This window comes from Bos indicus x Bos taurus, chromosome 13 (assembly GCF_003369695.1).
Source record: "Bos indicus x Bos taurus breed Angus x Brahman F1 hybrid chromosome 13, Bos_hybrid_MaternalHap_v2.0, whole genome shotgun sequence".
In the NCBI taxonomy this organism is placed as follows: Eukaryota; Metazoa; Chordata; class Mammalia; order Artiodactyla; family Bovidae; genus Bos; species Bos indicus x Bos taurus.
Window position 1 is genome coordinate 45,426,098 of NC_040088.1, and position 71,166 is coordinate 45,497,263.

Consider the following 71,166-nt stretch of genomic DNA (forward strand, 5'->3'; position numbering starts at 1 on the left):
GGCCCTCACATGTAGTAGTAGTGGTAGCAGCAGCTTAGTCGCTAAGTCGTGTCCGACTCTTGCGACCCCATGGACTGTAGCCTGCCAGGCTCTGTCCATGGGATTCTCCAGGCAAGAATACTGGAGTGGGTTGCCATTTCCTTCTCCAGGGGATGTGCCCAACCCAGGAATGGAACCCGGGTCTCCTGCATTGCAGGCAGATTCTTAACCAACTGAGCTATGAGGGAAGCCCTGGCCCTCACATGATTGCAAGGAAATCCTAGAAGTTTATGCCAGCAGACCTGACTTAAGAGACCAGCCAACCCCAGACCCACATTGGGTCGTGTACAGCAATGGCACCAGCCTGGTGAAACAAGGACAATGACTGTCGAGATATGCAGTAGTCATGGAAGAAACCATCGGTGAGGTTAGCTCTCTGCCATCACACTGGTCTGCTCAATGGGGCAAACTATATGCTCTAATCTGGGCCCTCCAGCTGTCAAAAGGCAAGAAGACAAACATTTACACAGACTCCAGGTATGCTTTTGCTACTTTACATGTACATGGGGCTTTACAGAAAGAGAGAGGTCTTCTGACAGCCAACAGAAAGGTCATTAAAAGTAAAGAAGAAATTCTGACCCTATTAGATGCTGTCTGGGAACCAGCAAGGGTTGCAGTCATACACCGCCGAGGACATCAAAAAGAGGATGTTCCCCCAGGCTCGGGGAAACAAACTGGCAGATAAGACCACTAAACAAGCAGCTGAGGGCTTGGAGGTGACAAGTGAAGCCCCTATTAAAGCTCTCGTATTGGCAGAGCTGCCTGAGCTAACTCTGGCGTCTCCAAAATACACTGAAGCCCAAAACCAACTAGCCAAAGTGGAAGGGGCCATCAAGACTGAAAAGGGATGGTAGGAATTTCCAAGTGGCAAATTATTGGTACCGGAGGAGCTGGCACCCACTCTGGTAAGCCAAACACACCAAGCATCCCACCTAGGCCATGATAAACTGGAAGAGCTAATTCGAAAATATTTCTTGGTTCCCCGCCTCTCTTCCCTAGGCAGGACAGAATCTCAGAACTGCACTGCCTGCTCACAGGGTAATGCTGCCTCTCGGCATAGACAGAAGCCTCCAGGGATTCAGCTGAAAGGCACGCTTCCCTTTGAACACCTGGAAGCAGACTTCACTGAAATGAAACCTCACCGACACTACCATTACCTGCTTGTCATGGTATGTACGTTCTCGGAATGGTAGACATTTTTCCTACCCGGACTGTAAAAGCATCAGAAGTAGCCTGGTGCCTGCTTAGGGAAATAGTTCCCAGATTTGGATTTCCTACCAGCTTTGGATCAGACAATGGCCCAGCTTTTGTAGCTGATTTAGTACAAGTAAGCAAAACTTTAAGCATCAAATGGAAACTGCACACTGCCTATAGGCCCCAGAGTTTTGGGATGGTAGAACGAACCAACTAGACACTTAAAGAGACACTCTCCAAATGGATCATAGAGACTGACTGCTCCTGGGTGGACTTGCTTCCAACGGCTCTGCTCAGACTCAGGATAACCCCGTGGTTCCATGGCTATTCTGTGGATGAAGTTGTATATGGGAGGCCCCAAAGGGGGCCTGTTGTGGGGCTGTGCCTCTGTCTGTGATGGATGGACATTCCTGGCAGGTGTCACCGCTCTGCCAAGGAGATTTTAAACCACTCTACTCTTTTCTGGGACAACAAAAAGAGACTTTCCTTTCTCTTGTCAATCATAGTCTCTCCCTGTTCTCTCGGTGTAAGCCAGATCTACAGTCAATAGGCTTGGGTCATGGGGTTACATATTATGTAAACACCAGTTTCATAGAAGTAACAAAAGCGGTAATTCAAAACAGAATGGTTTTGGACATGCTTACAGCTGCTCAAGGAGGTACCTGTGCTATAATTAAGGCTGAATGTTGTGTATATATTCTTGATTTATCTGGCAATGTATCAGCTGCTTTGCTGCTAATGCTAAGTCACTTCAGTAGTGTCTGACTCTGTGCGACCCCATACACGGCAGCCCAGCAGGCTCCCCTGTCCCTGGGATTCTCCAGGCAAGAACACTGGAGTGGGTTGCCATTTCCTTCTCCAATGCATGAAAGTGAAAAGTGAAAGTGAAGTCGCTCAGTCATGTCTGACTCTTAGCGACCCCATGGACTGCAGCCTATTAGGCTCCTCCGCCCATGGAATTTTCCAGGCAAGAGTACTGGAGTGGGGTGCCATTGCCTTCTCCAGCAATGTATCAGCTGGTTTGCTGCTACTGCTAAGTCACTTCATAGATGACATGAAAAACCAGGTAAAAGCAATGTCAAATAAAAACATTCCTTTCTGGACCTCGGTACTATCTTGTGTGAGGGGTGATTGGTGGAACATTGTTATAGTTGCCTTGATAGTTCTGCTTTGTGGACCCAACATCTTACAATGTATTATGAACTTTGTAACCCAAAGGTTGGTGGTGTTCTCCCAAATTGGCAGTCGGAGAGCCAGGGTGCAATATATCCCTATGAATGATGCTCATACTATGAGTTAAGAGCATCAAGAAGGGGGAATGAAGGAGGAAAGAGAACAGGCTCTATCTTGAAAGCAGGACTCCATCTTGGGCCAGACTGTGGACTTTGAGCTATATGCCCAGTATCTTTGGAAACAACATACCAACTGGAAAACTGGGCCCTCAGAAGGAAGAGAACCAGGGCTCTCCATCGCTGAAGATCAGGTCAGATAGATTAGTCGCTCAGTCGTGTCTGACTCTTTTCGACTCCACGAATCGCAGCACGCCAGGCCTCCCTGTCCATCACCAACCCCCGGAGTCCACTCAGACTCACGTCCATGGAGTCGGCGATGCCATCCAGCCATCTCATCCTCTGTTGTCCCCTTCTCCTCCTGCCCCCAATCCCTCCCAACATCAGAGTCTTTTCCAATGAGTCAACTCTTCGCATGAGGTGGCCAAAGTACTGGAGTTTCAGCTTTAACATCATTCCTTCCAAAGAAATCCCAGGGCTGATCTTCAGAATGGACTGATTGGATGTCCTTGCAGTCCAAGGGACTCTCAAGAGTCTTCTCCAACACCACAGTTCAAAAGCATCAATTCTTTGGTGCTCAGCCTTCTTCACAGTCCAAATCTCACATCCATACATGACCACAGGAAAAATCATAGCCTTGACTAGACAAACCTTTGTTGGCAAAAAAAGTCTCTGCTTTTGAATATGCTATCTAGGTTGGTCATAACTTTCCTTCCAAGAAGTAAGCGTCTTTTACTTTCATGGCTGCAGTCACCATCTGCAGTGATTTTGGAGCCCCCAAAAATAAAGTCTGACACTGTTTCCACTGTTTCCCCATCTATTTCCCATGAAGTGGTGGGACCAGATGCCATGATCTTCGTTTTCTGAATGTTGAGCTTTAAGCCAACTTTTCCACTCTCCTCTTTCACTTTCATCAAGAGGCTTTTTAGTTCCTCTTCACTTCTGCCATAAGGGTGGTGTCATCTGCATATCTGAGGTTATTGATATTTCTCCTGGCACTCTTGATTCTAGCTTGTGTTTCTTCCAGCCCAGCGTTTCTCATGATGTACTCTGCATATAAGTTAAATAAGCAGGGTGACGATATACAGCCTTGACATACTCCTTTTCCTATTTGGAACCAGTCTGTTGTTCCTTGTCCAGTTCTAACCGTTGCTTCCTGACCTGCATATAGGTTTCTCAAGAGGCAGGTCAGGTGGTCTGGGATTCCCATCTCTTTCAGAATTTTCCACAGTTTATTGTGATCCACACGGTCAAAGGCTTTGGCATAGTCAATAAAGCAGAAATAGATGTTTTTCTGGAACTCTCTTGCTTTTTCGATGATCCAGCGGATGTTGGCAATTTGATCTCTGGTTCCTCTGCCTTTTCTAAAACCAGCTTGAACATCAGGAAGTTCACGGTTCACGTATTGCTGAAGCCTGGCTTGGAGAATTTTGAGCATTACTTGAGTAGCATGTGAGATGAGTGCAATTGTGCGGTAGTTTGAGCATTCTTTGGCATTGCCTTTCTTTGGGATTGGAATGAAAACTGACCTTTTCCAGTCCTGTGGCCACTGCTGAGTTTTCCAAATTTGCTGGCATATTGAGTGCAGCACTTTCACAGCATCATCTTTCAGAATTTGGAATAGCTCAACTGGAATTCTATCACCTCCACTAGCTTTGTTCATAGTGATGCTTTCTTTCTAAGGCCCACTTGACTTCACATTCTAGGATGTCTGGCTCTAGGTCAGTGATCACACCATCGTGATTATCTGGGTCATGAAGCTCTTTTTTGTACAGTTCTTCTGTGTATTCTTGCCATCTCTTCTTAATATCTTCTGCTTCTGTTAGGTCCATACCATTTCTGTCCTTTATCGAGCCCATCTTTGCATGAAATGTTCCTTTGGTATCTCTGGTTTTCTTGAAGAGATCTCTAGTCTTTCCCATTCTGTTGTTTTCCTCTATTTCTTTGCATTGATCGCTGAGGAAGGCTTTCTTATCTCTTCTTGCTATTCTTTGGAACTCTGCATTCAGATGTTTATATCTTTCCTTTTCTCCTTTGCTTTTCGCTTCTCTTCTTTTCACAGCTATTTGTAAGGCCTCCCCAGACAGCCATTTTGCTTTTTTGCATTTCTTTTCCATGGGGATGGTCTTGATCCCGGTCTCCTGTACAATGTCACGAACCTCCGTCCATAGTTCATCAGGCACTCTATCTATCAGATCTAGGCCCTTAAATCTATTTCTCACTTCCACAGTATAATCATAAGGGATTTGATTTAGGTCATACCTGAATGGTCTAGTGGTTTTCCCTACTTTCTTCAATTTAAGTCTGAATTTGGCAATAAGGAGTTCATGGTCTGACCACAGTCAGCTCTTGGTCTTGTTTTTGCTGACTGTATAGAGCTTCTCCATCTTTGGCTGCAAAGAATATAATCAATCTGATTTCAGTATTGACCATCTGGTAATGTCCATGTATAGAGTCTTCTCTTGTGTTGTTGGAAGAGGGTGTTCGTTATGACCAGTGCATTTTCTTGGCAAAACTCTATTAGTCTTTGCCCTGCTTCATTCCGTATTCCAAGGCCAAATTTGCCTGTTACTCCAGGTGTTTCTTAACTTACTACTTTTGCATTCCAGTCCCTTATAATGAAAAGGACATCTTTTTTGGGTGTTAGTTCTAAAAGGTCTTGTAGGTTTTCATAGAACCGTTCAACTTCAGCTTCTTCAGCGTTACTGGTTGGGGCATAGACTTGGATTACCTTGATATTGAATGGTTTGCCTTGGAAACAAACAGAGATCATTCTGTCATTTTTGAGATTGCATTCAAGTACTGCATTTAAGACTCTTCTGTTGACCATGATGGCTACTCCATTTCTTCTGAGGGATTCCTGCCCACAGTAGTAGATATAATGGTCATCTGAGTTAAATTCACCCATTCCCATCCATTTCGGTTCGCTGATTCCTAGAACGTCGACATCGCTAAAAGAATACCCTAATTATCTGTGTAACCAAATAGAATCATACATTCTATTATGCTTATTGGGGTATGACCACAGGCCTATTGATAATTGTCCACTGTTAACTACCTAGGCATATGAATTATGGGTTAACTTTGATTGTCAGGAAATCTGGGGAGGTGGGTTTGTGCACGTGGTAGGGTATATAAAGTTTTCACAAAAAACTGGTCAGGGTCCTTGCTAAGAAGAGACTCTGCCTTGGGCACGCTGGTGTAATAAACTGCAGTCCACTATATACATTGTCCTTCTGAGTGAGTTTGTTTCCCAGAACACATCACTACGACAGTGGCACGTGGGATCTAGTTCCCTGTTCAGTTCAGTTCAGTTCAGCTGCTCAGTCGTATCTGACTCTTTGCAACCCCATGGACTACAGCACACCAGGGTTCCCTGTCCAGCACCAACTCCTGGAGCTTGCTCAAACTCATGTCCCTCGAGTTGGTGATGCCATCCAACCATTTTGTCCTCTGTCGTCCCTTTCTTCTCCTGTCTTCAATCTGACCAGGGATCAAACATGGGCCCCCTGCATTGGGAGTGCAGAGTCTTAGCCACTAGGCCATCAGGAAAGTCCCCCTGTGCTTTGGTTTCACTAAAGGATGTTAGTGGACATAAAGCCAACAAAGGCTTGGAGTGGTCTGTGTATCTGCGCTGGCTCCCATCCTTCTGTCACTGTGAGTTCCGGGAAGAGCAGTTCCACTGGGAGCAGAGCTGCCCTGGTGGATCAGAAGACCTGAAGCCTGCACAAAAGCTCTGCAGCTGACCTGCAAACTAAGCATCGGACAAAAAATGACTTTTCATCTGCTACTTAGTTTGGGGTGGGGGGGTGTCAGCGTGTTTTGTTGAAATACCTGACACATGATGTCAAAAGGAAGGAATGATTTTTTTTTATATAAATCAACTCTTGTTCTATGTTGGTTTTGCTCTCTAGGAAGCCTGAAACCAATTTGCTATGGCATCAGCATGGTATATGTGTGCCATACTATATAAAATATTAATAAGCATTGGTTCTCCTTGATTTGATCATAAAATCTATTTTTAAATGACTTAACACAAGAAAATAGAATAACTACACTACCAGCACAACTTTGGCCCTTACATAGATTCATCCTAGACTGAATCCATGTCCTAGTCTTTCTGGAGAAAAAATAAACTCCGAGAAACCCAACAAAGATCTGTGTAATTTTCTTCATCTTTGTTAACTATGACTTTAATTTGTAGTATACTATATACAATCAACAGAGTTGTTAATTATATGGTACTGCTAATCTTTTTATGAAAACAGGCTTTTGATAATGATTTGTTAAATTGGAGATAGGACAAATATTTCTATCTAGGAACAGTCTCATCAAATGCTATTCATTTCTTTCAACACCCATAATTCACTTTTAAATTCGTCAAAGCCTAGCTTTATTATTTCCATAATATAAATTAAAATGAAACATAGTGACACAAATTCCTTTATATGTCTAATTTAGAGTTGGCCAATTTATCAAATCTTTAGGCTGTAAGAATTTTTTCTTTGGTTGGAAGAATCTATTATGCCAATGTCCGGATGGAGCTCGGCTTGCATCTCCTACTTCAAAAGGCTGTCAGAATCCATGAGCCTCAGGATAGTATTAATAGTAACAACTGTGCAAGGTTTTCTGAGTTACTGTGCAAAGAAGAGATTCCTTACAAACACGTACAAGTATCAGTAAGATCTTGCGACACACCGCACAATTTATTGAGAAGTGCCATTTGATATTGCATCCAAGGTTAAGAACCACTTAAAGAGGGGTCTTTAATGCCATGGTGTAATTACGAAAAGTAGCTGCTTAAGTAATCAGAAAAGAAAAAGGTATTGTTAAAAAGCTCTAGAATTGAGAGCTTGACAGAAAGAGAGAGAAGAGACAAAGCCAGGGGTCCTTGAGCTCTCCAGCTAGACCAAGGTTAACAAGCCCCCCTTGGGCTTTCTTCGCAATTCCACAGTGGAAACAAGTCAGAAGAAAGGTATGCTTCTTTTGTCCTCCTGACCCTCCATTTACTCAAAAGCAACGGGCTCGACAATCCCGGAACAAAACCCTCATGGCGCTGGGTAACCTTCCAACCCTCAGAGCTCTATGGGCCGCTAAGCCAGCGCACAAAAGCGGGCCCCGCCGCTCTTTTGTTCTTCCCGAGGCTGGGCGCCGCGTGGAGAGACAGCTGACACGCTCTGGAACGTCCCAGCTGCGCACCCTGGGCCTCCGATGTTTATTTAGCGGACTGCTGGCTCGGCTAGGTGCCTCCGGGACCCAGCCGTGCGCCCGCCCGCGGAGGAGCCATGTACCGGCGCAGCTACGTGTTCCAAACCCGCAAGGAGCAGTACGAGCGCGCCGAGGAGGCGCCGCGCGCCGCAGAGCCGGACCGCCTGGCGGAGGCCCGGGCGGCCGCGCCGAACCTGGCGGCGCTGCAGGGGCTCGGCGAGCGCGTGGCCGCTCACGTCCAGCGGGCCCGGGCGCTCGAGCAGCGCCATGCCGTCCTCCGGAGGCAGCTGGACGCCTTCCAGCGCCTGGACGAGCTGGCCGGCCCCGAGGATGCCCTGGCCCGCCACGTCGAGGGCAACCGCCAGCGCGCCCGGGACCTGGCGGCCGAGCGCACCCGGCTGGAGCGCCAGGGCGCAGAGGCGCAGCGCGCGCTCGACGAGTTCCGGAGCAAGTAAGCGGCGCCTCTAGGGTGACAGGCCGCGCGGGCCGGGAGCGCGCGGCCACTGGGCTGGGAGGGCAGTCTCTGATCTCCCGGCGACCGGTGACTTTATCTCCGCGGAGGCACGCACGTGGTGCGTTTTCCTGAGCTAGGGCTAGCTTCCGTTGTGATGCCGTGTCACATGAAATGGTGTAATTTACTTTTTAAACCTATCTTAATATCTAGATATAATTACATGCAATAGAATGCACACATTCAAGAGCATCGTGTAATGAGTTGAGAAACGTAGGTACCCATTTAACTACTAAAACAAGATATTTCCTCTACCCAAAAAGTTCCTTTTTGCCCTTTCCCAGTCTTTGGTTCCCCCTCCCCAGTCCCCTCAACGGAGGCGCCCAGGGTTCTGATTTCTGTCACTATAGATTACTATTGCCTGTTCTAGAATTTCACAAAAAATGGAATCTTCTAGACATATTCTATGTGTCTGGCTCCTTCTGCTCTGCATAGTGTTTTTGAGATTGTTGTTGTTCGTTGCTAAGTCGAGGCTAACTCTTTGCCACCCCATGATGGATGTTTATTAATGCTCCAGGCTCATCCTGTTATAGAGGGTATTGCACCCATTTCACAGACTGGGATTCAGACAATGTATTGATTTAGGGGAAAGGTCACTCAGCTGGTGACTGCTGCATCAGGATTGGAATTCAGGTCTTGAACTTGCAAAGTCTAACTGTCTTCACTGTATCACAGCTGACACCTGGACATTGTTTCAACCTGTGTCCTCTAGGGTCTGGCTACTCAAAGTGCGATCCATGGACCAGCAGTTTCCCATCACCCAGGAGCTTGTTAAAAAAGGAGACTCTTGGCCCCCCCCCCCCCCCGCCCCAACCCAGAGCTCCTGGATCTGACTGCACTTTTACAAGACCCCCCCCCAGGTGATTCAGCATTTAAGTTAAACATTGAAGTTTCAAAAGTCCTGGTCCTGGGCAATGTGCCCCCTTTTGATAGAATGAATAATGCTTTAAAATCACCCTAAAAGCTGTTAAAAAAAAAAAAAAGATGCTCAGCAATTTGTCAACATTTTTCCAGGTTATAAATGAGTGTGCACTTTGACTCAGCTGGGTGCTTCAGGGAATTTATCCTCGGATATTCTGTGTGTGCGTGTGCTAAGTCACTTCAGTGTAGTCTGACTCTCTATGACCCTATGGACTGTAGCCCGCCAGGCTCCTCTGTCCATGGAATCCTCCAGGCAAGAATACTGGAGTGGGTTGCCATTTCCTTCTCTGGGGAATCTTCCTGACCTAGGGATCGAGCCCGCAGCATTTCTTAATGTTTTCTGCATTTGGTAGGTGGGTTCTTTACCACTAGCGCCACTGGGCAGTTCCCTCTGATACTCAAGCAGGTGTCAAAGGACATGTCCACAAGGATATTCCCTGCAGCATGATCTCAGTAACTAAGACTTGGAACCTGAATGCCTGTTAATAGGAGTCAGGTTATGAAATTGTGCTTCATTCATGCAATGGAATTCTATGCAATTGTAAAAAAAAAAAATAGTGTGTTATTATTATCTATTTTAAAAAGACAGGGGGAGGCATAGAGATTTTTTGCTTGCAAAAGGACACAAGCACACACAGAAACCTAACAACACTGCTTACCTATGAGGATAAGGGAGGACGAACAGAGTAGAGGGAGAATTTTAACTTAATGTTTTCTGACGTCATTTAAAAAATTCTCTGACCATGTAAGAGATTTATATGTTTAAAAATTATATAAATTAATGAAAAAAATTCAGAAGTAGACCTGATCTGAGGCCTCAAGTGGAGCCCAGGATTTCCATATTTAATGAGCTCCACTGGTAATTTCAGTGAACAGCCAGGTTTGAGGATCTCTGGTCTAGGGTAGCTGGAGAGTTTTCTTCAAATGTGCTCTGTGTTTGTATTACATATTCTCAGCCCCAGATGTGAACAGGTTATTCAGCATTGTATATCGAGCCTGTTTATCTGATCATAAGCATTCATTCCATCAGTCCTGCTGTTTCTGGTTTTCTTTCTTTTTAGCTGTGCTGTGTGGCATGCAGGATCTTAATTCCCTAACCAGGGACTGAACCTTTGGCCCCTGCAGTGGAAGTGTAGAGTCTTAACCATTGGACTGCCAGGAAAGTCCCTGTTTCTGGTTTTGATCCTGGAAGAAGGCACCTGAAAATCCCTATAGCTCTTCAAGGGAAAACTGAGGTTTGCAGAGGGCCTGTGGGTGGCAGGACTTGAACTTGGGTTTTTCGCCTGGAGGCTCACACCCTTTTCAGAATGCTGTGTCTTGGAGAGAAACCTTCCTTGGACGCCTGTGGAGTGAGGCCTTCACTCATATAAAGTTCATGTTACCTAAAGCAATGGAGGTGAATGTTGGTGAATGACACAAGGCAGCTCCATGGGTCATCTGGATACCCCAGATCCCCAGATGGCCTTTACCTAGGCCACAGTCCTTGGGTCACAGTCGGCTGTGATTTGACTGGGCAAGCATGACTCCTGGGAGCCCTCAATGGAGGGTGGCTGTGTTGAGTTTTCCTGATTTTACTTGATTCTGGGTTGTGTGTCCATCATGGAGCAGGCCCCTCAGGCTCTCTGATTTATTTGATAATTCTCATTAGTTTATTCCCTCCCAGTGCCCCCTTAGAGAAGTTTTGATAATTAAAATTGGGTAGTGAGATTAGAAAATCATTGTAAAAATTATACACATCTGTAGTACACTGGGGACATACACTGAGTTTGGTTTAATTCCAGAGGTGTGGTGATGACTAGCCAGAAATAGGTGAAATTAATGCAGAAACAGGAAGGTATATGCAGCCTTGTTAGGCATATTCTTTACCTGGATAGTTGTATAATTTCAAAATCAGGTCTTTAGCACATCAAAGAAAGGCTAAATAAAATAAAAACTATAAAACAAAACTACCAAAATACTATAAATACAATGATGCATACAAAATACAATGATGAGTCAATTATCCAAATTGCTGAAAGCTAAAATTAATTCTGTCAGTCAGACGATTGAAGCCAAAGTGGTTTTTTCCACCTTATGAATTCACTTCTATATTCACTTCTATGAATATATGAATATATTATGAATTCTTACCATGAATTCTTTATAATGAGATCACCCGTCTTTAATATAATACCTAGACTTGTCTACAGCATGAAACTAGGTTAATATCTTGTTTATTAAGTATGTTTTAAACTTTTAAAAATTATTTTTTAAAAAGTATTTGGCTGTGTGCAGCATGTGGGATCTTAGTTCCCCCACAAAGGATCAAACCTGGGTCCCCTGCACTGAAGGTGTGGAGTCTTAATCACTGGACCACCAGGGAAATCCCTAAATATGTTTTTAAGGTATAGAAATTCTTGGATGTTTCTAGCAGGAAAAAGCAGTAAGAAAATTAAATTTTGTTAACAGTTTTATTTTTAAAGGGAATTAACTATTTAAAAAAAAATCATTTCTGGCTTCATTAGAGCCACACAGAAAACAAACTGCTAAATGTGACATCCTGGTGTGAAAAGAAAAACTTATGCACATATATTTTGCTTACTGGTTACAGCTGAGCTTCTTGGATGGCTCTGGAAATGGGGACACTGAGAACAGTGTTCTTCCCTGAGGTCAGGACTTTTGATTTTGAGCTGCAGTTTCCCAGCACCTGTCAGTGTAAAGTCCTAACTTGAACCTGTGGCATGGGTGTGCAGGGATACAGAAAGCCAGGCTTTGTAGGTTGGGCTAAGTGCTGAGTAGGATTAGTTTCAACTACAAATAAATTCCAAGTTAACATTGGCTTATTCCAAGTGGAAGATTGTTTCTTTCTTGTGTAAGGTCTGGGCTAGCAGTTTAGTATGGCACCCTAGGGTAATCAAGGCCCACAAGGCTGTGTGTGGCCTTCAAGAAGGCAGCATTGGTGTTTCAAGGGACAAGATGGAGGAAGGGATGTAGAAGGACATACCTGCACCATCTCTTACCAAAGATATCTTCAAGTGGCCACAGGCATGCTTGCTTCCCATTGGTCAGGATTGAGTCACATGGCCACACTGAGCTGCAAAGAAGGCTGGGAAATGTAGTCTTTATTCTAGGCAGCCCTGTGGCTTCCAAACATGGCTTCCTATCTCCTATTAGGATGGATACTGGGGACAGCTTACAGGAAGTGAGGTGGGGGTCATTGCGGAACGGGCTTTCTCTTTTTCTTCAGGGGATGAAATTCCCCCTAGAGGGAACCTTGTTCTGATCAGAATGATTTCTGGTGTTTCTCTGCTTCCTTGATCTTTAGCTTTTTTTTTTTTTTTTAGGACTCCAGGGAAGAAGCAGACTAGGAGAAAAAAAATACACGTGCTCCTAGCACTGGCTGCTTTCTTAATCTTGTGCATGCTTATAACTTTGGTGGTGTCCCCCCTCTACCCAGGCAGTGTGGTAGATGTGGCAGGCTCACATCTGAATCCTGACTCACCCCTCTATGTGTGAAGTCCTCCAGGAGCTGAGCCTGAGAAAGTTGTTTATTTGGGGGATGGTGTCAGGGAGCAGCAGTTGGGGAGTGGGGAAGTGAGGGAGGCAGGGAAAGACCAAGTGGTGCCTCATCCGGCAAGTTACCCTTTGTGACCACTGGCGCCCACCTGTGGGGTGGAGAGCCCTCGTCTGTGGTCCCATCTGGGAGGGAGGGAGCCGGGGCGTGTGTATCCCCACTCCGGAGCTTGCAGGCTGCTTCCAGGCTGACTGGCTCTTTGACCTGTCCAGTCTGCCCTGCCCCCCAGCCCAGGGGAGGCTCTGGGTGTGCAGAACGATTCTGACAGATGCTGAGGCTGTGAGTGAAGCGCCCAGAGCATCTACAGGGGCCTCGGGCCAGTTTCTCAACCTCAGTTTCCCCATCTTTCACATAGGGGTAACAGCAGCTGCTCTCTTCCAGGGTTTTGTAAGGATCAAAGGACACAGTCTAGAAAAGCTGTCTCAGGTGGATGAATACAATAGTATAGGATAGCCAGGTGAGGTCAGGGCAGTGGTGTTTGAGGCAGAACCTTAGGGCAGCCCCCAGGATTGTAACTGCGATCCTAGGGTGACAGCTGTGCTAAGGTCTGATTCCTGCATCCTTGGGTGGCTAGGAGGGGGTGCTGGGGGCTTGGGGCTGGGTCTCCATGTATGGCGCCCCCTATGTATACCATGGAGAAGGTTGGGAAAGGGTGAGTGGGCTCCGAAAGACAGCATCAGCTCCTGCTTCCCATAAAGAGAGGGCGCAGGACTCAGGCTGACTGAATGTCCCACTCTGCCTTCTGTGTCCCGTCTGCAGGTATGAAAATGAGTGTGAGTGTCAACTGCTGCTGAAGGAGATGCTGGAACGACTCAACAAGGTAAGCAGAACCCGACCTGGGGTTTGAGTAGATTCATGGTGGGATTGGCACCCCACTCCAGTACTCTTGCCTGGAAAATCCCATGGATGGAGGAGCCTGGAAGGCTGCAGTCCATGGGGTCGCTGAGGGTTGGACACGACTGAGCGACTTCACTTTCACTTTTCACTTTCATGCACTGGAGAAGGAAATGGCAACCCACTCCAGTGTTCTTGCCTGGAGAATCCCAGGGACGGGGGAGCCTGGTGGGCTGCCGTCTATGGGCTCGCACAGAGTCGGACACGACTGAAGTGATTTAGCATAGCATAGCATAGCATAGCATAGCATGGTGGGATTGAGCTAAGCGGCTGAATGATTGTTGTTCCACATGCCTCCTTTTTGTGTTCTTTCGAGACTCCTCCATGTCTTTTGGGGTCACTCTCCTTTTTAAAAAAGTTTTATTGAAGTACCGTTGATTTACAATGTTAATTTCTGCTGTACAGCAAAGTGACTCAGTTATACATATATGTACATTCTTTTTCATCTTCTTTCCCATTACGGTTTTAAGGATGAGGATGAGATGGTTGGATGGCATCACCGATTCAATGGACATGAGTTTGGGTAATCTCCGGGAGTTGGTGATGGACAGGGAGGCCTGGCATGCTGCAGTCCATGGGGTTGCAAAGAGTCAGACATGACTGCGCGACTGAACTGAACTGAACTGATGGTTTTATGAGCTGTACAGTAGGACCTTGTTGTTTATCCTTCCTACGTATAATAATTTGCATTTGCGAATCCCAGCCTCCCAATCCATCCCTCCCCTCCCCCCACAACTTGGCAACAAGTCTGTTCTCTGTGTCTGTCTGCTGCCGTCCTTCATGGCTTTGTAACTTCAATGAAATCTTTGTGAGTGAGTGCACACACCCCCATGCACTCCTATCCCACAAGCTACATGAGCTTGTGAGAGATCTCTAGACAATGAAGCTCATTGCTTTGTTCGGCCATCAGGATGTCAGTGTCACAGAGGCTGGCTGTGGTTTGCACCAAACTTGGGAGAGGACTTGCTCCAGGCAGTAGTTACTTGGATCAGTGCTACCGTATCCTGTTGGCTAAGAGTCTTGAGAAGATTCCTCCCCGGGGAAAGTCCCACGAGAACAGAGGACGAAATTTCCTTTTCCCCTCAAACTCCTCACTCTCGAAGTATGAACTGTCTCCGTGAGGGAGGTACCGGAGCTTAGGGGAACTGTTCTCTGCCGGGGCAGTTTCCTTTTCTGGATCCTCCAGCATTTCCTAACTGACTGGATCTTTCTGCTGTAGCCAGGAGAGCTCGACTACCAGATAGCAGAGTGATCTTGGACTGCAGAGGTTATCCGTGGCCAATAGGTCTGAGCATGGTCCTTTTCTGATCATTTTGGAGCTCAAATGTCAGAAGGAAGGACCTACGGGGACTGATGAGTTGAAGGGCTGCTTATTCAGGGTACCTGGCTGCTTTCACCTTCTCCTCTTCCCCACCCATAACCTCATTGCTGATAAAATCTGTCACCCTTCCCTGTTGCACCCAGATGTGGCCTTAAGAGTCTTCTCCAAATGGTTGCCATATGATCCAGCAATCTCACTCCTGGGCAAAACCATAATCCGGACAAAACCATAATTTGAAAAGATACATGCACCCCTATGTACATAGCAGCACTGTTCACAGTAGCCAAGACTTGGAAACAACATGAATAGCCATCAACAGATGAATGAATAAAGCAGATGAATAAAGAAGATGCTTCCCTGGTGGCTCAGCTGGAAAAGAATCTGCCTACAGTGCGAGAGACCTGGGTTTGATCCCTGGGTTGGGAAAATCCCCTGGAGAAGGGAAAGGCTACCCACTCCAGTATTCTGGCCTGGAGAATTCCATGGACTGTATAGTCCATGGGATCCCTAAGAGTTGGACACAACTGAGCAACTTTCACGTTCACACATATATACCATGGAATATTACTCAGTTGTAAAAAATAATTAAATAATGCCATTTGCAGCAACATGGATGGACCTACAGATTACTGTACTAATCACGTAAGTCAGAAAGAGAAAGACGAATATCATATGATATCACTATATGTGGAACCTGAACTATGATACAAATGAACATATCTATATAATAGAAACACACTCACAAATATAGAGACTTGTGCTTGTCAGGGAGAAGGAGCGTGGTGGTGGGATGGAGTGGGAGGTTGGGATTAGCAGATACAAACTATTGTATAGAGACTGGATAAGCAATAAGGTCCTGCTGTAGAGCACAGGGAACTATATTCAATATCCTGGGATAAACCATCATGGAAAAGAATATGAAAAAGAACATATTTATGTGTGTATAACTGAGTCACTTTGCTATGTAGCAGAAATTAACAGGTCCTGCTGTAGAGCTCAGGGAACTATATTCAATATCCTGGGATAAACCATAATGGAAAAAAATATGAAAAAGAACATATTTATGTGTATATAACTGAGTCACTTTGCTATGCAGCAGAAATTAACAAAACATTGTAAATCAACTGCATTTTAATAAAATAAATTAAAAAAAGGTTCTTCTCCACATGGAACTCCAGGCAGGGACTTCAGACTGTCAGGGTTTGCTCAGGGTGTTGGTTACTAAACTGCCAGTTGGTGGGAGGGTCAGAACTACACTCGGGACACTGCATGTTGCTTCGTGGATATCACCCACTGTGTGATTCTTCTGTGTCTGTCCATGTGTGAATGTCTGACATGTTGTCCAAGTCAGGACACTGAGTGAAGGAAATGTTAGTAATCACACATGTCGATTGATAGAAACTGGATGGTCTCAGGCCAATTGGGCAGGTGGGCACCCAGACGTGAGCTCAGAGTTGGCAGGGAGGGTGTCCTGCAGAGGGGTCCTGTGCACACAGCTCAGTGACTGGCCGTGTGCTGAGCTGGGTTGGAAGTCTGAGTTGATTTGGGCCTTATTAGCCTTCAACTTCACTCAGCAGTTCGACTGACACCCATGGCTCATCCCCATTGTTTTTGGCAGAAATTCCAGGCTCCCAGGTGGGGCTACTGTTGTGTCCACAGACCGAGGCCTCTGGGAACAGAGAAAGCTGACCGCCATCAGCTTTACGCACTTTTCAGCCCTTTCCCCGCGCCCCGAACGGCTCGCTCTGCTTTGTAATTGTCCTCACCGTAGGTAGGGCCCCCTCTGGACATGGCACTGAGGTTGTCGCCTGCCCTGCAGAGTGTCATCCTGGGCCTTCCTCAAAGAAGCAAGAGACAGAACTTAGTCCGTTTAACCTTTGGTGGCAAGTGATGCGACTTAAAAACAAGCTCAAACCTTCGATTTTTCTGCTATTACAAAAGCAGTGCGTATTCCCAGTAGACAAATAAGAAATAGAAAATGGAAAATAAGGGAAAGGCATTCCACCCTTTTCCCCGCTTCATTCTGTGATGTAGCGTGTGGACGGTTGGGATCTGAGTCCAGTGGGGATGTTATGAAGGTTCCGTGGGAGGATGGGACCAGGCAGTAGGGTGGGCGGGGGCCACACAGGCTTCGGCATGGCTGTTCCCGGGTGCAGGGGAGACCCTGCTCCCCGCAAGAGCTGTGCCGTCCAGAGCAGGAGGGTGGCCTGCTACTAGGACCCCTCACTCCACTGCGAGTGGCTTCCTCTCTCGGCACCTCAGTTTCTCTGTCTGGAAAATGGGAACAATGCCGGTTCCCACCTCAAGAGCAGGTGTTTGTCTGCATGGCTGGTGAAGGTTCAGTGACACAATCGTAGATGTGACCTGCCTGCTACAGTTGTTACTGTAGGTCACCTGATACGATGGACACCAGCTTAGTTCTCTCTAGATGTGGCTGTGTAACCCCAGGGGAGTGGGAGTGTGTAGAGGGATAGCTTTGGAATTGCTGTGAATTTATTTTTGTGAATACCTTTTGTCTATAGCGGATGACATAAAAAAATTCTTTAAAAATGGCATTGAAATATGTATAATATCATATATGAAACGAGTCCCCAGTCCAGGTTCAATGCACGATACTGGATGCTTGGGGCTAGTGCACTGGGACGACCCAGAGGGATGGTATGCGGAGGGAGGAGGGAGGAGGGTTCAGGATGGGGAACACATGTATACCTGTGGCAGATTCATTTTGATATATGGCAAAACCAATACAATATTGTAAAGTTAAATAAATAAAAAAAGAAATGTTAGAAATAATTAAGGTAATGAAAAGATGTATTTATAACATCAACAACCTTGATGCCAAAATGAGAAAATTATCTGTAAAGTGATTTGACAGGGCTGGATCAAAAATAGTTTTAAAACTATAAAAAAAAATTCTTTAAAAATTTTAAAAATTTAAGAAATTAAAAAAATTCCTTTTTAAATACATGTCAATAAACATGAATCAATTGGAAAAGAATACAGGGTGAATAGTAGATTTGGATGTGTCAGAAATCACGAACACAGGATGCAAATGCAGTGAATGGAGAGGTCCCTGCATCAGCTCTCGGAACCTCAGAACAGCCTTGAGGATTTTGGGTTTTTTCCCCAAAAAAAGAGGTGGGATATCACATCTCTGTCAGGGCAGGAGCTCACCCTCACTGAATCTAAATGACTCAGAGCCCCCCATTCACTCTTAGTAGGTATGGACAGGGTCTTCCTTTATTTTTTCCATTAGCATTTAATTGTTTTGTTTTTTATTTTTAACTTTTTAATGAAGTAATAGTTGATTTTCAATATTATGTTAGTTTTAGGTGTACAGCATAGGGTTTCAGTATTTGTATAGGCTATGCTCCATTAGAAGTTACTAGAACTGACCTGATGATTTTTAAATAGTTGGGTTTGGCTAATCTCTAGGACTCATTGTTTTACATATATAAATGGTAAGGTGTAGACTTCAAGATTTCTCTTTTTAAAAAAAAAATTCCCAGAATCTTAAAATGCTGTAAGTTCTAGCTGAAGGCTTTCACTTGAAAACAGGGTAAAGAAATACCTAAAGCTGCCATGTGTGTTTTTCTGTGTGAGTCGTGAATCTTAAACATGTTTGGAGAAGAGCAAGAGGTGAGGGAGTTTAAGAGGTAAAAGCACTTTTGCTTTCAGGCCTACAAGCCTTCGTCCGTACAAGAATTCCTCTGAGGCTGGGGATGAACTTTTGGAGAAGAGGAGAAGGATCTGGGAAGCAGAGTTTTGGAGGAGGCTGGTGGTGGAAGGCAGGAAGTTGGTTTTGTTTTTTTTTGTTTAGGCCCAATCTGGGAGCACGTGGGATCTTAGTTCCCCTTAGTTCTCACAGGGGTTGAACCTGTGCCCCCTGCATTGGAAGTGTGGAGGCGTGGAGTCCTAACCTCTGGACCTCCAGGGAAGTCCCAGCAGCTGGTTTTTTTGTTTTTTTAAATTTTTTTAGTTGGACTGGTTTGGGTGTAGATACAGACAGTTGAAGCTCAACATTCAGAAAACTAAGATCATGGCATCTGGTCCCATCACTTCATGGGAAATAGATGGGAAAACAGTGGAAACAGTGTCAGACTTTATTTTTGGGGGCTCCAAATTCACTGTAGATGGTGATTGTAGTCATGAAATTAAAAGATGCTTACTCCTTGGAAGGAAAGTTATGACCAACCTAGATAGCATATTAAAAAGCAGAGATATTACTTTGCCAATAAAGGTCCGTCTAGTCAAGGCTACGGTTTTTCCAGTGGTCATGTATGGATGTGAGAGTTGGACTGTGAAGAAGGCTGAGCACTGAAGAATTGATGCTTTTGAACTGTGGTGTTGGAGAAGACTCTTGAGAGTCCCTTGGACTGCAAGGAGATTCAACTAGTCCATCCTAAAGGAGATTAGTGCTGAGTGTTCATTGGAAGGACTGATGCTGAGGCTGAAACTTCAATACTTTGGCCACCTCATGTGAAGAGTTGACTCATTGGAAAAGACCCTGATGCTGGGAGGGATTGAGGGCAGGAGGAGAAGGGGACGACAGAGGATAAGATGGCTGGATGGCATCACCGACTCGATGCATATGAGTTTGGGTAAACTCTGGGAGTTGGTGGACAGGGAGGCCTGGCGTGCTGCGATTCATGGGGTCGCAAAGAGTCGACACGACTGAGCGACTGAACTGACAGACAGTTGAAGTTTTTAATGGATTTCCAGCATCTCTGTGGCTGAGTTAGCAAGGTTGATTTTTCAAGGGTATGTTGGACTCCAGTTAGTTTCTCCAGTCCCTTTCTAAAACATGGTCTCAAAAGTGAAAGTGTTAGTCGCTCAGTTGTGTCCAACTCTTTGCAACTCAGTGGACTGTAGCCTGCCAGGTCCTCTGTCCAAGGGATTCTCCAGGGAAGAATCCTGGAGTGGGTTGCCATGCCCTCCTCCAGGGGATCTTCCCGACCCAGGGATCGAATCCAGGTCTCTCGAATTGTGGGCAGAGTCTTTACCATTTGAGCTACTCGAGAAGCCCCCCTGAAGAAAGATGGTCTAGACCAGTGGATCTAGCATCAGCAACACGTGGAAGGTGTGTTAAAACAGTTTCCTCGTCCTTTCACCCCAGAAATTCTGATCCAATAGGTCTGGGATCCACCAGATCTTTCATTTTTCAAATCATTTCCAGATAGTGTGGTCCAGGAACCACACTTTGCGAACCACTCAACTAGATGTAAAACACACAGTATCAGGGTTGGAGCATTTTCTAAAATTAGACTTTTGGCTCAGAGTCTTGATTTGGAAAAATCTAGACGCTTTTCTGCTGGTGGAGCTTTTGAAACTGCAGCTGACAGCATCCAAAAGCATAATAAAAACACAAGCGTCCACACATTGCTGAATTCTGGTGCAAACAAAAGAAAACACTTCCAAAAGAATTCTACCCCCCTCTACCAGCAGCTGCACATTCCAGCAGCAGCGACTCACCTTCGGGAGTTTTTCCAGGCAGTTTATCAGATGATTGTCTTCAAAGCGAGAGAATGTGCTTGCAGGGCATCTGATTAATCTCTCTTTTAAGGGCAAATGTGGGCTGGCCTTTTGTTATCATTCTCAGCAGTTTAAAAAGTTGGCTGATGGGACCTAAGGGGTTATTGGGCTTGACCCTGAGGAAGGTCAGGGAAGAGCAGAAGGCACCTTGCAGGGTGGGGTCAGGACTCAGCGTTCAACTCCTGACTAGTAGGGAGAAGTCCAGGACAGACCCCAGGCCTGTTAGCTCCTGTTAACTTCTGTTAATCAGCTGAATGACCCACTGGCTCCAAGTCTCCCTGTCTGTAAGTTGAGACTCTATCGTTTCTGAGCTGTCTTAGGCAGAGCCCTTAAGGTCCTCGGATTTGCTTGAGGGGCATCTGATGGAGGAGGGTTGCTGGACAGTCAGGGTTCCTATCCGCGCCCGCCTCCGACCAACCATCATGTCCCTTATGAAACACATCTCTGCTTTGCTTCTATATGTTGGCTTCCCTGAGATGTTTTGTTTGCAGGATGTGGCTACAAAATGTCTGAGGACCCATGGCCTCTAGGGTCCCTTCTATTTCTAAAACTTTTACAAAAGGATAGCCCTTTGTAAGTCATTACACAAAAGGTCTTCAGTCCAGTAATTGTGTATCAGTTGTGGATGAATTTTTGGTGAAAGTTTCAGATGTTTGAGAATTCCCTATCCCACCCCATCCTCAGCAGTCTTGAGGGGTCGAGGGATGGGGCAGGTGGGAAAACATCCCAAAGGGCTGCCTCACACGTCTGCACCCAGCACTGCCCCGCCTCTGGCCCCAGGGCTAGCTGTTCTTACTAAGCAGGGCTCACTCCTTGGAGCTGAGAGGCGCTTCCACCAGGAACCACTGTGCCTGAAGTGGGCAGGGCTGCACTCCTGAGCCCTTGGACCTTCCTTCCTGTCAGTGTGGTCCTGGTAGGACTGTCAGCAAGATAACAGTCACGTGATCATGTGGGCCAATCATAGCTCTCTCTCAGAGATGTCGCTCCTGAGGGGCAGAGATAAGTGCCTTTGGAGCTGGTCATCCTGGTGTCCAGGCCACAGCCCGCTGCTACTTGCTTTGCTGGGACTGCACTGGTTTCTATCCTTCCTGAGGCCTGACTCTTTTTCCCTTGGGGTCTGTAGATTACCTGGGGTATTTCTGGCTCCTCAGCCCTTTTCCACTGCTGGGAAGACACCAGGCTTCCTTTCCTTCAGCATTTCTCTGTTGAAGAGGCTTCCTCAGGCTATGTGACAATTCTGAGTAATTCAGAAGCCCATTCACCAGGACCTCCAAGGGGCCTTCCACCTTCCCTGGAGCATCTGCGTGAGACCATCAGTAATGCTGTGCTCTCCCAGGGACAATGCATCATGATGACCCTAACCCCTATTAGTACCAGGAGGGCAAGTGTCTCAGAATATCTTGTCCTGTCCACATACCTTGACTGTCTTAACTGTGTTCATGCAGGGGTGGAGAACATCTTAAGTATTTTAGCAGACCACATTCTACCTGTATGGATGAGAGCCTGTTGCTAACATTCATAGTGCTTTTTAATAAGTCATTAGGAAGTCAGTAAAAACGCACTTAGCAAGGCCTCAGGTATTGGTAGAAATGCAAGGCAGAGGTGTCTTGGGAGAGGAACAAGGTCCTTGGCCCTGTAACATCTCACTGAATTGTTGAAGCATTTAAGTCAATTCCACACATCATATTACTTTCTTATTAAGAGCACAAATACTTCTTCACACCTGTTTGGTTGGTCAAAGGAAGATTGATGAGATAAAAGTTGGTGAATTATCAAAAAGTTTGGTAAGAACATTCAACCTTCTGTTGTGTCATTTCCAACTTTAAAGGAGCAAACACTCTTCACCTCAGCATTCATGCTAAAAAAATGCATTTTGTATTGAAGATGGGTGGTCCCAAGGTAAGTGTCAACAGTCCTCGGGAGAAAGCTATTAAAATTAAGGTTTCCTACTTGAGAGTTTGTCTTTTGACTTCATCAATGGTTTCTTTTGCTATGCATAGCTTTTGAGTTTGATATAGTCTTGCTTGGGCTTCCCCAGTGGCTCAGTGGTAAAGAAACCGTCTGCAGTGCAGGAGATGCTGAAGATGTGGATTTGGTCCCTGGGTTGGGAAGATCCCCTGGAAAAGAAGATTGCAATCCACTCAAGTATTCTTGCCTGGGAAATCCCATGGATAGAGAAGCCTGGTGGGCTACAATCTGTGGGGTGGCAAAAGATGCCACATGACTGAACGACTAAACAGCAGCAAGAAATAGTCTTACTTGCCAATTTTTTATTTTGTTGCTTGTGCTTTAAGTGTCACGTCCAAAAATTCATTGCCAACACCCATGCCAGGGAGGTTTTTTCCTGTTTCTTCTTGGAGTTTTGTTTCAGTATAAAATTATTTAAGTCTCTAACCCATTTCCCCACTCCAGTACTCTTGCCTGGAAAATCCCATGGACGGAGGAGCCTCGTAGGCTGCAGTCCATGGGGTCGCTAGTCAGACACGACTGAGCGACTTCACTTTCACTTTTCAGTTTCATGCATTGGAGAAGGAAATGGCAACCCATTCCAGTATTCTTGCCTGGAGAATCCCAGGGACAGGGGAGCCTGGTGGGCCCCCGTCTATGGGGTTGCACAGAGTCAGACATGACTGAAGCGACTTAGCAGCAGCAGCAGCTAACCCATTTAGAGTTCGTTTTTGAATGGTATAAAATAGGGCTCTAGCTTCATTCTAAAGTAAAGGTTTCAGTGTTAAGGGAAACCTGTTTCTTAGTCTTAGAAACTCAACTCACTGATGAGAGGCTCTAGAACAAATACAGATGTGTCAGATTTTAAGGTTGCGAATGTGTTATCATTGTTCAGTTGCTAAGTCCTGTCTGACTCTTTGCGACCCCATGGACTTCAGCACACCAGGCCTCTCTGTCCTTTACTATCTCCTGGAGTTTACTGAAATTCATGTCCATTGATTCAGTGACGCTATCCCACCATCCCATCCTTTGTCGCCCCCTTCTCCTCCTGTCCTCAATCTTTCCCAGCATAAGGGTCTTTTCCAATGATTTGGCTCCTCACATTAGGTGGCCAAAGCTTTGGAGCTTCAGCATCAGTCCTTCCAATGAATATTCAGGGTTGATTTCCTTTAAGATTGATTGGTTTGATTGTTGTCCAAGGGACTCTCAAGAGGCTTCTCCAGCACCATAATTCGAAACTGTGTTAGTCTCTTAGTCATGTCCAGCTCTTTGTGAGAGCCGGACATGGACTGTAGCCCACCAGGCTCCTCTCTCCATGAAATTTTCCAGGCAAGAATACTGAAGTGGGTTGCCATTTCCTCCTGCACAAGATCTTCCCCACCCAGGGACGGAACCTGCATCTTGTGCACTGCAGGTAGATTTTTACCACGGGAGCCATCAGGGAAGCAATTTTAAGGTTATTGGCATGCAAGCATACTGTTTCTCCCTGAATTTTCTAGATCAAGGCTTCTCAGCCCTGGCACTATTGGCATTAGGGACTGGAGGTTTATTTGTTGTGTGAGGTTGTCCTATGTATTGTGAGATGTTTAGCAGCATCTGTGACCCCTACCCACTCGATGCCGGTAGTAGCACTCCACCTCCCAAATGGTGACAATTAAAAGTATGTCCAGATTGTGCCAAATGTCCCCGGGGGGGGGGGTGCAGAATCACCCCTGCCTGAGAGCTATTGTGGTAGACCAGGTCCAGTGGGCTAACCCAATGCTCTGCTAGAAATGCAGAATCCCGGACGCCGTCCCAGACCTACCAAACAGCAGTCTGCCTGTTAACCAGACCCCCAGTGGTCTGTGTGTTCAGATTTCACACCCACCCCATGGCCTCTCCAAATCGGAATTGTGACCCTCTTGTTGCAGGAGGCAGACGAAGCCCTGCTACGTAACCTGCGTCTTCAGATTGAAGCCCAGTTTCTGCAGGATGACATCAGTGCAGCCAAGGACAGGTACAAAAAGGTAACCACAACCCCTCTTGCAGCCCTTTCCCACCGGAAACCAGTCCGGGGCTCTCGTGGCTGAAAAATGAGATGGCTGCAGTGGGCTGCCCAGGTGAACTGGGCTGGACAGTGCTTAGTGAACCAGACGTGCAGAGGGGGGGGGTGGTTTTGGGGTGTGTGTGTCAGGGGATGGGGTGGGAGCCAGTATCTATGGGAGACATTACACTCCACAGAGTGATTGCACGTGAATCCGTCTTGATTAGGCAAAACTGGTTCAGATCAGAAAATGGAGAAAATGCAAAAACTGTAAATTTTCACTGCTGCCTCTGAGGGAACATGTGGCCCGCAGGAGCCCCCTGGAGAAGGAAATGGCAACCCACTCCAGCGTTCTCGCCTGGGAAATCCCATGGGCAGAGGAGCCTGGTGGGCTACAGTCCACGGGGTTGCAGAGAGTCGGACATGACTTAGCGACTAAACAGCAATAGCAAGAGCCTTCTCTCAGGTACTGCTGTGTTCTGCCCACAGCCCTACCGGCTTCTCGTAGCCTCATGCTGCGGTGGGGTGGGGGTGCTTGGTGTTCTGGGAAAGTCCAGTCCCGGAGCTATGTAACCTAAGGCCAGTGGTCTAACCTCTCTGAGCTTGTGCATCTTGAAAATGCAAGTGCCAGACACTCCTTTCCTGCCCAGCTGTGTCACCTGAGCACAGCAGACCTGAGGGCTGACCTCTCCGGGGACCTGGCCTCCCTCCAGCTTCAGTGTCTGTGTCTCTGCCTCAGGACCTGCTCCAGGCGGCAGAGGGCGGCTTTTGTGTAGATAAAAGGAGGCATCAGGCGCCCTCCGAGCAGGTCACTGTCTGATATCCCGAGGGTCACATTAGCCCGGAGGGAGAAACTCAGGCAGTTCAGGTTTTAATGAGAACTCTTTCCTTCCCTGACAGAATCTTCTGGAGATTCAGACCTATGTCACCATCCTGCAGCAGATCATCCAGACCACGCCGCAGGCAGCTGCCATAACGAGTGGGATGCGGGAGGTAAGAGCAGGAGCCGCAGCAGCAGGGTGGCCACACGTGGGCATTGGTCCTGCAGCCCCAGAGCTGGTGCCCAGAGGCCCAGGGAGAGTCATCAGGTTGGACTGTCTGGGGCCCCCAACCCAACCTGAGCATTCATATTCAAGTTTACTCTTTTGCTCTTTCAGTCTGTAAGTGAACAAGGGTATCTAGACATTTGAGGACGTAAACTCTGCTGCTGACCGTCTTCCTAGGTGTTTGTCCTCTCTTCCTTGTTTAGCTTATAAGAAACTACCAGACTATCTCCCAAGCTCTGTAGCATCACTGCATCCCCGCCCCCAGCCACAGATGGGAGCTTCTGTTGCTTTGCTTTCTTGTCTGCACTGGGATGTTGGGCTTTTATTTTGGTTTTGCTGTTTGCTGTTCTAATAAATGTGTTGTGTATCTTGTTATGAGCATTTTTTTTTTAAGCCACACCACATGGTTTGCAGGAATCTTAGTTCCCGAAAGGGATCGAACCCTCAGCAGTGAAAGCACAGAGTCCTAACCACTGGACCACCAGGGAATTCCTTGTTGAGTATCTTTTCAGTCAAGACATATGGATGCTTATCTGCCATCCATGTATCTATGATTCACGTATCTTCTGTGTTGGACCAAGACCCAAGTCTTTTGCATATATATCTATATCTATATCTATATATTATTGGGTTGTTTGTTTTCTTATTCCCCTTATCAATTTGACCATAATTTTGAATCCAGAAAATTGAAGATAGTGAGTGACTCTGTTTTTCAGGTCAGGCTCTACTAATGAGGAGGCAAGTCTGGGGCATGAAAACTGTCAGGACCGGTTAGAGATGGTTGAAGCTGTTTTGGAATTTGGGTGTAAAACTGTATTCCCAGTATAATGTTCCAGATTCCTTCCTCACTCAGCTCTTTAACAGTTCAACAGGATGTTGACCTATATTTTTTCCTACTGTGGTTTATGGGATTTTGTGATGCATGATACGGTATGTGTAGAAACAGACTGAGAAGGATACAGATTAAAACAGAAATGTCATGTGGTCTTTCTCTGGAGAAGTGTTACACTGAGGTCAGGGTTTTGTGGACTGTTCAGCTGATGAGATTCTGTGTTTTTCTGCAGAGATGACTTAGGATAGAAGTCTGCTCAAGCCCACACCCTGCAGAACCAGTGGGCAAGGGTAGCTGACTGCTTTATGTTTATTTGAACCTAACTTTTTATATCAAAGCTAAAGAAATCCCCAAATTTGCTTTTGGAACATAGTTGAATCCTGCCAAGTAACATCTGAGAGGCAGAAGGGTTACTTCTTTTGGCCTTGATGGGGATATTCTTGTCCACATTGCTCACCAATGACCCCAAGTGAACTGTGTGCATGTGTGTTTAGCTGCTTTAGTTGTGTCCAACTCTGTGTGACCCTATGGACTGTAGCCCACCAGGCTCCTCTGTCCATGGGGTTCTGCAGGTAAGAATACTGGAGTAGGGTGCCATATCCTCCTCCAGGGGATCTTCCCAACCCAGGGGTCAAACCCACATCTCTTTACGCCTCCTGCGTTGGCAGGTGGGTTCTTTACCACGAGTGCCACCTGGGAAGTCACAAGTGAACTGGTCTAAAACACAGCTTTTCCTAAAACATAATTTTCTTTGTCAGAGATTTCTTTCCAGACGCTTTATTGTATTTTGCAAACATTTTCCCCTTTAATTCAAAGGTGTTTTGTATCAGAGCACACTTATAAAATCATAATAGTCTGTTTCCTTGTAGCCCCATTTGTCTGAGTTGTAGGAATGTAGAACCATCTAGACTTAGTTTGATGGCGTCAGTGATTGTCAGAGACCCTCAGCATCACTTGGGAACTTGAGAAAAATGCAGAATCTCCAGCCAGACCCCCCAGCAGACCCACTGAGTCACAATCCCCATTTCAGCAGGATGCTCAGGGATTCATGTGCACTTTGCAAAGCACATTTAGATCCTGGTGCCTCCTTCTTTGCTTGTAAGGGCACTAATCCCACCATGGGGGCCCCACTCTAGTGACCTCATCTCCACCTCCCTTCCTGCCAAAGTCCCAGCCCAGATGCCTTCCCATGGCAGGAGGGGGTCAGGGCCTCAGCCTGTGAATCTGAGGGCGGGGTTAGGGGGATGTGAATGTGCAGAACACAGGAGGCCTCTCCGCTCCTCTACGTGTTTCCTCCCATGACAAGTGTGTGATGCTGAGTCTGGCTTCTTTGTACAGGAGAAGCTCCTGACAGAACGGGAAGCCGCCGCCCTGCAGTGCCAGCTGGAGGACGGCAGGGAGATGATCTGCCTCCTGCAAGCCCAGAGAACCGAGCTGCAGGCCCAGGTGCGCCCCACCCTCTGCAGGCTCATTCTGGTGTCACGTGCCCGAGAGACTTGCGCACGTTTGTCTCACTGTGTTGTTTTGTTGTTGTTTAGTCCCTCTGTTGTGTCCAACTCTTTGTGACCCCATGGGCTATATAGCCTGCCAGGCTCCTCTGTACTGGAGTGGGTTGCCATGCCCTCCTCCAGAGAATCGTCCCGACCCAGGGATCAAACCCAAATTTCCCACATCTCCTGCATTGCACATGGATTCTTTACCACTGAGCCACCAGGGAAGCCCTGTCTCACTGTACATTCTCACAAACTTGGCACACCTGTGTGCCCAGCCCTCAAGTGACAGACAGCGTCCCTAGGGGGGTGACCAGCTGTCCGCATAGACGGAGGGCTGCCCAGGGCACTGCCCTTCCTGCTCAGACTGGAAAGGGCCTGCGCCAGAGGGGACAGAGAAAGTGAAAGTGAAGTTGCTTACTTGTGTACGACTCTTTGCGACCCCATGGACTGTAGCCAACGAGGTTCCTCCATCCATGGAATTTTCCAGGCAAGAGTACTGGAGTGGGTTGCCATTTCCTTCTCCAGGGAATCTTCCTGACCCAGGGATCAAACCCGGGTCTCCCACATTGCAAGCAGACACTTTTACTGTCTGAGCCACCAGGGAAGCAGGGACAATAGATCCCACTAATTTCTGGCTCCCGAGAGGTTCCCTCAGGCCCCCTCCCCCACCAAGGGTAAGCTCCCACCTGTGCATAACCGACCCATTTTTCCCAGTTTAAAATTGTTGTAAAAAATAAGAAATGGTCACAGATTGGGGATTTTAATCCTCCACTCGTTTGAATCTGTGCTTCCTGCTTCTGACCTGAACTCTCTCCTCTGGAATCTGACTGCAGATTCCAGTCAGAGGGGAGACTGGAGAGAGGGGCTGTTTCTGCATTTGCTCCTGCTCAGAATTTGTTAGTGGAAACTTTGCATTTTCACCCCACCCCTTTTCTGTTCTTGGTGAAGCTTAATTTGCAAACTGAACTCACCAGAAAAGCTCGGTCCTATTTCTACAGGCTTCTTTTGTGGTTCACAGGCTTTGCGGGGCACCTCCGTGATTCCTTCAGTTTCTTTCTGTGGTTCCATGTATCTGGCTGTTCTAATGGGGACATTGGGTTAGAACACGCTCCTTCCTGTTTGACCACATTTCCCAAATCCAAAAGTAAATTGATGTTCGGTTTGACAAGTACATGTAAAGGACAAGAGAACAAGAATTTAAACAATCTGCACCTCTACGTATACCATTAAACGTTATATGTTACTCTGTCTCTACTCCACCTGAAAGATGATGCTGTGAAAGTGCTGCACTCAATATGCCAGCAAATTTGGAAAACTCAGCAGTGGCCACAGGACTGGAAAAGGTCAGTTTTCATTCCAATCCCAAAGAAAGGCAATGCCAAAGACTGCTCAAACTACAGCACAATTGCACTCATCTCACACCCTAGTAACGGACAAGGCAATGGCACCCTACTCCAGTACTCTTGCCTGGAAAATCCCATGAATGGAGAAGCCTGGTAGGCTACAGTCCATGGGGTCGCTAAGAGTTGAACACGACTGAGCGACTTCACTTTCACTTTTCACTTTTCATGCACTGGAGAAGGAAATGGCAACCCACTCCAGTGTTCTTGCCTGGAGAATCCCAGGGACGGGGAAGCCTGGTGGGCTGCCGTCTATGGGGTTGCACAGAGTCGGACACGACTGAAGCGACTTAGGAGCAGCAGCAGCACACCCTAGTAAAGTAATGCTCAAAATTCTCCAAGCCAGGCTTCAGCAATATGTGAACCGTGAAATTCCAGATGTTCAAGCTGGTTTTAGAAAAGGCAGAGGAAGCAGAGATCAAATTGCCAACATCCGCTGGATCATCGAAAAAGCAAGAGAGTTCCAGAAAAACATCTATTTCTGCTTTATTGACTATGCCAAAGCCTTTGACCGTGTGGATCACAATAAACTGTGGAAAATTCTGAAAGAGATGGGAATCCCAGACCACCTGACCTGCCTCTTGAGAAACCTGTATGCAGGTCAGGAAGCAACAGTTAGAACTGGACATGGAACAACAGACTGGTTCCAAATAGGAAAAAGAGTACGTCAAGGCTGTATATTGTCACCCTGCTTATTTAACTTATATGCAGAGTACATCATGAGAAACACTGGGCCGGAAGAGCACAAGCTGGAATCAAGATTGCCGGGAGAAATATCAGTAACCTCAGATATGCAGATGACACCACCCTTATGGGAGAAAGTGAAGAGGAACTAAAAAGCCTCTTGATGAAAGGGAAAGAGGAAAGTGAAAAAGTTGGCTTAAAGCTCAACATTCAGAAAACGAAGATCATGGCATCTGGTCCCACCACTTCATGGGAAATAGATGGGGAAACAGTGGAAACAGTGTCAGACTTTATTTTGGGGGCTCCAAAATCACTGCAGATGGTGATTGCAGCCATGAAATTAAAAGATGTTTACTCCTTGGAAGAAAAGTTATGACCAACCTAGATAACATATTAAAAAGCAGAGATTACTTTGCCAAAAAAGGTCCATCTAGTCAAGGCTATGGTTTTTCCAGTGGTCATGTATGGATATGAGAGTTGGACTGTGAAGAAAGCTGAGTGCTGAAGAATTGATGCTTTTGAACTGTGGTGTTGGAGAAGACTCTTGAGAGTCCCTTGGACTGCGAGGAGATCCAACCAGTCCATTCTAAAGACCAGTCCTAGGTGTTCATTGGAAGGACTGATGCTGAGGCTGAAACTCCAATACTTGGGCCACCTCATGCGAAGAGTTGACTCAATGGGAAAAGACTCTGATGCTGGGAGGGATTAGGGGCAGGAGGAGAAGGGGATGACAGAGGATGAGATGGCTGGATGGTATCACCGACTCGATGCATATGAGTTTGGGTCAACTCTGGGAGTTGGTGATGGACAGGGAGGCCTGGCGTGGTGTGATTCATGGGGTCGCAGAGTCAGACATGACTGAGCAACTGAACTGAACTGAACTCCACCAGTGCCGACAGAAGAATCACATGTTGGAGCCCTGTGGGGTGTGGTGGTTTTCGTGGGTTCTCAGTGTTACCAAATTTCAGGACCTGAGTCCAGAATCTCTATTCCTGCCCCACGCACCACACACCCCTCACTGTGCAGTGACTCAGGGGCTTCGGAAAGCACATGGGGGTCTGCAGATGGTCCCCAAGGCAGAGACCCCAGCTGCAGAGACCCCTTAAAACTCATCCTGCTCTGGTGATAAACTGTGGCTTGAGGACCAGGCACGTTGATTTGGTGACTTGATGAGTATGTAGTGTTCTCTGAGGTTCTGAGAGGATAGAGGGAGGGTGTGTGTGTGTGTGTGTGTGTGTGTGCACATGTGTGTATAATGTGTGTGAATATTTTTGAATGTGTGTACATGTGTATGCATATATGTGTGTATAAGTTGTGTGTGTGTGTGTGTGTGTGTGTGTGTGTGTGTGTGTACATGTGTGTGTGTGACTAAGCATTTGGAGAAGTGGACACAAGCCCAGTCACGTTGGCAGAATTCTGTTCTGTGTGCCTGTGGGAACAAGGATCCTGTTTCTTTACTGCCAGTAGTCATTCCAGATGCTGCCCACTCTCCTTGGTGGGTGGCCTCCTCCATCTTCAGGGACATTGACTCTTTCTCATGCATCTACTCTCTTTGATTTCTGCTCTTGAGGGCTCATGTGATCAGGAATAATCTAGAATAGTCTCTCTATTTTTTAAGCTCAACTGCTTAAGAACCTTGCTTACATCTGCAAAGTCCCTTTGCCAACTAACACCACAGAGTCTTGGGCAGAAGCTAAGGGGTAAAGGTCACTGGGGCCAAAAGTCTGCCTGATTAGCTCAAATTAAAACACACACATGTCTGGACCCACCTGAGAGTTTCTGACTCAGTAGGTCTGGGTTGTGGCCCAAGAACCTACCTTTCTGAAGTCCAGGTGCTGCTTGCTAGCCCAGGAACCACACTTGGAGGTCACTAATTTGTGCGGGGGAGGCGGGGGGAGGCGGGGGTGGGAATCCCATGCTGGGTCAGGATGTTCTACATTTGGGCCACTCATGTTCCTGGCCTGGGCCTTCCATAGCCTGATTCATGAGATATTTACAGCTGGCTTTTTGCTAATTTTAAAATGTTGCCATGACTTTCGGATGGAGTAGCTAAGCTGTACGTTCCCAGGGAGACCAGTCATCATAGCCCCTCAGTGGGGCCAGGGCTAGGACTGGGGATGTGGTGGGGATGTTGTGGGGCAGCACTCCTTGGCTCTGCCTATGGTTAGGGCATTCACAGGCTCGCCCCAGACCTGTGGAATCAGGGACACTGGCGAGGGGCCAGCATCTCCTTCAACAAGCCCCCCAGGTGGCTCTGCCAGCTTTGAGAACACTGGTCTGCAGGTTGCCCGCAACAGCACCCACGATTGGAGCTGGGGGCCCCTGCTTTTGAGATTGAACGTGGACCACGCATGAGATCCCTGAACGTGGACCACGCATGAGATCCCTGAACGTGATGTATGAGATGGTACTTATTCCAGGTGCCCGAGAAAGGACAGGCTCTCTAAATTCTCTAAGTTGCATCAGTTGAGTTTTTGTGACAGGAAGTGAAAAAATGCAGATTTTTACGAGTGTGTTGCCCAGACGTCATTTTTTGTGAAAGTCCCTTAGCACCATCTGGTGGCAGGTTTTGGTAAGATGGCATGTAATCTTGGAAAGATATGATTTCTTTTTCCTTTTTGAAATGACCTTGAACCCAAAGGAGTCCAGGGGCCTAAGAGGACTGAGGCAGGAGGTCACCCCTCCAGACGGGGCTCACATGAGGCGTAGCTCAGGATCCCTGAGGACTGTGTGTGCAAAGGCAAGCCCCACAACTGAGCTAGAACACTTGTCTTTTATTCAGATGTTTCTGGCGAGCCCCATGTGAGGTCCGGGAACACCAAGCAGAGCTTGGCTGGGCTCCTGCCTGCAGCCAAGTGGGGAGATGAATATCAGCTGGTCGATCCAAATGGTCCAGGCAGAAATGCCCAGTTACCTGGCTCACAGTGATGTTCAGGCTGCTTTGAGGCCCACGCCTGCCACCTGCCTCTGCCCCCTGTATCAGCTTGACTACTGTTCTCGAAGTGACCCAGGGCTGTCAGTGGGCAGCTCTCTTCCCCTCTCCTCTCCTGACCACCCCTGCAGACCTGGCGCCCGCCTCTCTGCTTCTCACGCCTCTTTCTGCAAGTCCATTTGCTTCTGCAGTGCCCAGGACTGGACTTACCTCCTCCTGGAAGCCTTCCGTGATGCCCCGCCCCCTCCCCCCTCCCCCCACCTCCCCAGCACCCTGGGCCTCTCCGTGGGTTCTCTGACACCCTGTGCTTGACCCTGTGGCCAACCTGGACTGTGGCTCCAGGAAGGAGGGTCTCTTTCTCCTACGATCAGTCTGGTGCTAGACGGTGTCTGAAGCCCACATGGAAGTCAGTCCCCTCAGAGACATCTCGTTAGCCCCCTTTGAGCTGCCGAAAGGGGGGCTTTTACTGTTTCTTTCTGAGCACCCCTCCTTCTGATGGAGGAGGTTTCAATTATTGAGCTTTAACACATGGGTGCTGCGGTCACATCTCTTTCCTATTCATGTGGTAGAAGGGTGAGCTTTGATGAAAGTGTGTCCAGCTCTCATGTTTCCCTACTGCCCAGCTGACTCTGGAATGGATGGAGCCCAGCCACACCGGTTTGTGACCTGCAGGCTTTGTTCTCAGGACCGCTCCATGGAAACGGAGAGTCTTACATGGGGATTCACCCACTCCTGGATGGCTTCTTGTCTCTGAGATTCAGGTCTGGAGGGGTCCTTTGAATCCCTTCATGGAAGCCTTTCCTGGAGCGTGTAGACGCTGGTATGGTTAAGAGGGTGTGGCCACACCAGGAGTCAGAGGCTGTGCCTTGGTGTTTGATGTCCTAGGAGACTGTTTGAATGGAGACAATTTTGTTTATTTTTTAAAATTTATTTATTTTTAATTGAAGGATAATTACTTTACAGTATTGTGTTGGTTTCTGCCAAATATGAGCATGAATCAGCCATAGGTACACATATGTCCCCTCCCTCTTGGACCTCCCTCCCACCTCCTACCCCATCCCATCCCTCTAGGTTGTCAGAGAGTGCTGGTTTGAGGTCTGAAGTGAAGTGAAGTCGCTTAGTCGTGTCTGACTCTTAGGGACCCCATGAACTATAGCCTACCAGGCTCCTCCATCCATGGGGTTTTCCAGGCAAGAGTACTGGAGTGGGTTGCTATTTCGAGTCATGCAGCAAATTCCCACTGGTGATCTGCTTTACATACGGTAATGTGTATGTTTCCATGCTACTCTTTCCCTCTTCTTCCCTGCCCCTTGACCACAAGTCTGTTCTCTACGTCTGCATCTCCATTGCTGCCCTGCAAAGAGGTTCATCAGTAACCATCTTTCTAGATTCCATATATGTGCATTAGTATATGATGTTTGTTTTCTGTTTCTGACTTACTTCACTCTATAATAGGCTGTAGGTTCATCCACCTCATTAGAACTGACTCAAATGCGTTCCTTTTTATGGCTGAGTAATATTCCATTGTATATATGTACCACAGCTTCTTTATCCATTCATCTGTTGATGGACATCTAGATTGTTTCCTGAATGGAGGCAGTTTTAAATGAGGAACAGAAACCTGGCCAAACTCTCTTTGTTTATTTTGAAATAATTTTAGACTTCTCTGATGCTGTGAAAATAGCTCAGAGTTTTCCCATACTCTTCATTCAATTCCCCCAAAGTCAACATCCAAATAGCAAAGCACCAAGGTTGAAACCAGGACATTGGTGAGCAGACCAGACTGGTGAGAGACTTGCCTGAAATCTCACCCCTTACCCTGTTCACAGGTTGCCTGATCCTGGGTCCTGCCTGCATTCAGGTGTCCTGTCTCCTCAGCCTCCTCGAGGCTGGGACAGTTCCTGCCCATCTCTGTTTCTCATGACCTTATCTGTACATAGTGAAGGGTCAGGCTCTCAGGAACAGTCACCCTCCATGTTGTCCAGTGTGTTCATTAAGCTGCATGTGTCAGGCATCCTGTGATGCACATACATGAGGATAGATTCAGACTTTTGCTTAGTTCCCCACGACTCAAAGAATGTGGCCCGGAGACCAGAGCCACAGCCACGGGCATTGTGGAGGAGCCACTTAGAAACCCGGCCCCTCCAGTCCCACTGGAGCTACTGAGCCAGAATCTGAGCAAAACCGTATCCTTGGGGTGGTTCATATGTGTGTTGAAGTTTGACAAATGCTCTTCCAGATGAAGTGGGTTTCAGTCTACATGTTTTATTTTGCTTTTGAGGACTGGCTACGCCTGTTAGATCTTTTCTCTGTGGGAAAGCAAGCTTGTACTGAGCTTGTAAATAAGTTTGCTTATAAATAAGTAAGAAGCTTATGGCTGCTTGTGGGTTGTCATAGCTCTAAAAGTGAAGACGAGGAACCTCTTTTCATTTTCCTACCTTAATTTTGACTTGTCCTGCTTTAATATATAAATAGCGTTTCTCTGAAGTTATTTTACATAAGTGCCAGCGCACACAAACACACACATTTTAGCTATCAAAACATATATGTAACTCTACTGGTCAGAAATCAGGAGAAAATTAAAGTGCCGTAGTGATTGAATAAGATCAAGGAGATCCCCCCCTTTTTATTATTATAGCATCTTATCTATTTAGTCCATGTTCTTTTTTTTACTACTTTTTCATGCTAACTCAGTAAAGTACGAAGAATGTACTCGGAGTTGTACATGTTAGTCCAGGGATGGCAGTTTTTATTTTCTGAGTTTCTCATCTTCCTACTGCCTTGGGTCGGGGGCTCCGCTACAGGCTGATTTCCTGGGGTGCTGATACAAGCATCAGGGGAAGGGGTTCAGTTGTCACATCCTTCTGTGGCTTTAAGATTCTCTGCGGACAGAGAAACAAACCAACAAAACAAATACAACTGGGTACGCCGTCCAGATTCTCCCCTGCTGTGTCTGTGTCTGCAGGGAGAGGGTGGCTGGGTTTTCTTGTGACTATTGTCTCTGCCCGCAGACTGCGGCCCTGGAACAAGCCATCAGAGACGCCCACGAGTGTTATGATGATGAGATTCAGCTCTACAACGAGCAGATAGACACCCTGCGGAAGGAGATTGAAGAGGCAGAGAGGAGCCTGGAGAGATCATCCTATGACTGCCGGCAGCTGGTGGTCGTCCAGCAGACCCTGAGGAACGAGTTGGACCGGTATCATCGCATCATCGAGAATGAAGGCAACAGGTGGGGTCAGGGTGGGCAGAGCCCATGGGCACAGAAACACTTACTTGTTCCACGTTTTTCCATGTGCAAGTTCCAGGCTGTAGGGAATGTGTCAGGAAAGTGAGTGTTAGTTGCTCAGTCGTGTCCGACTCTTTGTGACCCGCCCTGGACTGTAGCCTGCCAGGTTCCTCTGTCCATGGGATTCTCCAGGCAAGGATACTGGAGTGGGTAGCCATTCTGTTTTCCAGGGGATCTTCCCGACCCATTGCAGGCAGATTATTTACCGTCTGAGCCACCAGAAAGAGACCCCCAAATCCAGGACCTCATGGGGCTGGAATGCTAGTGGGGGAGGCAGAGGATGAATGGGTTTGCAACAGAGATGTGGGCTCTGGCGTGAGTGATGGTGGGGGGAGGGGAGAGGTGATGAAGATGACTGTGGGAGTGTTTGGATGTCAAGGTGCCTTTTAGCTCCACAGGCTTCTGGTGACAGGAATGTCTTAGCTGAAAGGATGACCAGGTATGGTTATTGAGATGCTACAGGTGAGATGCCTGCACAGTACCTGGAATTGGACCAGTGCTCAGAGAGGTTGGTGTTATTACTGCTGCTGCCATGGTGACTCTGAGCACCTGGCCTGCCAGTACTGTGGCTACCAACAGGCTGTCTGATCTCCTCTGCACGATGGATTGGGATGTGAAGTCTGCTGGCAAGTGTCTCTGTCTCTGTCTCAGCCTCATTCACATCTACACCTGCATCAGCTACTCTCTGTTTCCTCCGTGTTCATCTATGTGACCGTGTCTGCACCTACACGTATACTTATGTCCACATCTGTGTCCACAGCGTCTGTATGTGTACATCTACACTACGCCTGCGTTCTCTACGTCATCTGTAGCTACACCCACATCACCTAACCTACATCTGTATCATCTACACCTACTCCTGCCTCTACATCACCTACTCCTACATCATCTGTATCGACATCTGACACCTACTCTGCCATCTACGTCTGTCTGGATCATCTACATGTATGTCTACCCCACATCTGCATTTTCTGTGCTGCGTCATCTTCAGCACTTCTGTTATTTATGCTGATGCCTGCATCACCTACATTTACACCTGCACTTACCTCTATGTCATCTGCATCTCTACTTCCACCCACATCTACATCATCTGTATCCACGTCTATATCACTTACATCTGTATCTACATACACCTGTGTCTACATTATCTATGGTTATAGTTACATCTTTATCACCTAAGCCTGCACCTCATCTCCACATAAGTATGTAAATCTCTATCGTCTTTATGTACATGCATAAAGTGTCTACATCTCCATTGTCTTTACTTACATGTATAAACTGTCTATACCTCCATGGTTTTCTTTTTTTTTTTTTACTTTACAATATTGTATTGGTTTTGCCATACATTAACATGAATCCACCATGGGTGTACATGTGTTCCCCATCCTAAACCACCCTCCCACCTCCCTCCCCATCCCATCCCTCTGGGTCATCCCAGTGCACCAGCCCCGAGCACCCTGTATCATGCATCGAACCTGGACTGGCAATTTGTTTCACATATGATAATATACATGTTTCAGTGTCATTCTCCCAAATCATCCCACCCTTGCCCTCTCCCACAGAGTCCGAAAGACTGTTCTATACATCTGTGTCTCTTTTGCTGTATCTCATACAGGGTTATTGTTACCATCTTTCTAAATTCCATACATATGCGTTAGTATACTGTATTGGTGTTTTTCTTTTTGGCTTATTTCACTCTGTATAATAGGCTCCAGTTTCATTCACTTCATTAGAACTGATTCAAATGTATTCTTTTAATGGCTGAGTAATATTCCATTGTGTATATGTACCCACAGCTTTCTTATCCATTCGTCTGCTGATGGACATCTAGGTTGCTTCCATGTCCTGGCTATTATAAACAGTGCTGCGATGAACACTGGGGTACATGTGTCTCTTTCAATTCTGGTTTCCTTGGTGTGTATGCCCAGCAGTGGGATTGCTGGGTCATATGGCAGTTCTATTTCCAATTTTTTGAGGAATCTCCACACTGTTCTCCATAGTGGCTGTACTAGTTTGCATTCCCACCAATGGTGTAAGAGAGTTCCCTTTTCTCCACACCCTCTCCAGCATTGATTGCTTGTAGACTTTGGATAGCAGCCATTCTGACTGGCGTGAAATGGTACCTCATTGTGGTTTTGATTTGCATTTCTCTGATAATGAGTGATGTTGAGCATCTTTCCATGTATTTGTTAGCCATCTGTATGTCTTCTTTGGAGAAATGTCTGTTTAGTTCTTTGCCCATTTTTTGATTGAGTCTTTTATTTTTCTGGAGTTGAGCTGTAGGAGTTGCTTGTATATTTTTGAGATTAGTTGTTTGTCAGTTGCTTCATTTGCTATTATTTTCTCCCATTCTGAAGGCTGTCTTTTCACCTTGCTTATAGTTTCCTTTGTTGTGCAGAAGCTTTTAATTTTAATTAGGTCCCGTTTGTTTATTTTTGCTTTTATTTCCAATATTCTGGGAGGTGGGTCATAGAGGATCCTGCTGTGATATATGTCGGAGAGTGTTTTGCCTAGGTTCTCCTCTAGGAGTTTTATAGTTTCTGGGCTTATGTTTGGATCTTTAATCCATTTTGAGTTTATTTTTGTGTATGGTGTTAGAAAGTGTTCTAGTTTCATTCTTTTACAAGTGGTTGACCAGTTTTCCCAGCACCACTTGTTAAAGACATTGTCTTTTCTCCATTGTATATTCTTGCCTCCCTTTTCAAAGATAAGGTGTCCATAGGTGCATGTATTTATCTCTGGGCTTTCTATTTTGTTCCATTGGTCTATATTTCTGTCTTTGTGCCAGTACCATACTGTCTTGATGACTGTGGCTTCGTAGTAGAGCCTGAAGTCAGGTGGGTTGATTCCTCCAGTTCCATTCTTCTTTCTCAAGATTGCTTTGACTATTCAATGTTTTTTGTATTTCCATAAAAATTGTGAAATTATTTGTTCTAGTTCTGTGAAAAATACCATTGGTAGCTTGACAGGGATTGCATTGAATCTATAGATTGCTTTGGGTAGTATACTCATTTTCACTATATTGATTCTTCCAATCCATGAACACAGTATATTTCTCCATCTATTTGTGTCCTCTGATTTCTTTCACCAGTGTTTTATAGTTTTCTATATATAGGTCTTTTGTTTCTTTAGATAGATTTATTCCTAAGTATTTTATTCTTTTTGTTGCAATGGTGAATGGAATTGTTTCCTTAATTTCTCTTTCTGTTTTCTCATTCTTAGTATATAGGAATGCAAGGGATTTCTGTGTGTTGATTTTATATCCTACAACTTTACTATATTTATTGATTAGCTCTAGTAATTTTCTGGTGGAGTCTTTAGGGTTTTATATGTAGAGGATCAAGTCGTCTGCAAACAGTGAGAGTTTTACTTCTTCTTTTCCAATGTGGATTCCCTTTATTTCATTTTCTGCTCTGATTGCTGTGGCCAAAGCTTCCAAAACTATGTTGAATAGTAGTGGTGAGAGTGGGCACCCTTGTCTTGTTCCTGACTTTGGAGGAAATGCTTTCAATTTTTCACCATTGAGGATAATGTTTGCTGTGGGTTTGTCATATATAGCTTTTATTATGTTGAGGTATGTTCCTTCTATTCTTGCTTTCTGGAGGGTTTTTATCATAAATGGATGTTGAATTTTGTCGAAAGGCTTCCTCTGCATCTATTGAGATAATCATATGGCTTTTATTTTTCAATTTGTTAATGTGGTGTATTACTTTGATTGATTTGCAGATATTGAAGAATCCTTGCATCCATGGGATAAAGCCCACTTGGTCATGATGTATGATCTTTTTAATATGTTGTTGGATTCTGTTTGCTAGAATTGTGTTAAAGATTTGTGCATCTATGTTCATCAGTGATATTGGCCTGTAGTTTTCTTTTTCTGTGGCATCTTTGTATGGTTTTGGTATTAGGGTGATGGTGCCCTCATAGAATGAGTTTGGAAGTTTACCTTCCTCTGCAATTTTCTGGAAGAGTTTGAGTAGGATAGTAGGTGTTAGCTCTTCTCTAAATTTTTGGTAGAATTCAGCTGTGAAGCCATCTGGCTCTGGGCTTTTGTTTGGTGGAAGATTTCTGATTACAGTTTCAATTTCCGTGCTTGTGATGGGTCTGTTAAGATTTTCTATTCCTTCCTGGTTCAGTTTTGGAAAGTTGTACTTTTCTAAGAATTTGTCCATGTCTTCCAAGTTGCCCATTTTATTGGCATATAATTGCTGATAGTAGTCTCTTATGATCCTTTGTATTTCTGTGTTGTCTGTTATGATCTCTCCATTTTCATTTCTAATTTTGTTGATTTGATTCTTCTCCCTTTGTTTCTTGATGAGTCTGGCTAATGGTTTGTCAAGTTTATTTATCTTCTTGAAGAACCAGCTTTTGGCTTTGTTGATTTTTGTTATGGTCTCTTTTGTTTCTTTTACATTTATTTATGCCCTAATTTTTAAGATTTCTTTCCTTCTACTAACCCTATACCTCCATGGTTTTCATCTGTCTACATCTCCATCATCTTTATGTACATGTATAAACTGTATACATGTCTGTCATTTTTATGTACATATATAAGCTATCGACATCTCCATCGTTTTTATGTACACGTCCTAACCCTAACCCTAACCCTGGTAGGCTCCAGTCCATGGGGTCGCTAAGAGTCGGACACGACTGAGCGACTTCACTTTCACTTTTCACTTTCATGCATTGGAGAAGGAAATGGCAACCCACTCCAGTATTCTTGCCTGGAGAATCCCAGGGACAGAGGAGCCTGGTGGGCTGCTGTCTGTGGGGTCGCACAGAGTCGAACATGACTGAAGTGACTTAGCAGCAGCAGCAGCATAAACTGTCTACACCTCCATTGTCTTTATGTACATGCATAAACTGTCCATGTCTCTGTCATCTTTATGTACATGTATAAACTGTTTACATCTCCATTATTTTTATGTACATGCATAAACTGTCTACACCTCCGTCGTCTTCATGTACATGTATAAACCATTGGCACCTGCATTGTCTCTGTGTACATACACATCTACAATGGTGTCTCCATTATTCCTATCCGTACCCATGCCTACATATATGACTGTATCCACCTGTGTACCTATAGCCCTAGATGTGTGGAGAATGGATTGAGGCCAGCCTCCCAGTGTAAGGACTCTGCTTCTCTATTAAGTGGAGATTCTTCAGTTCAGCCTAGCCCACCAGGCTCCTCTGTCCATGGGATTCTCTAGGCAGGAATACTGGCGTGGGTAGCCCCTGCCTTCTCCAGAGGATCTTTCCACCAACCCAGGGATTGAACTTACATCTCCTGTGGCTCTTGTATTGGCAGGCGGGTTCTTTATCACTGAGCCACCTGGGAAGCCCTCTCTTATTTTAAAAAGCCCCCCAAACAAAGAGAACTCCTGTTCAACAAAGAAGTGGCATATTTAGATTATCAGCAATTTCTACCTTACCATTTTTTTATGTGTGTTTCACAGTTTATGATTGACCTTCCCATCATCATGCAATGTGTGAGTGTGTTTGGGGGGTTTAGATTGAGATAAAAGAGAAACACCCAGGTGTTCCCCCAGGGACACTTCTGTCCTCTCTCTGGGGCTCTGTCTTGGTATATGAGTGCTCTAATGTGTTGCAGGAAAAGGAAGATTTTCTTTTGTTTTCTGTAGTTCCGGTCAATGTATTGTGCTGAACTCAATTATATTTATGTCACAGTGAATGCTTCATGCACACATATACAAAATGTCTTGAACTGGTATTTAAATGTCTTTGTGAAAAGTTTTGTTTTGGAGGCAGGACTTCATCAAAAGGTAACTGGGTACCTCTTTTGTGTGTTTATATAGAACTCTTAATTTTGATATGATTTCACACTGATAGAAGTGTTGCAGGCACAGAGCAAGGAAATTCTGAATCCTCTTAGATTCACTAGCTGTTTACATTTTGTCTCAATTGCTTTTATCTTCCTGCTATCTCTGGTTATAGAAACTATTCTTTAAAAAACAAGTTGGAGAATCATATGCTGGTTGCCCTAAATAATTTATCCTGGGCTGGCCATTCTCTTATTTTAGGGGTGGTGTGCATGCTCAATCGTGTCTGACTCTTTTGAGACCCTAAGGTCTGTAACCCACCAGGCTCCCCTGTCCATGAAATTCTCCAGGCAGGAATACTGGAGTGGGTAGCCATTGCCTCCTGCAGGGGATCTTTCCCATCCAGGGATCAAACTTATGTCTTTTGCGGCTCCTGTATTGCCAGGTGGATTCTTTATCACTGAGTCACCTGGGAAACCCTCTCTTATTTACAAAAAACCCGAAAACACAGAGAACTCCTGTTCAACAGAAAAGTGGCATATTTAGATTATCAGTCATTTATACCTTACCATTTTTTATGTGTGTTTCACAGTTTATGACATGACTTTCCCATCATCATGCAATGTGTGAGTACATTTGTGATTCTTGAGCTGTTGGATCTAGAGGAAGCCTTGTTCATTTTTGCTGGACACTAGAGCCTCCCTCTTACCCCACAACCCCATTCTGTTTGCCTTGATGACTTAACGATGGTGACCTCCCTCTTTCTGGTTCTTCCTGTCAGGCTGAGCTCTGCCTTCATTGAAACTCCAATCACCCTGTACACTGCGAGCCATGGGGCCTCCCTCAGCCCTCGGCACGGTGGGAAAGGTGAGTCCCCAACTCTGGCTTGTTCTACTTTTCTGTCCTAGGAAAATGGAAAAAATCAAGCGACTTTGTCTCCAAATGTAACATTCATGCTCCCTTCCGATCCAGCTGGAAATTCAGTGCTTTTATGTGGGGTCCTTTCTCTTTCTGCTGATGTCCTCCCACTGGTGCCGAGTGACTGAGTCTAAAAGTTTACAAGGAGAAAGTCAGGCCACACGAGAGGCCACCATCCATGAGCGTGAGGCATTTAACTGGGGAGGAAAATCGCAATTAACATTTACTTTGGCGAGAAGTAGATAATGAAATGTATCTATCTACCCTCCCCCTCCCCCAGTGAAATGAACTCTTTTAAGCAAAGGTGCTTAATCTAGCACCAGGAGCAGAGTAGATGCTCAACTTTTGTTCGTTTTCTCTTCCGTTCAAAGCTGAGCAGGAAGAGCTTGGTGGGCAGTGGAGCTTCTGCCTTCAACACTTGGTCCTTTGTGGCGGTTTCCCGCACTTGTGAGATGTCCACTCATGGCTCAGTCTCCCCAGTCAGGACCGAACAGAACGGTGCCCGGAGGAAGGAAAGCCTGGCTTCCAGTGCCGTCAAATCCCAGGGTCTCAGAAAGCTCAGAGGGCTTTGTGGAGATGGGAGAAGGGGCAGGGGTCCCCAGACACCCAGGCTGGCTCCAGGGGCCCGTAGCTGTGTGCAGGGTGCTGGGCTTGATGCTTTACTGTCGCAGTCTGGAAATTCTTCACAGTTTTGAACAGCAGGCCCTGAAATTCAGCAACTGGTCTTGCAAGTACCCCATTCTGCACCTGCTTCTGGACACCTGCTTTGACATGTCCCCCTTGTGTCCCTCCCCCGTGGCTTCATGACCTGCACCGCCATGCCTGCTCACTCTGCTCTGTCATTGAGGGTCACCCCTGTGGGATGCCCTGGCTCTGTGAACCCAAGTCCTCTGGTTAACAAAGGGAGGAGGGTAGCTGGAGAAGACTTTGGGGTTAAAAAGTTAAAAAATCACTGTGTTAGTAAATCTCGAAAGCCTTTCAGATGTGTGTGTGTGTGCTAAGTCACTTCAGACATGTCTGACTCTTTTGCGACACCATGGACTCTACCCTGCCAGCCTCCTCTGTCCGTGGGATTTTCCAGGCAAGAATTTTGGAGTGGGTTGCCCTGCCCTCCTCCAGGGGAATCCTTCTGACCCAGGGATCGAACTTGTGTCTCTTATGTCTCCTGCAACAGCAGGCGGGTTTTTTTTTTTTTTTTTTTTTACCACCAGTGCCACCTGGAACTAAAAGCCTGCCTTTTGGATGAGACAGGGTGAAACTTTGTGTTTTCTGAAACTTTAAGTTTCTCCTCTTGGCTGGTCTGAAGCAGTGAATGTGGCCTCTGGCCCAGGGGATTCCCATTCTGGGTTTAAGGGCATCGTTTCCTCTTGTTCCACAGGAGGAAGGGGGTGGTGAGCAAGGAGTGGCGGTGTTTATCTGGTTTGGGGTGCAGGGGGACAAGGGTGTGCCTGGAGGCTATTCCAAACCCATCAGAGGAAGGTGGGTTGACTCTGAGTTGCTCCTTTGGGGAAGCCTGAGGTGACAGTGACTCCCTGGACTGGATTTCCTGGTCTGGTCTGGATCCAAGTGTCCCCTGTGACCTCGAGGTGAGGGTGCTGGGGTGGGGCAGAGGCCCTGCTCCCACAGAATGTTATTGCAGGAGAAACACGGATCTCAGTAAGTTGTACCCAGTAGGAAGGGAACTGTGGGGGCCTCCCCTCTGCTCTGCAAACCCGGAGGGGCCAAGTGACTTGTCCCAAAGTCACACAGCGGCCGGCAGGGCTGGGTCCTCAGTGTGGGCCATGTATCCTACCTGTTGCCAACCAGCCAACCAGGAAACCCCACCTCAGTGCTAGGCATGTATTTTTCAACAAATACTTTTTCTTCCTCTTTCATTGGCCTTTACTCATTGCACCCACCTCCTTTTTTCTTTTTTCAAAGATCTCACCAGGGCTGTGCAGGATATAACTGCGGCGAAACCAAGACTCAAAGGCCTCCCCAAGAACCTTCCGAGGAAAAAGGAGATGGTAGCAAAAGACAGAGCAGATGAAATTCTGGAAGAGACACTGCTGAGAGGTCCAGAGGACATGAAGCCGGGGCGGGTGGTAATCAAAGAAGAGGGCGAGTCTAAGCTTGAACCAGGAGATGAAGAAGCAAGTCCCCCGACCCAGGAAGGGGCTCCGGAGGATGTCCCAGATGGAGGCAAGATAAGCAAAGCCTTTGAGAAACTAGGCAAGATGATCAAGGAGAAGGTGAAAGGCCCCAAAGAACCCGAGCCCCCCGCCGACCTGTACACCAAAGGGCGGTACGTGATGGTCTCCGGAGATGGCAGTTTCGTGGATCCTGGCTTCTGTGTCTTCTCTGTCCCAGCCAAAGGGGGCGTGGTGGTGTCTAAGGGGGACGACTCTGTGCCTCCTGACAGCGGCGTGGAACCCTCTCCCCAGCAGCCTGAGCCCCCTCTGGAGGAGGGACAGGGGCCCCCCCAGGAGAAAGAAGATGGTCTGAAGGAGGAAGGGGGGCCCCCTGAGGGGAAAGGAGAGCCCCCTGAGGGGAAAGGAGACAGTGTGAAGGAGGAAGGGGGGCCCCCTGAGGGGAAAGGAGACGGTGTGAAGGAGGAAGGGGGGCCCCCTGAGGGGAAAGGAGACGGTGTGAAGGAGGAAGGGGGGCCCCCTGAAGGGAAAGGAGATGGTGTGAAGAAGGAAGGGGAGCCCCCTGAGGGGAAAGGAGAAGGTCTGAAGGAGGAAGAGGGGCCCCTGCAGGAGAAAGAAGATGGACGCCCCCCCACCCCGCACCCTGCAGACAAAGGGGATGAGAAAAATGCCAAAGAACTGAAGGGGCTTCAGGGGAAACAGGATGACCAGAAGGAGGAGGGGGCCAGAGGGCCCTGTCCCATGGTGGCGCCTGGTCCGGAGGGGCCGTCTACACCCCGGTCTCAAGGGCCTCAGGTCATTCTGGGTGGGTCCGAGGGGCATGGGGCTCGGAGCGGCAGCCGGCTGGCGAGAAGCCCTCCCAGGAAGCTGGCCTATGAGAAGGTGGAGGTGATGGAATCCATAGAGAAGTTTTCCACCGAGAGCATCCAGACGTACGAAGAGACTGCTGTCATTGTGGAGACCATGATTGAAAAGACGAAGGCAAACAAGAAGAAACTGGGAGAGAAGGGATCCTCCAGTGCCTGAGCTAACCGGGAGGAGGTGCCTCTAGGCCCCTGTAGACACGTGCTTGGATGTTTTAGAACAGAGGCTACAAGGGTACAAGGTTCTTTGGATTAGATCATGGTTGGCCCATCTGGCTTACCAATGAAGCCTTAATTAAAATGTTTTATTTGCTTGCACATCCTTTGTCTGATTAACAGGGGCCTTGGGCTTGCAGGTGGGCCAGCCTCACTCAGGACAGGGGTGCCCTGCTAACGGCCACTGAGCTGAGCTCATTTAAGAAAGTAGACGAGCCCTTTGCCCTGGGGCATCACGGGGCTCATTAGAGGATCAGAGTCTGGATTTCACACCTGAAACATGTCAGGTGATGGTTCGGCTTGTTTTCACCGCATTTCAGGCACAAGCACACGATTGCATGACGGGTGCTTTGTTAGAAGTCAGGTGATTAAATGTGTCTGTCTCAGTTTGGGTTCCCCAAGAAGCTGACCCTGCAGCAAGGATCTGATGTCATTTCTGGGGACGTGGTCCCAAGAAGCGTCAGGAGGGCAGGAGACGGAGGTGGAGGCAGCAGGGCATCAGAGAGGAGAGGCGCTACCAGGTGGGTTGGCACTGTGGGCTGCTGGCGCTCAGCCCCCATACCTGGGGGCTCTAGGAGACGGGGCGGAACTCGGTCTTCAGTTACACTGCCCGAGGGTGTGGGAGCTGGGTGTTGATCCACCAACCCCTGTTGGCCAGAAGGGAGGGCCCAGGACAGCCCTCAACCGAGAATCACAGGTGCAGGTGGGCTTTTGGACGCCAGGCGTGGAGATGCATGGAAGCAATAGGGGTCATGGGCAAGAAGCAGGGTGCCAGGGCCGCCTGCATAGCACACGTGCCTTGTGTCCTGGCTGAGTCACTTAAGAGTTTCTCACTCAGAGATTGCACTCCTGGGTTGGGCTGCAAAAGCAGAATCAAATGTCACCACACAGTTCCTTGTTCAGCAGTTAATTAATGAACTCGCCTAACATTTACTGAGGGGCTTTCCTGATGGCTCAAGCGGTAAAGAATCTGCCTGCAATTCAGGAGACATAGGGGAGGCGGGTTTGATCCTGGGGTTGGGAAGATCACATGGAGATGCAACGGCAACCCACTCCAGTATTCTTGCCTGGGAAGTTCCATGGACAGAGGAGGCTGGAGGGCTACGTCCATGGGGTTGCAAAGAGTCAGACATGACTGAGCGACTGAGCACAGATGCACATTTACTGAACATACTCTGTGTGTGTGCCAGGCAGAGTGCAGTGCTGATAAGGGAGAGTTTACAAGTTTATTAATGATCTCAATTATCATAATATAATGTCCCATAATACACATATGTGTATTCTCCTGTGCATAAATGTGCACTCGGGTATCTGCAGTGTCACATCCTAGGAAACAGAAATTACTTGAAACCAGAATCTTTACAAACATTTTTGTGTTGCCTATAGGCATCTCTTTTTTTCTGCTAATAGTCCAAAAGTATTTTTTTGCTTAGCCAAATAAGAAATTACTCCTTCTCCATGTAGATGCTCCAAAATACATTGTAGACAGTGAATAAATGTGCTGAAATGGACTATTGCATCTCCAATCTGGCAAGACAACCACACATCATTACAGAAGATTAATAGTGTCATAAATTACACCCTCTCCCTCAGCACCTTCAAGACAGGACTAAGTGCAGGAGGGACCACCAACTTGGGGGGGATCCTGCTGAGCCTCATCTGGTCAAGGCCCCTCCTAGAAAGCTCCTACCCCATGCTCAGGCCCCCCACCCCACACTGCCGAGATGCCCCCATCCGCCAGCCACCCGGAAGGATGGGACAACTGGAATGTTGAAATAGCTCCTACCCAGGCCTGTCTCAGCCTCTGAACTTCCGGCACCAGCTTGTGCTGGCTTTGGCTTCCTGTGTGAGTATTCGGAAAGGTATAAATCTCTGCTGAAGGTGGGGGCTGACCCCTGGGAGCAGATGGCAGGGGAAAGTGTGCAGAAGGCACAGGTGGCTCTAGAAAGTATAGACATAAGGTGGCAATTGTGTTCAAAAAGGGGCGGGCCAGGGGACACTGCTTTTATTCAGATTAAGTATTTCCAGGATGGCCTGGGTGAGAATGAGGAAGTATATGGAGTGGCCAAAGCCCTCCACAAGGCTCCCTTTGGTGCCACCTTGGAGAGAAAAATTTCCAGAATCCTGGGTTCTGGTCCTAGACAGACATGCTGGCAGAGCAGGGGTTAATGCCTCCTGGTCTGCTGTCCTATGAGGCCAGAATGATCCACTCCAGACTGAGGCAGGCAGCTTGGGGGAAAACTGCCTATCACCCAATGAATCAGCCATCACGTTGAATCCAGCACCTTCAAAGCCTGAGATCAAGGCCAAGGCTGGGGCTGCAGAGAGTAGTGAGGAGGGAGGGGGAAGCAGGTTGCTAAGAGAGAAGCCTAGTTCACTCTGCCTGAGTAACAGGAAGGGTGATACTGATGACTGGGGTGGGTTGATGTGCTTGGCACTCTCTGGAATGAGAAGCTAAGGGGAGGGCTTGGCCTGTCCTTCTGCATACCCATGGGGATGAGGGGTCATTGCTTCGCAAGGCCAAGCCCCCAGGTCTCAGGCTGCACTTCCAGGGTGCACAGACAGTCCCCTCTTCTGCTCTCCCCACCTCTGCCCTCCTCCACCCCTGACCTCCCCCGCCCTTCCCAGTGAGGTCAGGTTGGTGCTGAGTCACTTACAGGGCTCTGCCCTGCTCAGTGCACCCAACTCCAATCTCTGTCAGAGCCGGTGGCCCCTTCCCAGCCAAATGGAAATCAACTCCTCTGGAAGCTAGGTACCCTCTCTCAGGTACAAAGGGCTAGCCTATCCCACTTGCCTGAAGCGGGAGCCAGTTCTGTGGTACCATTATGCTCTGATGCTCCCCTGAGATCCAGGCTGAGGACAGTCTCCAGATGAGAACACTTCCAAATTCATGTTTAACTTTCTTCCTCTTGTCCTGTCTCATTTCCCTCACTCATCAACTCCCAAGAGCACTCCTTAAATAAATATAATAAACAAATAAATAATCTCTTAATTAAGATTGATTCATTAATCTTAACTAAATTAATATCGATGAATTTAAATTAAGATGTAAAATAAATCTCTTAAATAAGAATCTTAAGTAAGAACCTCTAGAGCTTCCCTGGTGGTCCAGTGGCTAAGAATCCATCTTGCAAAGCAAGGAACACCTCTTCAGTCCCTGGTCCAGTAAGATTCCAAATGCCTCGGGGCCACAACTATTGAGCCTATTCTCTGAAGCCTGCAAGCTGAGCCAATTACTGAGCCCACGCGCAGCAACAACTGATGCCCACGCACCCTAGAGCCCGTTCTCCACGACAAGAGAAGCCACTGCAATGATAAGCCTGCACACCGCAACTAGGGAGCAGCCCCCACTCTCTGCGACTACAGAAAGCCCACGCATAGCAGCAAAGGCCCAGCACAGCAACACATAGTAATAAAAATATAAATATTAAAAAAATCTCCATTGCAGACTCTGTTCTAGGGACCCCACCCTATGACAGCCTCTTGTTATTCATAATTAGCATCAGCCACAATTTATTGCCTCAAAAATTCAGCTTTACCCAGTACCTGAGTGAGTGAGTGAGTGAGTCACTCAGTTGGGTCCGACTCTGCGATCCCACGGACTGTATAGTCCATGGAATTCTCTAGGCCAGAATACTGGAGTGGGTAGCCTTTCCCTTCTCCAGGGAATCTTCCCAACCCAGGGGTCCAGCCCAGGTCTCCCACATTGCAAGCAGATTCTTTAACAGCTGAACCACGAGGGAAGCTCAAGAATACTGGAAGGGGTAGTCTATTCCTTCTCCAGTGGATCTTCCCCACCCAGAAATCGAACTGGGGTCTCCTGCATTGCAGGTGGATTCTTTACCAACTGAGCTATCAGGGAAGCCCACACAGTACCTAGTACCTTGTAATGCATCCCTTTCTTTTAAACTGAGTATTAGATTCTGTAGTTTGCACAAAGCACTTTGACCAATACAGTGATTCACACCAAAAATAGTTGCAGCGATAAACGCTCAAGGGACTGAGAGTCTGGCATCCTTAGGGGTGAGATCGGTCATCCTCTCTGGTTGAGTTTGAATGCAATGAAGATCCTGTTAGTAGTAAAGGATGATATGGTGAGGACTATTCATTTCTTGATTTCATTTTTTAAAATAATATAATGAGAACCCATGAGTTTGGTACTCATCCCAAGAGCTAAACTATTATCAGTAACTTAGGTCTAGCACGCACTCCTCTTCCATCCAATACTCATGCCTCCCCTAGGAGGTCACAATTATCTGAGGGTTTTATCACATATGTTGATGCCTAAATAAGCTATTGGTTTTTTTATTTGCTTTTGATCTTAGTGAAAAGAGTAGTCTTTTGACACTTGCGTTTCCACTCAAAATTATAATTATGAAGATTAGCCATGTTGTGGCACAAAAAGGAATATCATTTTCCTTTTTACTGCTGTGTGGTATTCCATGTGTGACTACACCACAAACTATCCATTCTGTGGTCGATGGGTGTATGAATTGTTCTTTTCCTTCTCTCTTACAGTCAGTGTTACTGGCAACTAGTTTGTTCTCTGTATCTGCGAGTCTGCTTCTTTTCTGTTATGTTCACTAGTTCGTTGTATTTTTTTAGATCCCGCCTATAAGTGCTATCATACAATATTTGCCCTTCTCTGTCTGACTTATTTCACTTGCATAATGCCTTCCAAGTCCATCTATGTTGCTGCAAAAGGCAAAATTTCATACTTTTTTGTGGCTGAGATGTGGTATATACCACATCTATAAAGTTGTATTTTTTGTACCCGTTCATGTGTTGATACTTACATTGCTTCCACATCTTTGCAATTATAAATAATGCTGCTATGAACATTGGGATGTATGTATCTTTTTAAATTAGTGTTGATTTTTGGCGGGATATACACCAAGGAGAGGAATTCCTGGTTCATGTGGAAGTTCCACTTTTAGTTGTTTGAGAAATCTTCATACTGTGTTCCCCAGTGACTGTACCAATTTACATTCTCATCAACAGTGTACAAGGATTCTCTCTTCTCCATATCTTCGCCAACATTTTTTATTTATGTTCTTTTTTGATGATAGACATTCTGACAGATTTGAGATGCACCAACAATGTAAGGTTATCCTGGCTTTTCCTCATCCTTGACTTTAAGATGTATGGTTTTGGGACTTCCCTGGCAGTCCAGTGGTTAAGACTCTGCATTCCCAATGCAGGGGGCTTCGGGTTCAACCCCTGACTGGGGAATGAAAATCCTGCATGCTGCAGAGCAAAAGAAAACCCTAGTTGAGTCAATAAAACTTAATTTTTCATAAAAGTATGTATGATTTTGAAAAGACTGAAAAATAAGTTTATCATTTTTAAACTTGAGGGGTATATGTGTATAGAAAGTAAAAGATATCTGATTGCTTGTATATCTGATCTTTTAAAAAATTTATTAGAGAGTAGATGATTACAATGTTATATTAGTTTTTATCTTAATAAAATAAAAATAATACCTCTAAATTCTGTCTTATATTAGTTAAAATACATTCAATTAAAATTTTGAACTAAAATATCTTCTATTATTTCTTTTGAGGGGAGAAAAGGACTGATAATACCAAGAATTGAAAAACATATGAAGTTTTTGTGACAGTGTGTATTGGCTGTGGTGTCCTGGTAACTATTTAACAACTGGCTCACTAGGAAAGAAAGTGTGATTTGTAGAAGTTGCCAATTTCTGTGGGATAAATACTTTTACCATGGCTGACTCTCACAATTTGTTGGTAGGAGTGTAAATTGCTACAACCATTTTATAAAACCATTTGATGATATCTGTAAAAGTTGAATGTATGCAAATGCTGGGGAACAGCAATCCAAACCCTAGGTATGTGTACCAAAATATTTATATTTTCTGGTCATCAAAAACTGAAAAACTAGAATGAATAAATAGTTGCGTATTCATGCAATGGAATACTATACAGCAATAGAAACAAATAAGCTGCTTTTACACCTAACAACATGAATGAATCTCACACACACAGAAGCATATATACTGTATAATTCTAACTATAAAAAGTTCAAAACCAAGCAAATCTACTGTGGGGGATCAGCAGTCAGGGTAATGGTTGCTTTGGGAAGGACAGAGAAGGTAGTGATCAGGAGTATCTTTCCTGGATGGTTCGTGTATGGACTGAATGTTTGTGTTCTCCCAAATTTATGTTCAGTTCAGTTCAGTGTTTATGTGTTAAAATTTCTGTGCTGAAACCCTAACCCCTAATATGATAATATTGTTACTGAGTCTAAGCTCATACTGCTCACCATATGACAAGTATCCCAAAGAACCATCTTACCCGAGTTAGAATTCAGGCTTCTTTTATACTGAAAGGGTAGGGGATGTGGCTGGTTGTTGCAAACTTCTTGGTGCTGACCAGACCCCAGAGGGAATGTGATATCCTTTGGTCTTGTCCACTCTAGGTCTCATCACCATATTCCTATAAATCTCCAAAAGAGAAAAATTATCTCCATATGAATGTAAATTGTGATATCTTCAATAGTCCAGCCTGGGAGTCAGAGCCCTGGAAAGGAGCTATGGTGTGTGTTTCAGGCTGTAGGCAGCATTCCTTTCCAGGGTGCAGAGCCAGCAGGAGTAGGCACAGGAAACAGAGCACACAGGTTCGAGCTAAAGCAAGAGCTCCAATATGGAGTCAGGTTTGTTCTCTGTTATATTGTGAGGTGGGACTTGGGGGAGGTACGTGCGTGGGTTTAGATGAGATCATGAGGTGAGGCCCCCATAATGGGATTAGTGTTTTATGAGAAGAAACCAAAAACTTTCTCTCTCCATCGTTCTCTCCCTCTCTCTCTCCCTTCGTCCCTCCCCACCATGTGTATGCACAGCAAAAAGGTAACTTTCTGCAAGCCAGGAAGCCAGGAAGAAGGCTCTCACCAAGAACTGAATCTGCCAGCACCTTGATCTTGGATGTCCCAGCCTCCAGAGATGTTAGAAATAAATGCCTGAAGTTTGAACCTCTCTGTGTATGGTATTTTGTTATGACCTGAAGAGACTAAAACAGTTATATTTGCACAGATGTGTTCAAGTTATAATGGTGCATTAATGAGCAATTTCAATTAAATTTTATTAAACTAATCGATTATTTGCACACACAAAACCAAAAACATCTTAACATCATTATCAGAATAACTCAGCTTTTTCAATGTCTCTTAATTCATCTTACTGTGTTCATAAATGAAACAAATTTTACCTTGGCCAGTTAAACACATAAAGACAGTTTTGCCAAGAGCAATTTAGGCTCATAGTAGAACAATTCATTTACAAACTTAAGAGAAGCCATTCAAGCAAACAAAATATTTTCTAAATCCCCAGATACTAATTTTTAACCAAAGAGCTCTAAATCCAATTGGATCAAAGACAGTTTCTGGCTGGAAACAGAGTGTGCTACCCTCTCAGAAGGAGAAAAAGTTAAACACATATTTAAAGACAAAAATATTCACCATTAAGATGAAATCTCTAACTCATCTCCTCTTACATGCCCTTCCCCCCAAACCCTTCTATTTTCTCATCCTGAAAAAAAAATGTACTTTTGTTTACTGTGGGCATACTATCTCTTGGTCCTTCTCCTCTTTTGCTTTGTTTTGTTTTTTTTTTAAATAATGGCAAAGCACTTTTTATTTCTTGTTCCGGGTGAATCAGGGGAATCAGCGGAATTAGAGTATTTCTCAGTTTAACTAACATCTAGAATCGGCCAGGCAGTCATCCAGGTCTGCTTGGAAAGTTACTGGCTGTGCCTTATTTAAATCACCTTAGTCCATGTCAAGCGAGGGGAGAAGTTCCTATCTCCACAGCCTTGGGTTTTCTCACATTTTAAATAAAATCTTTGGGTTATTGCCATCAACTACTCGCACAGCTTTCTTCTCTAATCATTTCCTGATTTCTGCATGGTGAAGTTAGGCAAAGCTGCATAGCTCCCAACACGCGCGCACACACACACACACACACACACACAGTGTTTCTTATGGGCTTGCTTCCCAAACACTCTGAAGAGGGAACCCCTTGGTTAAAACAAAAACAAAAACCAACTTGCCTCATCGTCTGATATTGTGTAAATTCACAAAGTGTCCACTAGAGAGCACTGTAACCCCACCTCTGATGCCAAATTCCCCAAGGGAAACTTCCTCCTCCTGTTCAACCCACTCACATGTTTTCATCTGCTTATTCCTTATACTGAGCACCTAAGAAGCATTAGGTGATATGAATGAGGATGTAAGTAGCACACCTGTCTATCTATGCCCCTTGTCTCGCACCCTTGGCCCTAGGGCAAGATAAATCTCACAATGCAGGCATTCTTTCCCTCAAGATGTGTGCAACTGACAGCAGATGTATTATTAGTGAATTATTGATTTGACTGTGCTGTATCCCTATCAATGCTTCAGGGAAAGTTGAAAGGTTGAGTCCCGTCGTGGGTCATCATCCAAACAAAGAATTTGTCAACCATGGCAGTCCTAGCTCAGGACAAGGACAAGTCTAGATTCTCTCTAGGCTTAGTTCTGCTCATCACCAAGGTCCCTTCCTCCCTCCTACCCCACCCTTCACCCCAGGACCAGCTCTTATTGTTTTCTCTCACCAAGAAAATCACAACCATTCTCTCATTAGCCCACTCAAGAAACCAGATGACTAATGGTTAATGCAATTGCTTTATCTTAGAAAAAGAAAAATGAGCAACTCTTTGTAATGAAAATGCTTCTGTGAATGCATCTTATGAACATATACAATGTTGCTTCTTTTTGCACATTTAAAAATAAAACCTGATATATCTAAATATAAACATTCAAGATGGTGGCAGTGAAGGAAGGGTGCATCTTTTTAAACCAGACTGCCTTGATCCCATCTTGGATTTGCAAGTTACTGAACCTCTGGGCATCAGTTTTCTTAGCTATTAAAAGAGGAAAGTAAGAGTTCTACTCCAGAGAGTTGTCATGAAAAATTTGTCATTGTTGTTCTTTAGTTGCTAAGTTGTAGCTGACTGTTTGAGACTCTATGGACTATAGTCCTCCAGGCTCCTCTGTCCATGGGATTTCCCAGGCAAGAGTACTGGAGTGGGTTGCCATTTCCTTCTCCAGGTGATTTTGCTAACCCAAGGATTGAAACTTGGTCTCCTGAATTGTAGGCAGATACTTTACTGCTGAGGCACCAGGGAAGTCTTCATGGAGAATAGAAGAGTTAGTCTATTTACGAGGTATTCTGCAAAACGTGGGTGGTCAAGTGACCCAGGCTTAGCCAATCAGAGCCATTTCTTAGGGATTTATAGATATTTGTCTCTTTTCCTCAGAAAAGAGGAATACATCTGCATGATATGAAAAGACCGTCTGAGAGCTGGGACCTGGGACCCTTGGCTGCAATGCTCACATCTGGACAAACATTCCTGGAGCAACAAAAATACAAAGAAACCATAAGGCATGAGAAATAAGTGTGCACATGCAGTTAGGGCAAATTATGGACAAGATATTAAAAAGGCCAGAAACCCAACTGCCACTTCTAAAGAGCTGGGAACAAAAGCGGGGGTCAGGAACAAAAGCAGGGTATTCCACATGCCACCTGCACTCAATACCAACTCGGGGTGGGCAAACCACCCAAGCCACCCCTCTGGCCCAACCCCTGGACAGAGCCCTAAGTTCACCCCATATACGGAACCACCTTGCCCTCCCCGCTCAGGGAGCCAGCAAGCGAAACTTATTTGTTTTCGTGTCCCCTTGCTGCGGTAGAAGCCCCAGTAAAGTCCTTGTGTGAATTTCTTGTCTGGCCTCTTATTTTTTATTGAGTAAGGAAGGCCAGTACTTTGGCTAACTGATGTGAAGGGCCGACTCATTGAATAAGATCCTGAAGAGGGCAGGAGACTGAGGGCAGGAGGAGGGGACATCGGAGGATGAGATGGTTGGATGGCGTCGCCAACTCAATGGATGTGAGTTGGATGTGAGCACACTGCGGAGATAGTGAAGGATACGTGTGCAGAAGCCTGGTGTGCTGCAATCCATGGGGTTGAAGAGTCAGACACGACTTAGGGACTGACTCACAAGGAAGGCCAAGAACCCTGGTTGGTAACTATAAGACAGGAGCGCTTTTGGCCACGTGGTTTCCTGATGGAAGAAGGCTGTCTGAAGTAGAAACTGTAACAAGAAAGGGAGAGAACGTTTGAGTCACTGAATTTAAACCTACCCTTGTTCTCTCCAGGCCTGAGTCAAAAAAACGATACCTATTCTGTGCCAGGCCCAATTCCAAACACTTGACAAGAGTCAGCTCAGCAATCCCAGCACTCCAGAAGGGTACTGCCTGCGTACTCCACGTTAGACATAAGAAGATTCACCCAGAGTCGCAGAAGGCAGGAGCTAGGATTTCAGCCTGGCAGTCGGGTTTCAGAGTCGGCCCCACATTTAGGTCCTTGTGTGGGACGGGCCTGTGATGTGGCCTGTGGAGCAACATCCTGGCTCTGCACGCTACGCGCTAATAGCACAGCTTCCCCTCAGATGAGACGACCGAACGCATCTCCACACACAGCCGAATGTCCCTGGAGGGGAGGGACAAACTGCCCTAGTCAAGAACCACTGCTGTCGCTCCGGCCGCCCAAGAACACATTTTAAATTGCTCTGAGTCACCAGATCCTGTGTTAGCCACAAACTCAGAGTCACCCAATCTGTGTGCCAAGTACGAACAGCCCAACGTCCCTCAAACCTGGGCCACCCGCAATGCGTTGCCACCGAGACCCTGTGCCGTCTAAGACCTCACATCACCTACCAGTCTGTGTCTCCAAAGACTTGCTGTCACCCACGGCCCTGTCACTGAGGTCTGTGTAGCCCATTTCCTAGTGGTGTCCGTGCCCCTCTGTCAACCCACCAGGGTTTCAGGGAGTCGGGGCCACAGGGCTCTTCACAAAGACAAGGCACGAAATACATGTGGAGTCGGGGAGACCAAAGCATAGAGGCACCACACAAGGCAAGGCGGGCAGAGGAGTCCCAGAAGCAGAGAGATTCACAGAGAGGGCTGGAGAGAAGCCTGACCCCCATGGGGCCACAGCTGGTTAGGCTACATGGGTCACTGGAGACCTATCAAGGTCCTCCCGTGCTCACCTCTGGATTAGCCTTAGGGGTGGAGAGGCTCGAGTTCCGAGGTAAGGAGCTTAGACCCAGCGTGACAGCTCATCGGCTGCACAAGGCCTCTGTCTAGGTCACTGAGCCCTGAGCAGCCCCCACCTCGCACAGTCACTCCTCTACTCCTCCCATCAGCCACTCAGTTGACAAGGTCCTGTCCGTAATACGGCTCAGCCCAGAGGGGCAGAGGCAAGGGGTCAGCCCCTCCCTGCCTCCCTTCCCACTCTGCCACCAGAATGCCCGATGTTCACCAGCATCCAGAGTGCTGGGGTGGGGCGGGCCTGGACAGAGAGCCTGAATTTCCCCTTGGAGTGTGTTGGCAAGGACCTGGCTGAGAACACAGAAACTTCTTTCCCTGAGTTGAGAGGCACGGAGGGAGCGGATGGTCCCTGCTGGTCTGGATCTCCCAGTCCTCAGGGCCCCTGAACATGACCATGATGAGAGGAACAGGCCTATGTTTAGAAGCAATATAAGTCTTTAAAGCAGCCCCACCACACTCCCATCCTGTCTGGCCTGGTTGCTATGGTGATGGCCAGTTGCTCCAGAGGTGGCTGCTGGTCCTTGAAGTGGGAGTGGTGGGGGCTATGGATCCTGAGCTGAAGAGGGCTGGGGTGAGAGGTCAGCACTGTCTGGGAACATTCCTGGCTGTGGCTGGGGGCCGACAGCCCAAGGTTCCTCTCCATGCTTGCTTCTCTCGGCTCACACTCCATCTCTACCCACTCCCCTCACCCTCCAGCCCCCACTTCTGCTGCTGCTGCCTAAAAGGTGCCATCCTGGAGTCTGAACCCACCCAGATCTCAACTTCAGGAGTGAGGTTCTGGTGTGATGGTGGATCACAGGGCCCAGGTATACAGGATGCAGTGAGGAGCTCAAGCATGTTGCCCCATGTAAGGGCTCAGAGTGGCCATTGCAGAGAATGTGGGGGTGAGGTGGGGGTGAAGGCTCGGCATAAAGTTTCTGGAAACAGTCCAGGCAAGACATCATCAGCAGGGCTCAGACATGCTCTCAGCATGGGGGGTCTCACGGGCCAGGACCCAAACATCCTCAGGGCTCGGGTGCTCATGTCTGTGCTCATGTCTCCCTTCAGTGGTAATTTATTACTAAGAACAATTGTTGAAGTACCAAAATTCAGCTGGGCAACTTTATGAATGTATGAATTAAAAGGGCTTTCAAGTCATTTCCATTCCTAGAGGGTTCTCCTAAGCTTTCTGAGGTTGAGTTTTCTTACCTCTAAAAGGAGAATCATAGTTTCTAGCCTGTAGAATCATTGTGAGGATTAAATGAGAAAAGAAATATAAAGTTAACACAGTCCTTAACAAATAATCGCTTTTTTAAAAGGGTGTTTAGAAACAGGAGAGACGGGATGAGAAGGAGCGTCCGTAATTACAGACAGCCCAGCCAGAAAACTGGCCAATGTCAGCGCTCCTGGAGGCAGGAGCTACTGAGGGATCAATTTTCTTCCCATGGAGGAAGACCAGGCTGTACAGGGAGAAGGTGACAAGGTGAACATTCCACAAGGGAGAGACAATGCCAGCAGGCACACCATGAAAATGCTGAAAATCTGTGACTTCTTTGCTTTGTGATGGAAGCAGTAAAAGAAGCTTATTCTCTTATACATTAATAATGACAAGAAAAAATAAAATCCCCTTTAAAAAAAAGATATAATTAACATATAACACTGTGTACATTTAAGGGGACTACATATTAATTTGATACATCTATATATTGCAATGTGATAGCCATTGTAGCATTAACTATTGCCTCTATTGTTTTACATAACCATTATTATAGGGACAAATTAGATCTAGTTTCTTAGCAAGTTTTTACACAGTTTTGTCCTTTTTAAAGTAAAACTCGAATTCAGTGGTTCTCAAACTTTTTCATCTTAGGAACCTTTACACTTAAAAGTAATTGAGGACCTTCACTCAATTTGAGGACCACCTTAAAAGTGCATGGCTCAGATGGTAAAGAATCTGCCTGCAATGGAAGAAACCCAGGTTCAGTCCCTGGGTCTGAAAGATCCCCTGGAGGAGGGGCATGGGAACCCACTTCAGTATTCTTGCCTACAGAATCCCAAGGACTAGAAACCTGGAGGGCTACAGTCCCCTGGGTCGCAAAGAGCTGGACACAACTAAGTGATTACTTAACACTTTCTTTCACTGTATAGCACAGGGAAATCTGCTTAGTGTTATGTGGCAGCCTGGACTGGAGGGGAGTTTGGGGGAGAATGGATATATGTATATCTATGGTTGAGTCCCTTTCCTGTCCACCTGAAAACTATCACAACATTGTTAATTGGCTATACTTCAATATAAAATAAAACATTTTTAAATATTGAGGACACCAACATTTTTGAGTTTTATCTGTTGATATTCGTATTGATTCATACTGATTCTCATACCTGCTTTTGTATTCAATCGGTTGCAATAAATAGTTTTGGTTGCAAGATGTGAACGAAACTCAGTCTCACAATATATGTAGTTGGAAAAGAGAGAAGTTAATAGTCTTTCTGGGCCTCCAGGTGGCTTAGCAGTAAAGAATCCACCTGCCAATGTAGAAGACACTGGTTTGATCCCTGGGTGGGGAAGATCCCCTGGAGAAGGAAATGGCAACCCACTTCAGTATTCCTGCCTGGAGAATCCCATGGACAGAGGAGCCTAGAGGGCTACAGTTGAAAAAAGTTCACAAAAGAGTGGGACACGACTGAGCCACTAAAGAACAACAACTATAGTCTTTTAGCTTGCTGTGGCTATTCCTCTTTGGTACTACACCAAAACTCGACAGGTGTCATTTCTTAAATGTTAGTGATGTTTAAGTGTGGAATCTGAAACTATATCAGTGAACCGATTATACTCTATTAAAATCCATTGGTCTGTCTTGCTTTTGAATGGTTCTTTTATCCATGCATGTTTCTGGAACTCGTACCCTGGTCATTCGGAAAATATTGGTTCACTGAGTTAGTTATCAGATCTTCCAAATGTTGACACATCTCACATAGACAATAACCAACAACCAACCAACCAACAAAACAAAAATCCAAACAAACAAAAAAGCCTGTACATTCATTAATGTCATTACCAATCTCATGAAACTTGGGACGCTTTCAAACTCATGGTAGCAGATGGAAGTTTTCCAAACTCTAATTTTCACTTGAAAGCTCTAATTGTATCAGTGGCCACAACACCAATAGTTTTTTTCCCTTGAAGTGACAGGCTCACTTCATTCACTTGAGAAAATCATGCCAAAAACTCAAGTCCGAGTAACTATTTTGTCATGTGCTCTTTTAAGTGAAAGAAGCCAGTCGGTGAGAAAAGTGACCCTCGGCGCACAACTCAGTCGTTTTGAGTGCTTTTCTTGGAGATAACTGTCATACTTCTATATGCACACTTCCCCTTTGTCACATGAAATGTTGAAAAGATGTACTCGAGATTTAATAAAATTTATAATTTTGTTGCTTTATCAACAGCAAAATCGGCCTTTTCTTCTTTTTTGGTGCTGAGCTGGCACAGTGACAGACAAAAAGAGAGAGACTGAGACTGCTGGTGCAGTTGCGAGCCACGCCTTGGTTCCTATTTGGGTGCCAGCAGTTCTACCCGCTGCTGCTCTGTGTCATCAGTGCAAATATCAACCAAGTGAAAATGGCAAAGAACAATTCAGTAGTATTATGAACATCATTTTTGCCTTGTAGATCCCCTGGAAGGGTCTTGGAGACCCCCAGGGATCTGTGAACATACCTGGAGATCGAATAAGAGCTGACACTTGAATTCAAATGAAAGAATTAGAATAGCTCTATTTATATTTTCTTTTTTAAATGATTTTTTAATGGAGTCATCAAAGGTTCATAAAATGCTCTCACAAATATCCTATGGAAAAACTGAAAGCCAATTCCATTGCCAGCACTATTTGCCTTACTTCCTCCAAAGAAAGTGGGGGTGAGGGGAGGATTAAGACCTGGGAGGCCCAAGGGAGTGTATCAGGCACGTGGAGCCACCCATCAAGCGTGTCATGGTGAGCACACACAGTTCTGGGACCACAAAGGCAAGGGGTGCTGGGAACCCAGGGCCCTCCGCCACTTCCCCACAATCTCGCTAGCTAGCCACACACCCCTCCACAACAGTCACACACACACACACAGAGCTGCGCTTTGCCATGGCTAGTTTCACACAACACAAATGACCAGTCTAACTATGGTTATACTCACACAATACAATCATACAGCCACGCAAAACGTCTCCATAGTCAAACACCCAACCTCACTGTGCTCAAAACCAAGTCACATGATTTTGTACTCACAGCTGAAGAATTTCAGTGAGCGCACACCCAAGCATCCCTGCATTCCAATTATCAGTACGGCACATAAAACTTTGACTGGGTCACCACATGACCGTGTGTGTATATGGTTCGCAGGGTGAGAGCATAGGTTTTGGAGACTGGCCAACCTGTGTTTAGGCTCAGGTTCTACCACTTGTTAGTTCTTTCCCCTTGGGCAAATTATTTACCCTGCCTGAGCCCTAGTTCTAGAACATGGGGATAGTTCCTTCTTGGAAACATGATGTGAGGAAGGCATAAAGACAGCACTTTGTCTGGATAGATGTGCCCTAAGGATAGGCTGTAACTGCCATGGATGGATTTTGTCACCAGTGGGTACTAGGGCTCCAAGAAATCAGTGCGGGGCGCTGGAAGAAACTCTTCCAGGAAGTCCAGGATTCCTGGGGAGTCTGGAGTCAAGTGCAGACGGGGATGGGGCTGCACAGATTCTGGAAACCCCTGCAAGGCTCAGGCCAACTGGGAGCTGCTCCTGGGCCAGGTGGGCCCCTTATAGGATCCTGGCCTTCCCTAGGAAGGAGGATGAGCACTTACTAGGTACCAGGCCCTCTTCTGTGCCTACTTCACCCTGTTTAATCCCCATAGCAGTACTGTGATTGGTAGCCAGTACTGAGAGTCTTCTGTTGAGGAATACTGAGGAAAGCGAGGTTCCTGTTTACCTGGCTATCAAGTGGAAGTCCTGGGATAAGAATGCAGGCAGCCATGGCTGTCTTGGGGACCCCTCCCACCTCCTTTCTGGGGCTCTGCCAGGGCTCCCTGACCATGGCTGGCTGCCTTGGAGCTCAGCCAGCCACAGCTGACCCTTTCCCCTCTTCCAGCCTGCTCCCAGCCTGCTCTCTGAGCTAGCCCAGGGGTAAGAGGCTATAAGGCATGTGGGGGAGACTGGTAAGGCAGGGCCCTCCAGTAAACCTTATCCAGTGTCGCCATCTTCAGCTGCTGGGAGTTGTGGGGTGCTGCCAGCTGATGGAGACCCACCCACTCAGGCCGCCAGATACCACCCGCTTGGTATCACTCCCCATCATGTCACAGCTCCCTGTGATGTCCATTGGTAGGCACATCATGGCTTTGTTCCTTCTCCCAGTCTGAAAGGATTACTCAGACAGGACCCAGGGAAGCAGAGTCAGACAGGAGCCTTATCCAGTCTCCAGGTCGGCAAGCTGGGTGGGCTGGATGGGAGGAGGGGGTGGTGTCTCAGGATTCTCTCCAGGGTGGATGGCCATTTTTGGTGTTGGCTGCTTCACTTATAGCCACTTCTCCCAATCCAAGGAGGCTCTGGGTTCAGCGTGGGCAGGGGCAGTGGGAGGAATCCCTCATCCCTCATCCCTCAACAGGATGGCTCTGGGTGTCAGCCTCTAGCCCAGGACTAGCCTCCTGCTCCTCACAGGGAGGCCCGATCCGGTGGAATAGGGGCCTTACCTCCACCCGTTAAGAAAGCAGTGAGGCAGAGACGGCCTGATGGAGAGACATAGTCAGATCCGCTCTGTTAGACACGTCAACTTGCTGACTGTCTGTGCTCACAGCCTGACATCCACAGCCAAGCCCTTGACTACACGTGGGCCTCAGAAACATGCTGTCTCACCCCAGCACATGACATAGGGTCAGGTTCCAATACAGGAAAGCAGGAGTTCCTCTCCTCTCAGGGCTGAGTTCCTAGAAATCAGCACAGCGCCCAGCACAGAGCAGATGTACATTCATACGTGTGAGTTAGTGGACATTCACTCACACAGGTCATGTGACCGGGGGTGGGGAGGGACTGGAGGAAAGGGCATCAGTCTTCATCCCACTTCAGGACAGGATGAGAGCATCAGGGAAGCATTGCTGCTGCTTCCAGCACCACCCCTGGCCCAGCTTCTGTGATGGCCACTCCTCAGGCAGTGCCAGTCACTGAAGGGAACTGGGTCAACAGGGCCGCCACTCCCCCCACTCCAGATTCCTTCCCAGTGAATTGGCACTCAGAGCAGTGGATGTTAGGAACCCCAGAGATCTAGACATGAGGGGCTCTGGGCATTTAGGGCCTCTGGGTGCTGGGAACTCTAGTTTTCGGGTTCACTGTGGTGTTCAGAGCTCTGGCACCCTTGGCATTGGGAATCCTGGATTTTGAGAGCGCTAAGGTATTTAGAAATCTGAACACTGAATGCTCTGGACATCAAGGCTGTACCCCAGACAGGCCAAAGTCATTGTTTCCAATCTCTCCTTCTAATTTTACCTGCAGCTGCTGAGATCCAGGCTGGGCCCCTGCTCTGATTCCTGTAATTGGCTCATGCTGCCCCCTGGACCAGCGCCAGAGTAAGCACAGCAGGATGGCCTGAAGGGCACACGGAGCCCCAGAGGCAGCTCTTGTTTCTGGAACCAACCTAGATCCCTCCCTTGCATTGGGACAGGATAGGGAAGGTGCTAGGCACTGACCACTAGGCATTCAAGGGAGGAAGATTCTGAGAGCAGAGCCCAGGTGGGTTTCTGAAGCTCCTGAGGCTGGGGCTTCAAGCCTGATCAGGCCAGGCTGTAACTCAAAGCAATGTCCACCCTTCCCCTACTTCTTCGCAGGGTCTCCCAGCACCCCTCCACCAACTGCCCAGTGCCACCAGCTCCTACAGTTCCTTCCAGAAGTGGCCCACATCTGGCCTGATCCCTCATCCCACCAGACACACACCTAAGCACGCTCTGTGCCGCCCGACAGAGGCCTTGTTTCTTCGGGCTGATGATGACAAGTGAAACCAGTCAGCACCAGGGGGATCTGACGTGGACCCAGCCCTCCCAGGAAATAGCACTGCACTGGGAGGCTCCTGAGACACGCCTTAGACCACAGTGGGTGGGGCCCGGCCGCTGCCTGTCCTCTTGCTGCCCTGCCCAGGAAGAAGCCAGCCAGCCAGATGGCTGACCCCATCGGTCCTCCCCTCTGTCCTCTGGCCTGATCCCCCACTTCTCCCCACGATGGCTCAGGCTGGCCATGCCCTTCCCATCCTGTGGGCCAGCGGTCGAGGGTGGGGAGCTCACGGTGGGGGTGAATCCATCTCGGCTCTGACCTGAGCTAGGCCCAATCCTGCCTCCCTTGGGGCCTTATTCTGGTTGGAGGAAAACAGCTGCTTTGGTCTCTGATTCGCGGAGACAGGCGATTTTTCAAAACAGAATTTTTCTCCTAAGCTTTTCCTCAGGATTCACCTCATTGTGCATCTGCTTGAAGCCCTTTCTAGATCAAAATGGGTAAAATGCACAGATATATAAGTCTCTGTATGTATGCAAATGTACTTTGTGTGATGCCATCAGTCTAGCAAAACCCATGTGGGCAAAATCTCCAACTTTTCCAAACCCCCAGGGAAAATATATTTCTCCCACCCCATGGGTTAAAAGTGTGAAGACTGTCTTCTTGTCCTGGGATTCATCCCAAATATACCTTCTCCCTGACTCAGGACTGAGTCCTGAGCACTCCTCCCCTCGCTTCATCCAATCTCAGCCCACTCCCCACCCCCCACTTCACGTGGAGTCCTTAGAGTGGGGTGGCCATGTTGGTTCCAGAAGCTTCACCGACACTCAGTGCTCTCTTCTCAGGGGCCCCCAGCCCCAGTCTACTCCTTCAGGGGGAATGGAGGCCATTGTCCCACCCTCCTATGCTTCCTTGTCCCCACTCCACTCCATGGAGGATCTTTCAGCAGCCTCTATCCTGTCTTCCCTGTGTGGTGGCCCTTTATGACAAGCCCCAGTGGGAGGGAGGGAGGGAGAAACCAGAAAGAGAATTTATGTCCCAGCAGGAGAGGCAGAGGGAGAGAGACTTGGGTCACAGGGGCCCAGTCCCCAGAGTTGGGCACACATGCACACTGAGACCCAGAGCTGTTTCAGTGCGCAGTCACTCGCCTCCAAACACAGATTCATCTACACAAATCCACAAGGGCAGGGGCCATGGGAACCACAGATTGCTCAGGAAGAGGACACACACAAGACACCTGCAGTTCCTTCATAGAATACAAATCACAAACCTGCAAGGCTGGGGACAAAGGAAAAACAAAAATAATCTTGCTGATGAGAAGAATGTCTCCGAATCTTCCAGGTTCTGACCAAGCCTCTAAAGTGAATAGGTTGTAAGTTCTGAGTGGTTGGGCCCTGGAGAAGCCTGGTGGAATGGACTGGCGCTCCTTGGCAGGAAGTGTCTGTGCCTGATACCTGCTATCTTGCTCAGAGCCTCTGTAAATTAGAAAAGAGGAATCTCACTTGTCAACTGATCTTGTTCGATTTTGGCATGTGTGAGTCAGCTTCTTGGAGGCTGACTATCCCCAGGGAACAAAGAAAACTGGTTTCCTGGGCAGACAACAGTGAGGACAGACTCAGGGTGCAGAGAAGAGACTGGTCCCTTCCTGAGCAGATGCTGGGGCGACAACAGTCCCCTGATGGCCAGTACTAACTGGCCCTTCTCCTTGAAAGCTGGCGGCCTCAAGACAAGCAAATGTGGGAGCCCCTTCCCATCAACTGCCAACCTCTGCTGCTCAGAGGCAGCCCAGAGCAAGGTGTTTTATTTTGTAGGACAGGAAACTGAGGCTCAGCAAAGCTCCCTTTGGCAAAGTCTTCTTTAGCTAGGATTGGAACCTCTGCATGTCTCCCCAGGGTGAGAACAGAGGGCCCAGGTTGGTGTCTGCAGCCCTTGTAATACAACAACCCCCGTGTGTGCTAAGTCATTTCAGTAGTGTCTGACTCTTTGTGACCCTATGGACTGTAACCCACCAGGCTCCTCTGTCCATGGGATTCTCTAGGCAAGAATACTAGAGCAGATTGCCATGCCCTCTTCCAGGGGATCTTCCCAACCCAAGGATAGAACCTGAGGCAGTGTAGGTGTGACCAAACCAGTGAGAGGGTCGGTGGAGAAAGGACCCCCAAGCCCTCCAGTTCCAAGGAGTAGGGCCCAGGCCTTACCCAGCTGTGCCCACAGTCCCCAGGGGCACTGATCCAAAGGGGATGGAATTTGCTCAGACTTCTCTCTAGGGTGAAGGCAGGTGCAGAAGGCCGGGGCCTGGCAGGCTAACTCCAGCCCCAGTCTCCCAAGTGTCCCAGGCCTTTCTGGCTTCATTCCAGCGTAGCCCAAGGGGAGGACATCTACTTCCTCCAAGGGCCCCAGCTGGAGGGCAGCGAGGATGGGGCAGAGCAGGGGGCTCCTTTGCGGAGCCCACTCCCAGGGGTTCATGGGACTCAGTCCTTGGAAAGCTTGGAGCAACTTGTAAATTTATTCCCTGGGAGGAGGAGCCTGAGAAGTCGGCCGGGGGTGGGGATGAGAATGGGGTGGAGGGGTGGCAGGGGTGGGCAGGGCGGCCAGGGGAGCTGCTGGGAGAGGGGAGGGACTTGGCTAGGTTTCCCAAGCCTTCTTCACTCTCCAAACTTTCACCAAACTCTTGGCCCCCGCCTCCCCGAAACCAAAACACAACAAGCTCAGGAGGAGCAAGGAGCAGCACCGCCGCGCGGGAAGACTCGCGGTGGCACAGAGCCTCAAGAAGCTGATGTAACTTTAAGAAAGTCACCTGGGCGCACCGCGGTGCGGAGCCAGTATGCCTGGGCCGGGCCTGCAGCACGGGAAGGGGGCTTTCGGCAGGGGGCGCTACGGCCCGAGCCTCTCACTATCCAGCCGTTGGTCTGGGTGTTTGGTGGCTCCACCCGGCTGAATCTCAGGAAGAGCGAGAGAGCGAGCGAGCGTGTGTGATATTGGATGCATAAGGGCATCTGTGGATGAGTGTAGGTACACGCGTGGGGATGTCTGTCTCGCCAGAAAGGTTGGGTAAATGCGTAGGTCTGGGTGTCACCGCTGTCAACAATGAGCTGCAACGGGCGGAATGGCGGCGGAGGGGGGCGGGGGGCCGCTCCTGGAGGAGGGGAGCAGCGTGCCGTTGACGGTTTGGCCCCCAGCGGCGGGCACGTGTTAGTACCGGTAGTGCCGGAACCAGAGCGTCTGTTCGAGGCGCCAGTTGGGTCTGCGCGCTGGGGCCCTGCAGACGCCCTGAACCTCTAGCCGGCCTGCCTCCCTATCTGCCCGCCACTCGCCGGTCGGGTCGGGTTCCTGCGCGCCCAAAGGTCCTGGGAAGCCGTGCCAGGGAGTCTCGGTGCCCTCGGACCCTTGTCTGCGGCTCCGGCTTTGGGAAGGGGCTACGGCCGCGGTGTTCTCGGGCGGTTGCTCTCCCGGAAAGAATCCGCGTCCTCCCCACCCAACCGTCATTCCAGGTGCGCTTAGGGCGGGTCCGGGCGGCAGCAGGTGAGGGTAGGGGCCTAGCAGCCCGGGGCGCCCACCCCCAGCCGGTGCCCCGCACCCCGCAGACAACGGCACGCGGGGCTGACCGCAAGTCTGGGGCCGGGCGGGAGGAGGCTCTCCCAGAGGGCCGGGGCAAGGGGGCGGGGACCTGGGCGCCCCGGTATTTTCCAAGACAGGGGCCGGGGGCGGGGTAACCGTCCCCACAGTAGCTGAAAGGCCCACTCTTGGCGGTTGATGTAACGGCCGCTCCCGACACCTCGCATCCGGATTAAGGCGAAGGCGCCAGCTTCGAGGAATCCGGGCTCTCCAGGCGGTGCTACAGCTTCGAAAGCAACCCGGCCTTTTCTTGCTGTTCAGGGCCCTCTTTTCACCAGACCGGCAGCTTCTTAAAGGAGCCGCGCCCCCTTTAGGGCCAGTTCTCCGCAGGCCACGCCCCCTCGCTGGCCACTGTTAAAGGAGCCGCGCCCTTGTCTCTCATAGCTCTCATAAGGCTTAGGTCTGTTTCTTTGCTGAAATAAGCTTGATGCTGCAGCTGCAAGAAGATAAAGGTTGGGGGGCCGAAGAGTGGAGAAGGAGAGAAGGGCCTGAGAGGTTAAAGAACCCCCAAGTGAGAGAGTGTCAGAAGACTGGAGGGTAGGGGGTGAGGGGGACTGGTTCTGCTGCTACTGCTGCTGCTAAGTCGCTTCATTCGTGTCCGACTATGTGCGACCCCATAGACGGCAGCCCACCAGGCTCCCCCGTCGCTGGGATTCTCCAGGCAAGAACACTGGAGTGGGTTGCCATTTCCTTCTCCAATGGTTCTAGGAAGGGACTAATGGGCGACACTGAGTATGCCCTAGTGTTTCCAAGCAACTCAAGAAAACGCCCCCTTAACTCCGCCTACACTGTGACTAAGGCTCAGTGCCCAGCTCTGAGGATGCAGAAGAATCACACTTCTGCCCTGGGATTTCTCCAGCTGGTGGGGAAGGAAGATTTGGACACAAGTAACCATGCTACACGGAGAAGGCAATGGCACCCCACTCCAGTACTCTTGCCTGGAAAATCCCATGGACAGAGGAGCCTGGTAGGATGCAGTCCATGGGGTCGCTAAGAGTCGGATACGACTGAACGACTTTACTTTCACTTTTCACTTTCATGCATTGGAGAAGGAAATGGCAACCCACTCCAGTGTTCTTGCCTGGAGAATCCCAGGGACGGGGGAGCCTGGTGGGCTGCCGTCTTTGGAGTCGCACAGAGTCGGACACGACTGAAGCGACATAGCAGCAGCAGCAGCAGCAGCAAACATGCTACAATGGCTGCGTGTGAGGAACGTGTTGATCAGATGTACACTGCGTGCATTGGGTGTAACCGGAGGCACAGTGGGAAGGCTGACTGCAAATGCAAGAGAAAGGAAGGCTTCTTGGTGGTAATGGCTTTGGAACAGGTTTTGAAGATGGGTGGGGTATATACAGAAGGAAATGGGGACAAGGGTGCTCAAGGAAGAGGGAATTGCCTAAGCCACGGAATGAAGGCAAGAACCCTCTGGGGATGCTGGATAGTCCCACATGGCCCACAGGTAACCATAAGTGGCTGTAGGTAGCTGATTTTGGCTCTAGGCAGAACTAAGGGCCCCTTCCCCACTCCCACAGCCCCTCCCCACCCTCCAAGCAGTGAATGGGAAATTACGCTTCCTTTTCTATCTTTATCCTAATCTGTGAGATTCTTGAAGGCAAGGAGAAAACCTTGTCACCTTTCCATCCCGAGTAAGGACTTCAAGGCTTGGCCCAGATGGATCCTTAAAATTGATAGAGCTGACAGTCCTGTTCGGAGGAGAGGAAGACTGAGCAATGGGACAGTAAAGATGGACCAGGTCCTATGACTATCCTCTCACTATCCTCCCTTGGGTGGCTTACAGGCAAATTGAACCCAGCTCACCCAACTTAGCTCATCCCCTCCCCACTCCAAACCTGCAGCATCCCCAGCATTTCTGTCTTTGGTCTCTGGAACGGGCACTGGCTTCTTCCTATTATACCATTAAAAACCAGAGGCCCCTCCTTATCCCTCATCCCCAAGTCCAATGCATCACCAAGTCCTACCAAAGTTACCTTCTATATTTTTCTCAAATCTGTGCACCTCTTGCCACCCTGTCATGACCTTCCTGAGCCAAGCACCCTCATTCCTGGCCTGGCCTGGCCTAGTCCTAATCCATTTCCTTTCTTCCCCTCTTCCCTCCCTCCAGTCCTTTCTCCATACTAATCTAGGTTGGCGTTTTCAAAATGCACACACCACCAATTGCTCCTCCTCTCAGTTATAACTCTGGTTTCAAGACTTCAGTGCTTGTCATTGCCCTCAGGATAAAGATCAAAACAAGGCCCCCAAAACCCTAACCCTGCTTTTGCATCCACCTTCATCTTTGGCCACTTTCTCCCTCACTCTCTGAGCCCCAGGCTCCTGGTCTTTTTCTGTATTATTTCATTTGCTTGAATCTATCTTTTCTGTTGCTCACTGATGCCTAATCATCCCCCTCTGACTCTTAAACATCACTTCCTCAGGAAAGTCCTCTGTAACTCTCAGACAAGGCCAGGCCCCACTGGGGTAGACTCTGGTTAAAGAGGATCTTTCACTTTCCCACCCTTTATCGTAGGCTCTAATTGTATGTATTTGAGTCACCTGTTTCGCTGGTTACTGTTTCAGCCGAGCTTGTAAGCTGCAGGAGGCCAGAGACTGAAGAGTTCATGGCGCCCAGCACAGGTCTGGCCCAGAGCAAGCCTGAAATAAATATTTGTGGAATACATGAATTGAACTGTGGCTAGCCCTAACTGCCTGCTGAACAATGTAGACCATATCCTGTTGGCTGAGGAAGACTATTGGAGGGAATCAGGGTTTTAGACTTTGGGACAATGAATGGATTGGAGGGGAGGAGAAAGTGGAGGCCCTGTAGAGTCGAAACTTAAGCAGAAACCTCAGAAGGTACAAAGGAAGTATAATTAGCCCCATCTTCCAGATTGAGATAGCAAGGGTCAGATAGGTTCAGTAATTTGCTTGAAGTCACATACCTAGTGAGTTGGCAGAGTCAGTTCCTTGTCCCAGGACCCAGAGTCCAAGGTCTTCATCACAACCTAACCTGACTCTGACCCTCATGGCACAGACAGCTTGTCAACAGTGGTCTATATGTGGGTGAGTGGTAGGCCTGGTGCCTGGGTAATGTGAATGCCCAACCCCTATTAGAGGGCCTGACTTATCATAGGCCTTCAGGTGGTACTTTTTGAATGGATGGATGGGGCCAGTTAACAGAAACAGCAGAGGCAGGAGAAGTAGCAAAGCTTTGCACCCAACTCATTGTCCTGGGAGCAGCTGCCAAGCAGTCTTTTTTCCACCGAGAAAGAGAAGCACCTTGAACACAAGGGCCATATTTGCATATTCAGGGATATCACCCTGTAGCCCAAGTTCCAGGACAGAGTGTCCTCAGTTTACTCATCTGACCAGAAGGCATGATGTCC

General features: G+C 47.4%; 1 protein-coding gene and 1 long non-coding RNA gene across 4 annotated transcripts in view; both read left to right on the forward strand.

Moving 5' to 3' along the window:
• Window positions 1–7,252: 7,252 nt before the first annotated feature.
• BFSP1 (beaded filament structural protein 1) lies at window positions 7,253–46,119 on the forward strand. Of its 2 annotated transcripts, none has more exons than XM_027559676.1 (8): window positions 7,253–8,181; window positions 13,475–13,535; window positions 24,320–24,415; window positions 25,333–25,425; window positions 27,649–27,756; window positions 35,831–36,051; window positions 42,673–42,758; window positions 44,730–46,119. In XM_027559676.1, the coding sequence occupies exons 1-8, from the start codon at window positions 7,808–7,810 to the stop codon at window positions 45,962–45,964; spliced, it is 2,274 nt and encodes a 757-aa protein (XP_027415477.1). In that variant the 5' UTR covers window positions 7,253–7,807; the 3' UTR covers window positions 45,965–46,119. The 2 variants fall into 2 exon arrangements, with proteins under 2 accessions (XP_027415477.1, XP_027415478.1); XM_027559677.1 differs by lacking the exon at window positions 7,253–8,181 and adding an exon at window positions 12,268–12,348.
• Window positions 46,120–66,831: 20,712 nt separating this feature from the next.
• The window catches only part of LOC113903495, a 16,869-nt gene continuing 12,534 nt past the window's right edge, over window positions 66,832–71,166 (forward strand). The window contains exon 1 of one of the 2 annotated variants that reach the window (XR_003514142.1): window positions 66,832–67,176. This is a non-coding gene — a long non-coding RNA (uncharacterized LOC113903495). Of the gene's footprint in view, window positions 67,177–67,218; window positions 67,660–71,166 lie in introns of those variants that run through there. The other variant, XR_003514143.1, reaches the window with a different exon arrangement.

Bases quoted from the DNA above. Each gene is read 5' to 3' on its own strand.
- BFSP1 (XM_027559676.1), top strand. From the start codon at position 7,808: ATGTACCGGCGCAGCTACGTGTTCCAAACCCGCAAGGAGCAGTACGAG. The intron at 13,536-24,319 runs GTAAGCAGAACC...CTCTTGTTGCAG, and splicing joins TGCTGGAACGACTCAACAAG to GAGGCAGACGAAGCCCTGCT. The intron at 42,759-44,729 runs GTGAGTCCCCAA...CTTTTTTCAAAG, and splicing joins CCCTCGGCACGGTGGGAAAG to ATCTCACCAGGGCTGTGCAG.